The sequence below is a fragment of the Sciurus vulgaris genome (genome assembly GCF_902686455.1).
Source record: "Sciurus vulgaris genome assembly, chromosome: X".
NCBI lineage: Eukaryota > Metazoa > Chordata > Mammalia > Rodentia > Sciuridae > Sciurus > Sciurus vulgaris.
Window position 1 is genome coordinate 102,606,414 of NC_136471.1, and position 72,089 is coordinate 102,678,502.

Genomic DNA, 72,089 nt, shown 5'->3' on the forward strand with positions numbered 1-72,089 from the left:
CACTCCCCAGCACCCAAAAATAAATAAATGTGAATTTAAAATTCTATGCATCTTTTAGGCAATAAAAGCATAATTGGAGGCATTTACCTTAGAGAGCCCTTCATATTCTAACCAATTCACTGCTTATTCGTCTTTAAAAATTCTGCATGAAAGCCTATATGGTGGAGCACACCTGTAATCCCAGTGACTCAGGAGGCTGAGGCAGGAGGATCGCAAGTTCCAGGCCGGCCTCAGCAACTCAGCAAGGTCTGTGAGATCCTATCTCAAAAAATAAAAAGGGGGAAAAAAAAATAAAAAAAAATAAAAAATAAAAAGGGGGACTGGGGAGATATCTCAGTTGGTAGAGTGCTTGCCTTGCAAGCACAAGGCCCTGGGTTCAATCCCCAGCACCCCCCCCCCAAAAAAAATAAATAAATAAATAAAAAGGGCTGGGGATAAGCTCAGTGGTTAAGCACCCATGGGTTCAATCCCTGGTACCAAAACCACCAACAAAAACCCCAAAAATGCTATAGCCAGGTTTAAGCCTTTCCAACATAGTTCAAGTGTGAATTTTATCATGTATTCTACATAAGTTCCATAACAAGAATGATAATTAAATTAAAATGACTTCCTTATATTGGTAGGGAGTCTTAGGAGGCAGTGAGAAAAAAATAAATGTTTAAAAAAAAAATAGCCTGAAACCATCTGTATAACAAACAGCCAACACTGACAGAAAAAAAAGAAGGCCTATTTACTTAGGTTTTTACCATGTAGATTTCATATTGAAATGACACAAATTTGGAATCATTAACTTTATTTGTCACTCTTTATAGACATTGGTCCACTTCCACATGAAAGTAGAAATCATCCACTTCACTTAATATCCTGCAGAATGAAGTTGTACCACAAACCATAGTAGATTCACAGGGGGAGAGTTGCTGAAATAAAAATATTTTCTATTCATGCCTCAAGATGTCCCCCAAAGATCTGTTTTTTAGTAAGTAATTCCAAGCATCTGTACTCCACGTGTCTCTTCTTGTAGCAATGTAGTATTTTTAATACCCCTACAAGACCATGCGGATCGCCTGACTTGCAGAACAGGTTAAACAAACAGCTACCCCGTCCATCAGTTCCAAAACTGAGCGATTGTATAAGCACATCCAATATTTTAGGGCTGCTTTAAGTTAAAAACCTTTGCTCTTGTTTCAGAGATATTTACATCAAATGAAGACATTTACAAATGGTTCATAGCATATAAGAGCCCAAGTGTAATTTTCATCTATCCTATGCAAGGAAATTAAGCATTCGAAAGTTGCTCTAATAAGATTCAGTGCATTTTTTCCAACATAAATAACATGAGCTACTCTAAGTGTTTTACATGTCTCTCAGTGCATATTTCCAAATTTATTAAATGGAATGAAATTAATTATTAAATGGCTATATCATAATATTCAAGCATATTATGGAATCTATTACATCATCTGATTCACATCAACACTATAAGTCACTCTAAAAGAACATCACAGGCACACACGAAATAGAGAACAAAGTTTGCTGTTTTTCTTTTTTAATAAAGTATACTATCTACTTTAAACCACACTAAAAGATATATTTTAATAAAATGACTAACTTCCAAACCCCTTGTCTAAGTCTGGAGAAAGGAAAGCTCAGTCCATTCGTATCTTCTGGTTTGTCATCCTATAAATGATGCTATCATATCCGGGATCCATGTTCCAAATGTTGTAAGAGGTGATAATCACAGCCAAGGCCAAGGCGATCATTATCCAAAGTACCATGTTGAAAACCACCGAATACTCAAAATTATATTTATATGCAAGGTTATAGGGAGTTGTTGATTTCTACAATGAAGAAAAGAAGGAAACAGAAAATCAAGAGTTTTAAGATAAAATGATCCTAATGCAGTGTCTGTGATTCACCGTCTGGCAAGCACTTATTCCCAGTGGTATAAGAGCTACTTATACTCAGAGGAACCAGGAAGGGGAGCCGTCAAGAAGACGCTTGCACTGCTGGTGGAAGTAAAAACTGGCCCAACTGCTTGAGAAAATTCGGCGATAGCCAATGTAGTATAAGGCAAGCGTAGCCTATGATCCGGTGAGTCCACATGTGTACCAGACACATGCAGGAATATCAACCACAGACTGGGTAATGGTGGCCATGTCCGTACAGTGGACTACACAGCAGTAAAGGGACTCGATTACAGCTCCATTCATAAGTCTGTGACTTTAATGAGGCAAGATTCCATTTATACAAAATTTAAATACAGGCAAAACCAAACACTGTTTTAAGGATAAAGACATATGCAGTCAAACTGTAAAGAAAAGCAAGGAAATGGTTAACGTTTTCAGGACTGCAATTACCCTGGGTGGAGGAGGGTAGAGGGATAAGATGGTAGACCTGCAGAGGAACAAGTATTAAGCATTTTTATTCTTCAGATAATATTAAATATGTTACATGCTTATGTACATATGAGCTCTTTAAATTTATTTATTTTTTTTTGCGGTGCTGGGGATCGAACCCAGGGCCTTGTGCTTGCGAGGCAAGCACTCTGCCAACTGAGCTACATCCCCAGCCCCCCTTAAATTTTTTAAAAGAGGGAAACACATGATTTTCAACTACATCTTCAATCTGCCAGGCCTTGGGAGGTGGCGCGGGAGGGTGGGGACTGACTTCAGGCCCAGGCGAAGGCATCATCTGGGAAACCTCATTCATTCTGGCTGAAGAATTCAAAAAGGAGGCCAGGGCTGGGGACGCAGCTCAGTGGTAGAGTGTTTTCCTATCAGGCACCAGCCCTGGGTTGGACCCCCAGCACTGCACAAATAAAATAAGTATAAAAAATAAAAGGTAGCACAATAGCAAGAGATGAAGCTGGAAGCAGGGAAGCTTACGGCACATCCGGACTTGCGCCTTCGGGAGTGAGAAGCCACCGGCAAGGCTCAGGCAGGAAGGACTCACATGACCAGGTTTTTCTTTAGAAAAGATGGCCTGGACGAGGCTGTGGAGAGGTGGATTTGGGAAGGGCCAGCCGAAAAGCAGGGAGACAAACTGCGGTGTGGCAGCACAGTGAGGGGACAGAAGGAGGGCAGGGCGCCCGGCAGAGGATGGGGAAGAGGGTGTCACCGAGTTCTGCTTGTTCCTACGACCCCAGCCCCTGGCACATGTGGGCACTTGGTGAACAATTCCCTGAACGCTTAGCTGTCCCCTTCAGCTAACAGAAGATGGGACTTCAACTGGAGGACGATGGGGCCATGACCGTGTGTTTACCTGCGGGAGCTCAGAGTCGAGGCAGAGAACCTCCCAGACGAGGCCTCTTTGATTTACATTGGATAGAATGGGCTTCGCACCCATTTTGAGGGTCCACTTCAATGGTCTTCAGGACACACAGAGCTGCAACCTAACGTCACACCAGCTCCGTCATCGCCCTAGAAAGCAAGCCCAGGTGAGGCCTTTCTCTCTGTGAAGCAGGCCAGACGCTGGCCGCAGGGGAGAGGAACAGGACGACAGGCAGGAGCCAGATGAAACGATAAGCCCAGGGATGTCCCAGACCACTGCCCATGGCAAAGGGTTCCTTTGGGTCTCTTAGAGTTTAACGAACAAGAAACCCGAAGGCTTTAGCCTGCTTGCATAAAGTGCTAACAGCCTTGTAGGCAAAGCCAACCTGCCATCACCTCATTCTTGCCCCTAATGACACAGACGGTAATTTGAGAGGCTACTTGCCCCCAAAACCCAAGTCATGCATTAAAGGAGCTGATTCATAAATGCAACCCAGCACGTCAGAGGAGACAAATGATTCAGCTCTTCACGAGTGACTGGTCCAACTCCAAAAACCAACTGGGGCCTACTTCAAGATGGCTTCTCTGTGCCATCACTTGGGGTAAAATCAGCAGGCCTAAGGTGGCAGTGCTGAAAGACTCCACTACTTGAGAGTTTTCCCATTCAATTCAAATCTGTGTTGAAATAAAGGCTGTGCTTTCCGGTTCAGCTCCCATTTCCGTTTGAACATATCCTGTGGCTTATCCTCATGTGCTATTATCTGAAGTCCTTGGGGTCTGATTTGGCTACTTGCTCCTGTGCTCATGGTACATCAGCTCTGCCCATGGATTACGACTTTCTGAGTCCCCTGTAGGGATGCTACCTGCGAAGGTTACCCTCCACTGTGCCCTGCACAGTGTAGCTGTGTGTCCTGCCAGAGGTTTGCCGTTGACTTCAGCTGGGTGTGGTGGAGGCTTCACCAGCCTGGGACCAGGTTTTCTGTTCGGTTCTCGGCCAGGGCTTCCCACAGTTGCAGCTAATACAAATTTGAGGCCCAGACTCGGAGGAGGGGGGCCCTGTTGTCCTGAGCATCCCTACTCCCAGCACTTACACTGACCCAGAGCTCAGGGGCCTTTGCAGGTAGGCAGCATGTCCACTAGTCTCCCCTCAGGAGGGCCCAGCTCTTTTAAGGTCCCCAGTCGCATAGGGAGGTCAATGCTCAACCCCTCCCCAGGAGGGTCCCCACCTGGCAAAGGTCCTTAGTTTGGACTGCTTCTTTGCTTACCTGTAAAAATTTCCTTTACCTTTTGAGAGCTGAGCTACACACTTAAAAAAAGGCTTTTTATTTTTTTATCCAGTGTAGGGGTGCCAGGCTAGCTCAGGCGCAGGTAAGGGCCGCAGAGTCAAGTCCCAGACTCTGGGAGTTGGGTGGAAGCAGGCCTGTGGAGAGCAGCCTGCAAACTCGTTTACTGCGGGAACAGCTATACATCTTATAGGTTTCCTGCCCAATCACAATGTGCCACGGGGTATCAGACCACCAGGCCCCTATACAGGTTCCCTTGGTAACACTAGGTCAACTTGGGGCAGTTGTTTACATTCCTAGGTGGCCAGAGTGGAATGCTCCTCTCTGCAGGTTTACACACTTGAGACATTCACTGCTGCCAGCCAAGAACTAGGATTTCTCCCAACAATCCAGTGCTTGTGGAGGCTTTATAGTAGAAACCGGCGGCGGTGGTGGGTATCTGTCTAGCCTGCTGTGCTGTCTTAAACAGAGGTCTTTCCATCCCAGTTCGATCTGGAAGGAGAACAATCTGAAGCCGGTCTCTCCGGGCTGTCTCTAGCAGGCATTAGCTTCAGCCTTCTTCCTCCAGGTCTCACGCTGCCATCGTGACAACTGAGTGAGTGGGTCTGAAGGGGAGTGTGTAGAAGTGACTGGGGATCTGACTACAGTAAGTGGCGAGGCCAACTGTAAACGATGTTCTTGGCTCCATGACGTTCTAGACTCCCTATACCACTCTTTCTCACCCCTGAATTTCCTGAAGCTGTATATACGTCCAAGACAGATACACACACACGTTTTACCACAGCAACCTGGCCTCTGACTCTCTAAATGCTTAAAAGCTAGATCCATGCCAAATAACTGTGGCAGGAAATCAAAATTATAAAGACTTATACACAGAGGATTCCAGAAATAAGAGACCATACTGGGAAGACAGTGTTCTTCCTAAAAAAGCAGAGTTCATCAGCTGAGAGCGCCACACCATTCCCTCACGGAAACTCGTGATGTCTCCTTGCACATACCAACATTCAAACTCTCCTACTGGCTTTGACAGATTTACTTTTATCCCCAACTCAAATCCTTACGTTATCTGATGGCAACCCCAAAGAACTGAGCTAACTGGCTAACTCACATACCTTTGTGAACAGTAAACCTAAATTTCGTTGTAACCGAAATTGTTTTTCACATTTACGGACTGCTCATTTATGTCAGCTATTGGTGATAGAGGATTTAATTTTTTTAAAGAAAACGTGCTCACCTCTTCTTTTGCCTCAAGGATGGTTCTTGTCTTCCTCATAAGGGATGTGTCAAACGATTTGACAGTCACTAACTCAACCACTGCGTTCCCACCATAAAGATTGTACATGTCGTCTGCAAACTGAAAGGAAGTTGTTAACATTATTATGAATCTCAAATACTTTTGGTCTTCATTTTTATTTAAGTGACAAAAATTTTTGTCACTTAAATGGCACAGTTGTCCCTTGGCATCCATGGGGGACTGGTTCCAGGATCCCCCTTGGATGCCCAAATCTGCAGCTCCTCAAGTCCCTTACATAAAGTGGTGCAGTATTCGCATAGAACCTACGCACATTCTCCCGGATACTTTCTTTTTGTCCTGGGGATTGAATCCCGGGGCACTTAACCACTGAACCACATCCAGCCCTTTTTATGTTTTGAGACAGGGCCTCATTAAGTTGCTGAGGCTGGCTTTGAACCCGTGATCCACCTGCCTCAGCCTCCCGAGCTGCTGGGATTAGAGGCGTAAATCATCTTTAGGTTATTTACAATCCCTCACGCAGTGTCAGTGGTATGTCGATACTTATTAGAGTGTGTCGTTTAGGAGTAATGACAAGGGAAAGAAGTCTGTACCATTCAGCACAGATGCACTTGTCCCCCCCTAAATAGTTCTAACCTTGGTTGAATCTCCAGATGTGGAGCCCGTGGGTAGATACTGATCATGTGCCACAGTTGTTTTAAAATATATATCAAGCCAGGGGTGGTGGTACATGCCTCTAATCCCAGTGACTCGGGAGGCTGAGGTAGGAGGACTGCAAGTTGGAGGCCAGCCTTAGCAACTGAGGGAGACCTTGTCTCAAAAAGGGTTTGGGATTTTTGTGACAAGTCAAATACATACTTATTTAAATGAACTGTAAAGCTTCTGTTCCACAACATATTCTTACCTATTAGATCATGATATATGCTGTGTCTTAAAATAGGCAAGACTGAAGATTTTGATTATGTTGAAATATTCAGAAAAGTGTTGAGCTTTAATATATATTCAAATGCTCCAAATAAAATTACTTTAAGAGACTGAACTTGTTGGCATATCAACTGGGGGAAGGGAAGTAGGAAAGGGAAATGAAGAAATGTTCCTAAGTAGTCTATGATTAATCACAAACGTCTACAAAGATTTACATAGGAAGCCTCACCGAAGAGTTACAGGTGAGTAACTTGGAGGGCAGAAGAGAAGTGGCATTTATTATGCATTTACTACACGTCAGCTACTGTGCTAGGTGCTCTAGTTCATTATCTTATAGTGTTTAATGGTTACAAAGTTTCAGATGGCAAAGATGAGAAAGTTTTATGAGAGGTGGTCCTGGCTGCAGAACACGTATGCCACTGAAGTGTACATACACTTGAACACAGTTACTATCTTGTGTTTTAAGTTATATATATTTCAGCAGAATAAAAAATATGTATCATGCTGTAGTTATCAATCGTTTCCTAATACTGCCCCTGTCAGCATTAGAAAGAGGTAGCCCAGCATCACCTTGGACACTACTTTGTTCTTGGCCACTATAATTAGAAGGCCCTCCAAGCAGTCCAGGAAGACTTCCATCAACAGCATCTCACATGGATCCCTAGCACCACAAACCCCACAAACAACGCCCCCCGAAAAGTGCTCTCGCAAAGCAGACTTTTTCCATTAAGAGGCAAAGAGTGAAATGGCGCATTCCAACTTCTCATACCACACTGACGTTTACCTTCTGCAGAGCATCAACAAGGATTCTGGAAGCATCTCTGAACTGTTCCGAGTCTTCCCCATAGTGTTTCCCGATTTCATCCAAACCTGCCAGCTCCAGGGAATATAAGTCAGGAGAATGATCCTTGGCTAGGTGCTTATGACGAGACAGCTTAGGAGACACACAAAAAGAGGTGACAGATAAAGTAAGGTGGAAACCAGCCAATTCGAGTTGTATGCCTAAACAGACTCGGCTACCCCAGTACCACACCCGTGCCACAGCACACAATCTACAATGGTGGTAATGGGGAACTGGTTTAAATGGGAGTTTCTGATAAATCCCACACAAGTCTCATTTTGGGGAACAGTTACTGAACTCCTCGAATATTTGATAAAAGCTCTTATCAAAATTGCTTAGTTTTCCACCGGGTGCAGTGGCATATGCCTATAACTCAGCTACAGCAGAGGCTGAGGCAGGAGGATTGCGAGTTTAGGTCAGCCTGGGAACTTCATGAGACCTGGTCTCAAATAAAAAATAAAAAAGGGTTGAGGACACAGCTCGGTGGCAGAGCACTTGCCTAGCGCCCGTAAGACACTGGAGTCAACCCCAGCGCTGCACACAAACTTCTTTTTTAGATACAACTGCTTAGTTTACAAAACTCAGTTATGGGGAAGCACATGACACAACAGCTGGTTGGGCCAGTCTGACCCCAGGAGTTCATAAGCCACCAGCGTCTACTTCCTGCACACCTCCCACACCACCTTCCGGGTCCCTCGCACTGAACTTCCAGACTTCTCACCCAGCGCTGGCTGACAAAAACGTCTAAGAAACAACTTCCGAAGCTACCAAACGGGCCAGAATTTCTACTTCAGTCACAAGGATGTGTTTTTAGAACTCATTCACAGAAAGGACCTTTCACGCAGATTTATTCCTTCTCAACTTGGTTGACAGTATTATTAGTCCAAACGGTTACTTCTTGTTTTCCACACAAAGCTACAGAAGTACAAATTATGTCTTGATGGCTGACAGGAAATCAATGCCCAAGTTAGACCGACAGCCAGGGTGTTCTGACGCCTAGGCCTGCGTTCGTGGAAGATAAACTGTCTCCCCTAAAAGGAGAAATGCAAAATGATCTGATGCCAGCATGAGCTGGGTTCAGAATTCCTAGCGCCATTACTATTTTCTCAATTTTCATGGGCTCTTGGATCCAGGACACACCTTTCTTTTACTTTGCAGTCCTGGGGACTGAATCCAAAGCTGCACACCTGTTAGGCAAGTGTACCAGTACTGAGCTACACCACTGGTCCTTTTTAGTTTTTGAGACAGGATCTTACTAAGTTGCCCAGGCTGGCCTAGAACTTGAGATTCTCCTGTCTCCGCTCCTGGGGGGGCTGCAGCTGTGCACCGCCATGCCTGGTTTAGGGCACAGGTAATCAAGCTTTTCAACTGGCGTCACTCTTGGTCAAGGATTTTATGGAAGGCAGAATACATGGAACTGAAAACTTCAAGCAGCCTACTCACCAAACTGGAGATATCGTGTAGCACTTGCAGTTCAGAAAGGAACAGCAGGTCGACCTTCCGAGACCAAACAAAACCCCACAATGAACATCATTTTAAATACGCATTAGATCTACATTTACCATTTATCAAGTAAAATACAGGCTAGGACGAATACCAATCACATAAGTAAATGCATATAAGCTCCCTCCCTTTGGTAGGCTCACTGCCGCTGAAAACGCACGCCCAGGGCTGAGGTGTAGCTCGGGGCAGACGCTTACCCAGCATGTCTAAGGCCCCGCTCCACCAGAGCGCCAGGGGACACTGCGCGCAGAGCCTGCTTCCTAACACGAAGGCGGTGGCCGCCCCGTGACACAGTGAGCCACTCGACAGCTACGGTTCTGACAGAACCATGACGTGGCATCGAAATGCCACTGTGGACTTTCCCCAGGGCATCAGGATACCTGCCCCAACCAGTCTGCTCACTTCCCTTGAACACACTCCACCCTGGAGAAGGAAAGACGGTGGTTCTGGTCATCCAAAGTACATAAATGGGGAGGCTGTCCCAAAGGTGGGATGCCAGGGGGTGACAAGGGCATGTGAGCAGGTGGTGAAGCTGTGGGACAGGAGTCAGAGGCAGGGGTGCTCCCGCCACCGTAGTGTCCAGAATGAATGAGAAAAATGTGGCAGCACGTCAGCAGTAGCCACGAATGACGGCTCCCACGTTACCAGGCCTGTGCAGCTCCACTTGCCACAGGAGCTACTGTGATTTCTGGCTTGTCTGGACTAACAGGGGAAAACCCTGGTACTAGACTATAATACTCACTACAGCTCAACTCACACACAGTGTGATGGGCTGACACATCTGGCTCCATGAGAATGTTACAGGCCAGACTCTAAGGGAAATGACTAAACAGACTCCATTTTGCTCTGAGACCCCATGTTATGTAGGAAATAAGCTTCTCCCATGGGAACACCCCGCCTCTGTGCCCATCATCAGTTACTTGGTGTGACATGTTTAATAACATACAATGGCAACTCCTATGTAGTAAAGAATTGCTCTCTTTTGATTCCTATTGCTCTTAAACAATGTCCCATGTGAACAGTAATTGTGTGGATGTTAGCAACCATTCTTTAGTTTGTACCTAGGTAAGGGTCATTTTGACCCACTTCCCCCTCTGTCGATGATCTCATGATGTTAGTTTGTAATTCTGAATCACAGAAACAGACACTTATGATTGATGTGATTTTTGGTATAAGAACCCCTACAACTCTATGGTTGGGGCTGTTCTCCCAATAGCCATTTTTTGGGGCATTGTGTGAGACAGTCAGCCGGCCGGCTTAATAAAGACTCTCAAATTTGGACTTCTCAGTGGTGATCGGTCTGTTCTTAAGTTGTGCCCCACAACAAAAGGATCGGTTAGTGTTAGGGTTAGAGTTAGGGTTAGGGAGGGGGGCAAGAATGGAGGAAGGAGGGACTGTATAGAGGGAAAAGAGGGGTGGGAGGGGTGGGGGGAAGGGAAAAAAATAACAGAATGAATCAAACAACATTGGCCTATGTAAATTTATGATTACACAAATGGTATGCCTCTACTCCATGTACAAACAGAGAAACAACATGTATCCCATTTGTTTACAATAAAAAAAAAAAGAAATTCTTCTTTAAAAGGGAGAGAAAAAAAAAAAGGATCAGTTTACTCATGAGATTAAGAGAGTTACGAAACGAGCCAGGTGTGGAGGTGCACGCCTCTAATCTTGGCAACTTGGGAGGCTGAGGCAAGAGGACTGCCAGTTCGAGGCCAGCCTCAGCAATTTAGCGTGGCCCTAAACAACTCAGTGAGATCCGTCTCTAAATAAAATACAAAAAAGGGTTGGGGATGTGGCTCAGTGGTTAAGCACCTCTGGGTTCACTCCCCAGGATCACACCCCCCCCCCGCTTAAAAAAAAAAAAAAAAAGAATATTGCACCAATAGAAAAAAACAATTTATTCCAGCAGTAAAGCTGCACGATTTTTTGTTTTCTAAAATTTCTAACATTTCAGATAATGTAAGGAATGGGAAGTTAATAGTGACTTTATTTCTTCGTTCAGCAAGTGCACTACTTACTTCATTGTTCCTACTCAGAGAATTGAGGGGAAGTGAACTGAGAACGGAATTTTCTTGAAACAGGCGATTTCGGAGCTGCCGCAACGTGACCGAGAGGTCTTCAAACACCGAGTTTGCCTTCCCCACCATGTACACTCTCTGCAAGAAGAATCCCAGACTGGAAGTCACTCACGGCCTACCAGTGCGTCCCAACATAGGGAGGTCTGACGGTATTTTTCATAACGTTAGTTTTAAATTTTCATTAAGTTATAGAAAGCCTTTTTTTTCTTTTTTAAGCATCTTAAATAAAAACTTCAGCACTTACTTCCTCACTAGGAGCCAACTGCAAAACTACAGGAGTTTCTTCAGAAAACAAGGAGTGAATGGAATTTGCAACGCTGTCAAGACTGAAAGGAACTGCCTGCAATTTAAGAATAAGACCATGGTTATTTTCTGAATGAAAGTGGGAAGAAAAGTCATTCAGATGGTATTAAGAAAGAAGCCTTAAGAGGTGGGGACACACCGTTTTGTTTTTGTTTTGGTACCAGGGATTAAAACCAGGAGCACTGTTCCACTGAGCTATATCCCTAGCCCTTTTTAATTCTTCTTCTGCAGCAGGGTCTCGCTAAGTTGCTGAGTTTGGTCTCTAACTTGTGATCCTCCTGCCTCAGCCTCCTGAATTGCTGGGATTAGACATGTGCCACCAAGCCTGGGTGGCACCAGTATTTTTTATGGAAATTTGAAAGACAAACACAAAGAGTCCTTTTGAGGCTGTAGATGATTAAACTGCCTCCTAGTGAGTTGTTTATTTCCCAATGTGACTAGATGAGATACAGCTCAAACATAAAGGACAGGACACTGTGTAGCACAAACCATTTTCTGGTGGTCTTTCACATATTCTAAGCAGTAAGACATTTGGTTTCATATGGATTAAACATGCTATAATGAATGTGCCTTCCACTATAGAGTATTCACTTGCATGTAAGAGGTTTGAGGAATCAGAGGTACTGAATTCAGTTGAAAAAATTAGACCTCACTTTTCATTTAGAAATTTGAAAAATGGTTAATAAGATTTAGGGTTCAGGGGCCAGGGTTGTGGCTCAGTGGTAGCATTCTCGCCTAGCACATGTGGGGTCCTGGGTTCCATCCTCAGCACCACATAAAAATCAAATAAAGGTATTGTGTCCACCTATAACTAAAAATATGTATATATTTAAAAAAAAGAACCAGAGTTCATCTTCAGATAGACTGAAGATTCTCAGATGAAGTATAAAGTATACTCCAAGAATTTTAAGGCTTTTATCTTAGGAATATACGATGATTTTAGTAGATGGAAACAACCAGTTCTGGTAAGACCTACTTATTTACTGGAATTTTTATTAAAATATAACATGCAATCTACCCTCCTTGTTGCATTTATTAGGAAAGTCTGAGTTAATGTTGGAGACATTTCATCCTGATCCACAGTAGAATTTTAGTGATTATTTTTTGTTGCTTTCTTCACTCTGTAATCTGGTATAAAAATATAGATAACAGTACGTTGTCACTTTTAATTTTAGTAAGACTATGTTAATAATTATGAAGGTGTTTTTAAGTGTAAATATTTTTAATTTTTATGTATGCTAATGTTAATAATAAAAAGAACTATGTGCACGTTACATTTTCAAAAAAAATATATATATATAACATGCAAACGATATAGTGCACAAATCCTTGGGTAGCAGCTCAATAATGGTTTATACAAATGTATGCATTTATGTGACCCATCCAGATCGGGATGTGGAACATCATCTGTGCCCTGGAAGCACTCACCTCCACCCTCAGAGGTAACCAAACTCCTATGTCCCTAAGTTTGTTTTGTTCTACATTGTTTTAAAAAATAAACTGCAGTAATTTCCCCCTCAAAAAATTATGTTATTCCCGATATTACTTTATTGCAATAAGCAGTACAGCAGTGTTTTTGTTTTAAGGGAGGTTTCTTAGTGATTTTTTTTCCTCCAGTAGTTCCCTTTATGACTTACAAGTTCATGTTTATAAGGATCAAATTAATGCTAATGTGGTACAGGCAGGCAGAAATCAATGTGATTATATAAATCTCACTGATGAAATCCCAGCATCAAAATTAAGCTTATCAATTTTATGCTTCTGTGAAATGAAATCAATTTTTCTCTTACTCAAGATGCATACTAACTCGTCCCCAAATTCTCTTAAGATGAGTCCATGAGTAACTGCAGCGGGGGAAGAGCATTCACACTTGCAAAAGCACACTGTGACCAGCCCCGAGTCACCACAAGTGCTGTCCTTTTGGGATGACACAGTTACCTCCGCAGGTTTTGCAGGGAATACGCAAGCAAGGGACCAACTTCCCAGCCTCATTTCCCTTAGTGAAATGGCCCTTGGGTCAGGGAAATTGAAGGTTAATGCTAACATGTCCCTAGCAATCATATGGAAGAAGTGAATGCATCAGATGACTGCCAGACTGTGACAGAAAAGAAATAATTATGTAGACCACTAAGCTCACCCAGCGGAAAGCCCAGCTACTGAAAACAGGCTGTTTCCTGCCACCGCATTCTAAGGAAAGGTGTGTTTGTCCAGGAATTTCTGGATCCGTAGGACTTGCAATTCTAATGACAACAGCTAGCTCATCGAGTGGAAGCTTCATTAAGTGGAGTTCTAAGACATTCTGCTTTTAAGATTTTTGTGGGGTTTGCCATCGGAGCCTTCTGTTTCTTTCACTCCCCATCTTCTGCCGGGAGAAGTATTACGAGCAGCCAATCAGGGTCAAGCACGAAAATGAGCTCTTTTTCACAGCTTCTCACGTAAAGTGAGACTAGTCTCTTTTAAAATGTTTAGTTTTGGATTATATGCTAATAAAAATCTTGCGATGGCATTTTGATTTTTCATATATTTATTTGAAAGGAACTCTATGATGACTTTCACAGAAATCACATAATAAACTACACTAAGACTCCTGGCAAAAATGTTCTGCCTCTTGATCTTTATTGTTTGCTTCCTTCCACTTTACTTGCGTTTACTATGAAACTTTTTGGTTTCTTTAGTTTATTCATTCCCAATCTTAGATAACTTAAATTGTGTAGTATGTGCATCTTAAGCTATAAATTTCCCTTTTATTGCTGGGCATGATGGTGCACGCCTGTAATCCCAGAGGCTTGGGAGGCTAAGGCAGGAGGATCGCAAGTTCGAAGCCAGCCTAAGCAATTTAGCAAGGCCCTCAGCAGCTTAGCAAGACCCTGTCTCAAAATAAAAAATTAAAAAAGGGCTGTGTATGTAGCTCAGTGGTAAAGCACCCCTGATTCAATCTGAAATACAAAATAAATAAATAAATAAATTCCTTACCACTTTAGCTATTCAGCAGAAGCCCACAATTTTTAAATATAAGGAACATTATTATTCAGTTCTAAATAATTTGGAAACTTCTACAGTGATTTCCTCTTTAACCCATGAATTATTTGGGAGTGCATCTATTCCAGCTGTCTTTCTTCTTGACTTTTTGAAGTAAATTAATTTTCAAGAGTTATATATGCATGGGGTTGAAAGAGACAAATAGTTCTATAAGATTTTATGAAAAATAAGTCTACTTCAGCCCTCATTTCCCATTCCTCCGAGGCACTCGCTCACTTTCAAATCCTTTTGTTTATGCCACCTTCTTTAAATAAGATGCTCATACGATGACATCTTGATTTTTCAAGTGCAGACATTATCTGTTTACTGTCCATGCTAGAAAACAAGGATGTAGCTCTCCCACGTCACCAAATGGAACCTCGTCCTCCTTCCATCTTCAGCGGTCGCAACAGAATTTTCCCTGGCTCCGTGGGGTTTCGTTCCTGTGACACTCTCCCTAATAGTCTCGGCCCAGCCCCATCCTAAGAAATCACTGTTTCTCCTCTCTTGCTCTTCTGGCCCACAGTGGCAATGATGAGAAATCTGCTCTCATTCTACTCTTGCTCCTTGGTGATGACAATGTCTTTCCTCTCTGGTAGCTCGTAAGATTTCTCACTTCCTTGATGATTCTTCGGTTTCACTACACCTAGGTGCTGTTTTGGCTTTGGCCTCTGGATGTTCTGTGTGCTTTAAGTCTGCGGTGTCCCATCTTTTGCTTGTTTTTATCGTTTCCAAATACTTATTTTATTCTTCAAATAATAGTTGTATATAATTATGGGGTATAATGTGATATTTTGAAGTATGTTTACAAGGTGGAATAGTTTACTTAGGCTAATTAACACGCCCATCACCTCATACACTTTTTGTGTGTATGTGTGTGTGGTGAAAACATTTAAGACCTACTCTTTTAGCAATTTGAAAATACACAATGCAGTCAGGCACGGTGGCACACGCCTGTAATCTCAGCTGCTTGGGAGGCTGAGGCAGGAAGATTGTAAGTTTGAGGTCAGCCTGGGCAACTGAGTTAGAGCCTCTCTCAAAATAAAAAAGAAAAGGGACTGGGGATGTAGCTCAGTGGTAGAACATCTCTGGGTTCAATCCGTAGTACCTCTCCCCCCACAAAAACCCACAATGCATTATTATTTATTACAGTCTCTACTTTGTGCATCCGACCACTGAAGCATGAGCTAGCAATTCTATTTCTGGCCATATATCCCAAGAAGTTGAAATCAGCATTCCGAAGAGATTTCTACACTCCATGTTCATTGTAGTATTAGTCTCTATAGCTATGATATGAAATCAGAGTCAGAAAACGAATAAAGAAATTGGGGTAGGGCTGGGGTGTCGCTCAATGGTAGACCACTTGCCTAGTATGCAAGGGACCTTGCGTTTGATCTCCAGCACTGGAAAAAAAAAGGTGGCCTATATATACAGAGCAATACTATTCAACCTTCAAAAGCAGGAGCATCCTGTTATTTGTGACGTGGAAGAACCTTGAGCACACTATGTTAAATGAAATAAGCCTGGCACAGAAGAAAACATACGGCATGATCTCACTTATATGTGAATTCGAAATAAAGTTGAACTCACAGAAGTAGAAAGTAGAAGGGTAGTTACTACCAAAGGCTGGGCAGGAGAGATGGTAGATGGAATAGGGGCAAGTTGATCCAAGTACATTTTTAAGGTATTCTTTTCAGATTTAACTGCATTGTGGTCAGAGAGGGTGGTCAATATGATCCTGAGTCTTTGCTGTTTGCTCAGATTTGCCTTGTGGTCTGGTACGTGCTTGTTTTTTTGTAAGCAAGCCACACATGCTTGGAAAGAGGCCACGGAAAAGCCCGAAATACAAATTCCCAGAAAATCAGCATTGCACAGACCACCGTCTTACAGTGCAGTGGCATTTTTAAAATTAGATATTATTAAAAAAGAACCCATACAGTTGGAAATGAAGAACATTTCTAAATAACTCATCCCAATCTAAATTATGAAATATTTAGAATATCAACAAACATACCACAGATCAAAAATGTCTGATGGGCTGGGGATATAGCTCAGTTGGGTGAGTGCTTGCCTTGCAAGCGCAAGGCCCTGGGTTCAATCCCCAGCACCGCAAAAGAAACAAAAATGTCTTACAGTTTCTATTCCTTCCTTCAACTCTTGCACAATTTTAATAGACATATTTGCAAATGTCGTGCAGACTGATCTAGGAAGATGAGGTGCCGTTACCCCTGCTGATTTCTCCTGGCATTTGTCTTTTCCTTTCGGTACCTTGTGACTTACCTTCACCTATTTACCCTCCCCATGCTGGGCAGGGAACGCAAGGCCTCGCACACGCTACGTACTCCCCACGTTCACACCCTCCATTTTTTACCAAAGGAGGCCGGGCTGTGGAGGTGTCCCTACGGGGCGGGTCATGTGAATTTGGAAGGAACCTCTCTACCCCCGTTCTGATTTCTCTCAGGGGAGTCTTTGGGTCCCATAGCCAGGGCAGTAAGCTAGCTCCTCTGCAGCACCCCAGGGCAGCTGGGGTTTTCTTAGTCACCTTTTCTCAGAACGAGTGGCCAGCATTTTAAGGTTCCTCGCCTCCTGCAGGAAACACCCTTTCAGTGTCGGCTCCTGCTCACCCCCGGGGCCTCAGAGTTTCTACTCCTGTCCGGGCCTGTGTGTGCCCCTTTCTTGCTTTCCAGGGCAGTTGTGCTTGTGAAGAGGTTTTGTGACGTTTTACCCAGCACGTCTGTGTGCCTGCATGGAAAGAGGGCCTTTCTCATCAGCTCAGCTCACCAACATGGCCTGAAAGGCCAGTGAAGGAATGAGTGAGCCAGCAACAGGCTTGGTCTCACCCCGAGGGAAAGTTCTGAAGGCAAGGTGACAAGACAATGCCCAAGAGGATGCTGGAATGACACACCCTCAAGTGGCTCTCTTTTAGTGGCACTTCTTTTCAAGCCTCTGGCCATCCTGAGCAGGGCGACTTCTCGATCTCGTATTCTCATCCACGGAGAATGGCCAAGTTTCAATAAATTTACAACTACCACGTATCTTTTTAAAGAAACTGTGCTCTCAAAAGAATTCCAAAAGAGATTGTTTTAATGAAATTGTACATCAAAGAAAGATGAAAAAAGTGTGTTCAGAATTTAATTCATAACCCTAATCTATAGGCGTTGCAGGGCACGCTCACTTCTTGGGACTCTACAACATCACCCATGACCACCTTCTCCCTCCTGGGAGAAGCCTGTTTTAATACCTTTAAATAAAACCTGCTTAATAAGAAAAAAAAAAAAAAGGAAGAGAAGAAAAGAATTTAATTCATAATGTTCGCGAGCAAGGGAAAATTAAAGTGTATTCTGGGCTGGGGAAGATAGCTCAGTTGGTAGAGCGCCTGCCTTGCAAGCACAAGGCCCTGGGTTCGATCCCCAGCACCATCAAAAAAAAAAGTATATTCCTTTGGGCTGGGGAGTAGCTTGGCGACAGAGCACTTGTCTAGCATGCATGAGGTCCTGGGTTCCATCCCCAGCACTGCCCCCGCCACGCCCCACAAAAAAGTGCGACTCTTCATTGTAGGATAAGAAGCACTCACATTCTCCAGAGGGTAGGAAATGACGCTGGCTGGAGGCAGGGCCAGTGTGTCCACTCCCTTCACCATCACCATAATGGTAGCCCTGGGCCGATGGAACAGGTTACCCACAGCAAGTCCCGGCCAAGAGAGATCCTAAACGGTGAAAAGCATACAACGGCGCTTAATCAGCAACTCGCGACACCATCTCCCATGATATCGACTAAGCAGAATGAAGGGGTTCTGATGACCCTGGCCAGGAAAATTCACGGGGACAGAACCATCTTATTTAAGGCAGCAGTTGCAATCTCCGAATCAAGGATGCTGCTCTCTACCTTCTTCATTTTGTTAAAAGTCTAGATTTGAAACAAAGACTAGTAGTAAATCGTCTCACACGTGCTGTGGAAAAAAAGCTGGCAAGTAAACGCAACACAGGTACTTTTTAAATTCCAGACTGTGCAATCTTCTCCTCTTCACTAGCCACGACAGCTTCTCCCCCTACAGCATTCTGGGCTCTTACATACTGCGTCGCTTTTCTCTTGCTCAGTCATACAGCAAGACTGTCATTACAGAATGTTCTTCAGACCAAATACAAACAAAACTCTTGAAAGTAACTCGTGTTAGTTTACTAACGATTATTTCTAAAGGTAGTTTTAACAGCCACTTGGAGTCACATTAAGGTCGCAGGGTTGGCTCAGCATGTGTGAAGCCGTCCCCAGCATCACAAGAAAACAACAATGAATCGAGGTTGTAAAGAACTTAGGTACCAATCTCATCCTTCGACACACAATTGTGTTCACTCTGGCTGCCCAGAGACTACGAAGAGCTGGCGGCTCCGCGCTTCCCACGCAGAGCTCCTGGTCTCAAGTACACTCAGGATCTAGAAGGTGACTGAAGCTGGGGACCACGTCAAAATCACCAAATGCATAAAGGGGGAGGAGACAATAAGAGGGCAAAACGCGTCTCTTTCCTTCTAAGCCCCGAGCTTCAGATTTCCCGGACTGACTGGATAGAAACCCTCTGCTATATCATGTAAGCAGCCAGTTACTACCACAGACAACACTTTCAGACCAAGAGACCATGGTCCCAGGCTGCCGTAGGACTTCATGATCACCACATTATTTTCCTAGCCTCAGACAACATGCATATCTATTTTATCACTCATAGCAAATCGATCACCTACACACACACAAAAATGATATGACCTGTTAATAGTAGAATACCTACATTTATTTACTATGTGTCAATCAAAAATAAAGATGTATTGGGGTTGGGGTGGTGGCTCAGTGGTGCAGCACTTGCCTAGCACGCGTGAGGCACTGGGTTTGATTCTCAGCACCACATAAAACCAAATAAATAAAATAAAGGTATTGTGTCCACATACAACTAAAAAAAAAAAAGATGTATTTAAAAAAACTTTTAAAGCTAAAAAAATAGGACAAATGCATTCTCTCGTATACAAAGAATTTTTAAATGATGACTAAATAATTACATGGTTAATGATTTATGATTTGGGTTCAGAAACTAAGCTTGAAGCACTTATTGAAAATTTCCCCAACTACGAATGAGTTTTTAAAAACTTTAGTAATCTGTAGCGAATGTATTTGTGTTTGTTTGTTACCTTATTGGTCTCCTAAAAGAAATCAAGAAAATATGTTTAGAAGCAATTCCAAACATTTAAAAATATATACATACTTCTTTCACAGAAAAGCCCATGGACAAGGCAGCCACATCTGGGATTCTTTCTCCTGGTATAGGCCAATTTCCATTTCGGAAGACAACAGACCCTGGTGATCTTAATATACTGAACTCGTTCCCCAAAACCCCTGGAAAAAAAAACCAGATTAAATGAATTATCAGCACTGTAAATCTTTTGTACCCTCCTTGAAAACTGTTAAATGTAATACATGTTTCCCCACTGTCCACCAACTTGGAATACTAAATTACAAATTAAAAAATGCTGACTCTTAAACATCAACAAATTCTTTTTCAAAGCGTCACTTTAAGAATGTAAGTTCTGCTACATACATATGCCTGTAAATCTCAGCAAGTAGGGAGACCAGGGCAGGAGGATTGCAAGTTTAAGGCCAGCCTGGGTAACTTAGTGAGATCCTGTCTCAAAACACAAAAAAGAAAGGAGGGGTGGCTGGGGATACAGCTCAGTAGTAGAGCGTTTGCCTAGTGTGCACAAGGCCCTGGGTTCAATCCCCAGTACCCCCCCACCCCCCCCACCCCCCCCCACAAGAATTTAAGTTCATATACTCTGCTGGAACAAAAGGACAACTATAAAACAGGATTTTCCTGATGATCTAGATGCCTCCCTAGAGACAGCCCCTAACAGGCACATGTGGCTATTTGGCAAAGATTAGCAGTCAGTGGCATTCATTTCTCCAGAATTTAACAACAACAACAACAACAACAAAAAGCAAATCCCTGGCACAGACTGTAAAGGAAGAAACTTGAAATCTCTAAATTATTTCTACCACCAACCCTCTCTACAAAGCGCAAATGCCTAAAGTTTCTAGTGTGGGACTGTAAGACTTTAACAGGTTCCTATCTCTTAGATCACGTGCTCTAAGGCAACCCTAGTGGAATGACAACTGTGGATCAGAGGGTGCCTGTGACCAGTCACAAAGTAAAACAACCCAGACTTCAGAAACAGAGTCCAGGAAATGGGATTTTCAGCCTACATATCTGGAGGATGCGGAAAGGTATTCTGTAATGATCATGTCAACTAGTCCCAGGGTATGTGTCTGGGATTTAAAGACAAAGGCTAAGAATAAAGGGATCATTGTTTATAAGCCCTCCAAGGCCCGGGATAAGGTTTTCGGCTTCTTCACCCATTATGTATCAGCCCAGCGATGTCTAGTTTATACAGGGACAGGTGGTTAGTGGAAACTTTTAGGTTCTTACGAAAAGATTAGCTCCAAGTCCAAAACAAATCTTGGCCTCATATAGGAAAATGAGACTTCACTAAAGCATTGGTGTTCTTCCCTGGACTTAAGGAAAGTACCATTTACAGGGCAGAGGAATAAAGCTGGAAGCAACAGTAATGTTTTGGGGTTGTGGTATTGACAGTAAATAAAGGGCCTCAGGATGGTGCTGACACAACACCAAGACTTAAATTTCAGTTCAGCACAGCAGCCAGGGCAGGGATTTCCAAATCATTCTAGCCAAAGGCGGCTCAAAAACCAGCAGAATGGAATGGTCACCTGTAACCAACAGACACCTTGGTTTGCTGAACTCTAAGGAAAATGGGGCAGCCAAGACCTACACTTTCCAAGTACCATTCGCTTTTAAGGAACCGTATTTTGACCTGGAGTACCTGTGTTTGCAGATGTGGCCCTACTCACTCAACTCCAGAGAAGCCCTACTATTGAACTCTGCGTCACCTTTGTAGTTAGAGTAACGTCTATGGAAACCTCACACATAGGCTCCTATACAAAGGCCACCTTGTCCAAACTGCTGCTCAGTGCAGGTGTCACATCTCTGGGACGTCTGGCAGAAAGCCACCTGCACTCTACCTGAACATCGCCAGTGCTGAGGACCCCACCTCAATTTACAGACACTGTATTTGCCAGAAGTCACGTGCACTGTCCCAAAATTCCAGTCCTTTGAAAAGTTCCTCCTTGGACAGAACTGAAACGCGTTTCCTAACTTTCAACTTCTTGGGCTATCACGCAGCCTCACCAGGTACCCTTGTCCCCAGTCTCACAGAAAGACTGGGGGAATCCCTCTCCTCACCACCAATTTATCTGCTCGAGCCCCAACCTGTACGTCCTCTCCCTCCAGACCCGAGGGCAGGGATGGCCCTCAGTCTGACACAGGCCGTCCTTCTTAAGGACGTTCACTTCTTCGCCTACACAATTACTCACTCCCTATTTATTGAGCCACTACTCTGAGACAGACCACATACCAGGAGATAGGCGACTACAAGGTGGTAGGCATAAAAAGATGTCCCTGAAGAAAATAAGGTCCCTGAAGGAGGGACTTGTGTCTTGTTCACACGGTATCCCCAGGGCTGAGACAAATTGCTCCTCAATAAATACTTGCTGAGTTAGTGACTGAATGCAGTCACACCTCAAATTACCAAGGTTCCCCTCTCGAAAACATGCCCAGGGTGCTCCCATTTGAAAATAAAATGACAAACGACAACTCCAAAACCTTCCTTTGGGCCTACCAGTCTATCAGCCTCTGCCTCCCTTCAAAGGAAGAATCCTAGGACTACAGTTGTCCATGACCTGCTTTCTACTTCATCTCGTGTACACTCCCACCCAGCCACCGCTTCTGATCCCACCAACCACTGAAGCAGCTCGCCGAATCCCAAAGACAATGTTCAGCCCTAACTTATTGAACTTTCTGAAGCATCTGAAATTAGCAACACCCTCCTTGAAAATCCCCTTCCTTGAACTTCATGAAGCCAGGGGCCCTGGTTTTCCATCGACCCCTCTTGGTTGCTTCTCCTATTTCTCTTCTCATCCTTTCAAGCAGCGATGACCAAACTTTTTAGCACAAAGATGGAAAGAGGGGCTGGGGATATAGCTCAGCCGGTTGAGTGCTTGCCTTGCAAGCACAAGGCCCGGGGTTCAAATCCCCAGCATCACACACAAAAAAAAAAGATGGAAAGAAGCCCATACATATATGTGGATGTGGGGCTGGGGATTTAGCTCAGTTGGTAGAGTGCTTGCCTTGCAAGCACAAGGCCCTGGGTTCAATCCCCAGCACTGCAAAAAAAAAAAAAAAAAAAAAAAAAAAAAAAAAAAAAAAAAGAACTGCATATATGTGGATGCACGTGGATACTGTACACTGTACTCAAATAACAGGTTACAGGGCTGGGGACAGAGGCAATGGCAGAGCACTTGCTTAGAATGCTTGAGGCCATTGGGTTTAATCCTCAGAACTGTAGTAATAATAATAATAGGTTTTATCTTTGCAGTATATTACAAAGCACACAAAAATGAAAAAATGTTAACAAGATTGAGATATCTGTATTCTTCCCAATCTAATCGTGAGAAAACATCAGACACACTCAAATTGAGGGACATTCTATAATGGTGACCATTACTGTTTACAAAAAGATGAGTCTTTTTTTTTTTTTTTTAAGTTCTAGTACATTTTCCTAACATCTAAATGGATCCCCAAGCATATTCCACTTTGGAGATTCGAGGGCTCCATTCTTGACCCTCTGCCTTCCTATTCTCCGTAGTTCTCCCTGGCTGAGCCCAACTACTCCTAAGGCTGCAAACACCAAAAATGCATTGACGGCTCCCATTATTTCCAGCCTCGATCTCCCTTCGGTTTAAGACTTATATATTCAGCAGTCTGTTGACATTTCCGTCTAAGTCCCACCTGCCCTTCAAACTCGACAGGTTCAAAACTGACTCTACCATCTTTCCACATGCTTCTCCTGCATCCTTTAGCTCCAAGAAGGATACCACCTTCTGTTCAGTTGCTTGAATCAGTTGTTTTTAAATCCCTTATTTTTTAAATTAGAAAAAATTTTGGTATCAGGGATCAAACCCAGGGGTGCTTAACCACTGAACCTCATCCCCAGCCCTTTTTATTTTTTCACTAAGTTGCTTAGGGTCTCCCTAAGTTGCTGAGGCTGGCCTCGAACTTGTGATCCTCTTGCCTCAGCCTCCTGAGTCGCTGGGACAACAGGCGTGAGCCACCACAGCTGGAACTTTTAAATGCTTTTGCAGCACCATGACTAATTTAACCACCAAGTTCTATCGCCTGCTTTTGCTGATCATCTCCCAAATCCTTTTCGCTCAATGTCCCTCACCAGGCCTGCTAGAGCTGGTTGCCTCTATGCCCCTGAGGTGCCACTCTCTGACCCAATTTTCTCATCACTTTTAAAAATACAAATCTGTATGTTCACCCCTCTGCTTAACTGTGCAGAGCCTCTGAGGCAAATCCAAAACATACTACCCCAGGGGCCTCTCCAACCTTACTTCTGGGATCTCCCCAATTTAACCCCTATACATTCTGGCCCCAGCAAACTATTTGCTCTTTTCCTTTCACAAATCTATGCTAAAATGCCTAATCTGTGTGAAATGCCTTTTCTTTTCTTTCTGTGTATGTGTGTTGCTGGGGACGGAACCCAGGGCCTTATGCATGCTAGACAAGGGCTCACCTATATAACCCTAGCCCTTAAAATATCCTTTCTTTTCACCCTACCTTTCCCTCTATTTGCCCTGTGAGGCACTTTCCCTGCGGAAGTTTCCCTCGGCCTCCCCAATCTGGGTGAGAGGTTCCATGTCCTTCCCTTAAGAACCCCACCATACCCTGCTATGATGGCCTATGAATGGATGGAATCCATCGACAACAAAAAAGGGTCTTACTTTTTGTCCTCCTGGTTATCAGCGACCACATAACTCCATCTTCACTCTTGGTCTTTCCTCTCAAGATTAAATATCTGAATTTTTTTCCAAATACTCCTCAGGACATGATATTTATAACCCTAGTTCCTTAGTTGTCTCTCTAGTTCTGTAACAGTGTTTTAAAGGATTTCTATTTTTTTCTCAAATAGAGAAGCTGGAGCTCTTGAAGATGTTTTCCATTAAATTACACTTAGTCATTGTGGAAAATAATAATTCAACCTCACCTGACAAGACCCAGCAATGCAGAAGTTCAGAATCGTGGTTTGTATCAACTAGATCATTCTAGTAAGGGAAGCATGTTCAAACCATGTACAGAAACAATTATTTTATCTCAGACTCATAACCAAACCAGAAAAATCTACACCTCACTGAATCAGAACAATGTCATTAAAATAGGGAATTTCAATAGATGTTTTGTTTAAAGCACAGTATTAAAGGGAAGATTTTTTTTAAATCTCAAAAACTGAATTAAAATTAAAAATTCACCCAAACTATCTTCTTTGTGCATGTGTGTGTGGGGGGGGGGTGTACTGGGGATTGAACCTAGAGGCACTCTATCTCTGAGCTATATCCCCAGCCCTGTTTGTTTATTTTTTATTTTCAGACAGGGTTTTACTTGTCACTAAGACTAGCCTTGAGTTTGGCAATCCTCCTCCTCAGCCTCCAGAGTTCCTGGGATTAGAGGCCTGAGCCACCATGTATCTTAATGGACAGATCAAAAGGACCCTTCCAAAGCCAGCAACAGAAAAGAAACAAAGAGCTGGGTGTGGTGGCACACACCTGTAGTCCCAGACTCAGGAGGCTGAAGCACGAGGATCACCAAGTTCAAGGCCAGCCTCAGCAACTTAGCAAGACTGTCTCAAAATAAAAAGTAAAAAGGGCTAGGGGCACAGCTCAGTGGTACAATGCTCCTGTGTTCAATTCCTGGTATCACAAAAAAATTCAAAAGGGAAACGAAGACTCCTAAAACTTTGAAGGCATGAAAATAAATGTAACTATTATCAACACACATCCCTGAGAGCCTCCGGAAATGGAGGAGAGCTGTAGATTTCAAGAACATCACTGGTCTAGATATCCCACAGAATTAAATGCACTCCAAAAGCAGGACCTCCCAGCACCTCCCACAGCACAGACACAGACCCCCCCCCCCCACACTGGTTTTAAAGAGACACAGTGGGGCCCAGAGCAAGTTCCTCCCAGTTGTTCTCAACTTGGACTCTTGTTGCCTGCACTCTGCATGCCCAGGCTCTGCCCTCATCATGCCCACATTCTCACCTGTGCCACAACACATTAGGGAAAAGGCCCGTGCTTTGGAGCCTGCTGATCTGGGTTCAAATCCAGGTTTGCTACTTACTTCCTGTATGGTGCTAAATAATTTAGATTTGATCACTCTGCAAAATGAGGACGATAGATACCCTTTTCTAAGGATGCCGTCAAATGAAATGCATCACCACATGATACACAAGTGAGAGGCCAAATATTGGCTGACTTCCACTCCTCTTGCTCAATCCTTGGAAACCCAGGTTCCACTCGGAAAGCTACCATTTATTTGACATGTGACCCTAAGGACGTGACTCCCATCCCAGTTTCCAAATCCTTAAAACTGGCAACTGTGACAACTGAAGAACAACGACACCACCTCAATTTTTGCATCGTGAAACATATCTGAGGAAGAGCTTTCACCATTATTGATGACAAGCACTACAACGAAGGCACTATACGAATGCAAACAACAACAACAACAACAATAAAGGCAGCAGCCGATGGCAGCTAAGAAATCGGCCTTTCCTTCTTCGCAGAGGGCTGCGGTTCAACAGTTCGTTGAGAAATGCACCCGTCCTCCGAAAGGCCTCCCGAGCCGGAAGAGGAGGCCGGGCTGATTGGAGGTCGGCGGCACCGCGGGAGGACGCGCCTTCCTCAAAAAAGGCGGAGGGTGGAGGCCGGCTCAGGGTCCCCCACGGAGCCCGGCCCTGGTCCTGACGACCCATAAGGCCGCACCGCCACGAACGGATCGCGGGGAAGAGCCCAGAGAGAGAGGCGGCTGAGGCGAGGCTGCTCCTAGCTGCCCGCACTGCGGCAGCCGCCGGGCAGCCGCCCACCCGCGGCCGCCCGGGACCCCCGAGCCCCGCGGCGCAGGGCTTCCCGGAGCTCGTCCGGCCCGCCCGCCCCGACTCCTCACCCGCCACCAACAAGGACAGGAGCACGGCGAGCACAGCCATGGTGCCGCGGCGGCTGCAGCAGCGCAAGGCGACAGTGAAAGAGCCGGCGGGACACGAGCGACCACCGCAGCTCGAGGGGGTGACGCGCTCGATCTCGTTCCGACTCCCCGAACCCGCCCCTTCGTTGCGCCGGGACGGCTGCCGCCTTCTCAACCAATTGGCAGCTACGTCGCGAGCTACGGGAGAGACGTAGCCGGGGAAACGCCAGCCTTCTGGGCGGGGCATAAAATGATGGATGGAAAGCTCTGCCAATGGTGGCCAACGATTGAAGAGCTGGGCAGTCCCGACCTCCGCCGGGTGATGACTGGTCACAAGATGAAGGGTAAGGCAGGTGGTCCCGAGGGGCTACGGAGGCGGTCGGTGGGTCTCGAGATCCCATCGGGTGAGGCCGCCTCTTGACTGCGGACTCTTCGTCCAGTCTCCGGTGACGATCTCCAACCGGGGTGTCTGTCTTTCCGGGTCGTGCGCCTCCACCCTGCGACGAATGCCAACTGTGGAAGCTACAAGGCAGGTTCGGGTTTCGCTCCAACAAGTACCCAGATGTCCAGCACCTGCAGGAAGAAAGCTAGGCGCCTCTGGGGACCCCTGTCCCCAAGTAGGGGTGTTAGATAAAATACAGGACTCCCAGATTTGAATGTCAGATAAACAACAAATGCGGGCTGGGGAGATAACTCTGTTGGTAGAGTGCTTCGCAAGCACAAGGCCCTGGGTTCGCTCCCCAGTACCGCAAAAAAAAAAAAAAAAAAGTTAAGTATTCATTTTTTATCTGAAAATCAAATATAACTGAGCGTCCTTATTTTGATTAGCTAAATCTGGCAACCCTGCCTCCGAACACTTTACGAGAGTGGTGGGACAGAACATTAATCAATTACTTCATCCATTCCTCAGTTTCCAGACTGGGCAAGGTGTTCTGTGAGGATGTAGGAGGGCTAGACACAGCCATTGGACCAGGATCTTCCCTTTCCAGAGCTGATGGCAGGAAGTGACACTGTGGAGCATCTGTGATTAGAAAATGATGCTCCTGCTGATGACCTTAAAGGATGGATATGATTTCAATATGCAAGGGGAGGAGGTAGGGAGTTCTTCCAGGTAGGAAAAACTCTAAAGTATGGCAGGGAGAAAGGCTCCTCTGGTTGACCATTAACTGTTTAGCTTGACAGAAGAAGAGATTGTGTGGAGGAGGGGCACACAAAGCTAAAACTTTAAGTTAGGGACATATTTATTAAGGATCTTGAACTGTACACGACAAAGAACTACACTTTGTAGGAAATGGGGAGCCACTAAAGGTGGCTGAGTACTGTTCAGTGCACAAATATATGACAGACTTGTTAGGGGAAGAAGGCCTCTGTTTCCTTAGTTCCCAGTCTGTTTTCTTCTTAGATTTAACTGAAGGAGAAAAAAAAGGAGAGTGGATTGAAAACAGTGACCCCAGGAGTTTCTCAGGCAGCAGAACCACCCAAGGAAAAACTTGCCCAACTGAAAATTAGAATCAGAACATTCCTCAAATACTCAGTTTGAGTTTTCTAGAACCCACTATGCTTACCAAAGTCACTCCCAATTTAGAAAATGGAGTCTGGATTTTCACCCTCAACTTCAGGAAACTCAACTCCCAAATTCACATTTTTCCAGCAGAGAATTTTCACAAATGTGACTTCAATCTGAAAGGGACAGAGATATTTTTGTCCATTAGAAATGTGAAATTATGAGAACCAAATATGTCTAAAGCAGCTCATTTCCAAAACATTAACTGTACCATGACTAGCTTGAAAGAAAAAAATAATCACTTTTTAAAATCATTTTTAGACATGATGAATTCAATTCTGTGCACACCAATTAAAAATTCATTCTTGCTGCATATTCTAGAACAGTTTTGAACCAGAAACCCTTCTAGAACTTATCTAAATTAACCTTATTTACAGGGATAATCAGCTAAAAGTGGACCAGACCTTCTGCAGTTTCATCTAGCCTAAAGACACAGGGAAAGGAGTTTTTCTGTTCTTGAAAGAGTTCTAGGAGCCAGGTGCAGTGGTGCGCGCCTGTCATCCCAGTGGCTCGGGAGGCTGAGGCAGGAGGATTGTGAGTTCAAAGCCAGCCTCAGCAACTTAGTGAGTCCCTAAGCAACTCAGTGAGACCCTGTCTCTAAATAAAATTAAAAAAAATAGGGCTGGGGATGTGGCTCAGTGGTCGAGTGCCCCTGCGTTCAATCCCCAGTAACTCCCCCCGCCAAAAAAAAAAAAGAAGTGTTCCAAGACATTCTTATTTCTTTTAATTTGAGGACTAGCAAAAATATTGTAAATAGACTGGAATATAAAACATCCCCCCCCCAAGAAAACCTCATAATCTCACCATCTTTCATACTCCATGTCTTGAGAAATAACAGTGTTTTGGGCTAAGGGCTAATAGCTTATCCTTACATCTAAGGTTCCCTTCCAGCTGCTTCTTGGAGCCTCGGAATTTAGCAAGATGAACACTGCAGGAAGCCGCCTCCTCGGTGCACAGATTGAGAGACTGAAACCTAGGGACGTGCATATGTTGTCGAGATCACACTGTGAGTGGTCAGCAATTCTGCTTTGTGAGTCAATCTTTTATTTATTTATTCTGGTATCAGGGATTAAACCAGGAGGCACTTAACCACTGAGCCACCTCCCCAGCCCTTTCTTGTATTTGATTTAGAGACAGGGTCTCCCCAAGTTGCTTAGGGCCTCACTGAGTTGCTGAGGCTGGCTTTGAACTCGTGATCCTCCTGCCTGGGCTTCCCAGGCTGCTAGGACTACAACTGTGTGCCACCATGCCCAGCTCTGGGGAACTACATTGACCAAATTATACGGTTATATTGTGTGCGTGTACAAATATGTAACAACAAATCCCACCATTATGTATAATTATAATGCACCAAGAAAAATATGGTAAAAGGATTTCTGTTCTTCAAAAGACCTCAGACGCAGTACAGAAAGATGGGCAAGGGAGAGGAGAGTAGCTTTACGATGCAGAAACCTGATAAGCACTACCTAAGCACAGGCGGTCAAGGTCAACATCAGCAGTGATAAAGCATACTGGTAGTATGTACCGGATATGCTATGAGACTAATGACGCTTTACCTGTGTGGTCTTCCTCCCCCAGGAGACAAATAGGGGACAAATTCTAGTAAAGGATCATTCTACAGAGCACCTGATCACTACCCCTCAAAACTGTCAGTGTCACCAAAGATAAGGAAAGTCTGAGAAACTGTCACAGCCAAGAGGAGCCCCAGGAGAAATGACGAGGAGATGTTAATGAGGTGTCCTGCATGGGGTACTGTAACAGAAAAAAGGAAATCTGAATCAAATATGAATTTTAGTTAATAATACAGGCTGGGGAGATAGCTCAGCTGGTAGAGTGCTTGCCTCGCAAGCGCAAGGCCCTGAGTTCAATCCCCAGGACTGTAAAACAAAACAAAAAAAAAAGAGTAATAATAATACATCAGTGTTGGTTCATTAATCGTGACAAATGGACCATACTAATGCTAACAATAGGGAAAACTGGGTGTGAGGTATGTGGGAAATATCTGCACTGTCTTCTCAATTTTTCGGTAAATGTCAAACTGTTCTAAAAAAACACCATAAAGTAAGTGGAAATATGAGCCAGAAAATGGGAAGAGAGAAGTTGTATCCAGAATATATGAATCACCCCATGACTCAATGGGAAAAAGACAACCTGATAGAAAAGCAGGCCAGAAACTTGCACGTGGACTTTACCAAAGAGGAAATCAAAGGCCAGTAAACAGAAAAAAAGAAAAAAGATGCTCAACTTTATTATTAGTTGGGGAAATGCAAATCTGAAACCACAAGATAGCATAACACACCACCAGATTGGCAAAAGCTAGATGCCTGGTCGTGCCAAGCGTAGGCAAGGATTGTGAATCAACTGAAACTCGTATCGTGCTAGTAGGAGTATAAATTGGTGCAATGATATCCAAGAATATTGCCTAATCTTATTAAAGTTAAAGTTATTCATAGCCTATGACTCAGCTGTTCAGTTGGAATAAATACTACACTAAAATGCATTTACATATGACAGAATACATGTATAAGAATGTCCCTAACAGCACTGTTCATAATAGCCCCAAACTAGAAGCAGTTTAAATGTCCATTAACAATAGAATGGCTGGGTGTGGTGGTGCACACCTGTAATCGCAGTGACTTGGGAGGCTGAGGCAGGAGGATCACAAGTGGGAGGCCAGCCTCTGCAACTTAGTGAGACCGCGTCTCAAAGTAAATAAGAAGGACTGGGGAGGTGGCTGAGTGTCAAACACCCCTGGGTGTGCTCCCCAGTACTACAAAGAAACAACAATAGAAGGATAATAAAATGTGGTATATTTCACATAATAGTTGCTATACTATAATGAAAGTAAATAAACAAATATTATAAATAAAACAATATTAACAAGGAACAAAAAGTATAATTCCATTTATATAGAGTTCAAAAACAGAAAATGTAACCATATGAGGGATGCACAAATGTGGCAGAAGTCCGAGGAAAAGCAAAACAAGGGCTGGGCTGTGGCTCCATGGCAGAGCGCTTGCCTAGCATGTGCAAGACTTGGGTTCCATCCCCAGCCTAGCAAAAACTTTTTTTAAAAAAGTGAGGAAATCAGTTGAGTGTGGTGGCACAACACCTGTAATCCCAACTGCTGGGGAGGCTGAGGCAGGAGGATCCCAAGTTCGAGGCCAGCCTCAGCAACTCAGCGAGGCCCTAAGCAACTCAGCGAGACCCCGTCTCTAAATGAAATACAAAATAGGGCTGGGGAGGTGGCTCAGTGGTTAAGAGTTCCTGAGTTCAATCCCCAGTAAAGACCCTGTTTTCCGATTTGTTGGGTGTATACTCAAAAGTGGGGTTGCCGGATCTTAAAATTCTATTTTAATTTTTGAGAAACTACCATAGTGTTTTCCATAGAGGACGTAGCATTGTGCAGTTCCACCAACAGTGCACAAGGGCTCCAGCATCTTCACATCCTTGGCAACACTTGTTATTTTCTATTTTTGTTTTCTTTTCTTATTTTGATAGCGGTCATCCTAATGGATTTAAGACCAATCTCTTTTGCATCAGCTGAATTGATTGGGTGTCTGGGGCTTGTGACCAACAACCCTGGCTAAAATGAACATGCTTTAGGGCGGGGGTGTGACTCAGTAGTGTCCCTGGGTTCCATCCCCAACACATGCACACAAAAGTGTGTTCTTCCGTGTACACTGTACCCCTATTTCTTTCGGGCTCCTTATAACAGGCTTCTGATAAATTTCCCACTAATTCCTCCTTTTTTCGAGGTCTACTTATACTTTTTAATTTATTTACTTTCATTTGTTTTTTGTAGATACACATGACAGTAGAGTATATTTTGACAAATCATACATGCATAGAGTATAAATTCCCATTCTTTTTTTTTAAGTATTCTTTTAGTTGTTGATGGACCTTTATTTATTGATATGTGGTGCTGAAGATGGAACCCAGTGCCTCTCACATGCTAGGCGAGTGCTCTACCACTGAGCCACCACCCCAGCCCTAAATTCCCAATCTTGGGGTTGAACTTGATGTGGAGTTTCACAGATCCTGTATTCAAATATGAGCGTAGCCAAGTTCTGTCCCATTCATTCCACTGTCTTTCACATTCCCATCCCCCTCCCATCCCTAATTTTTTTTTTTTTTTTTTTTTTGCGGTGCTGGGGATCGAACCCAGGGCCTTGTGCTTGCAAGGCGAGCACTCTACCAACTGAGCTATCTCCCCAGCCCCCTAATATTTTTAACCACAGCAAAATCAGGATGGCTCAGAAGCCAGTGTCCTAGAGGGGAATGTAGCTACCTTCTCTAAGACCTGTCGTGTACCTAGATGAACGCTTAGAAGGTATGTGCCTGAAACTCGGTATCCATCTTCACCCCCCACACTGTATTACCCAGACTCTCTTGCACTAGAATTTTCCAGACATGATTTGGATTTCACTGACGAGATGCACTTGTGCCATAGTTTTGGAAAGCGGAAGTAAGACGGAAGCCATTTTTCTTCTGCTGGGAACTGGTAACCAGGATCAGACCCATCTGACTTTACGTCTCGGGTATGTCTCTGGTTGGCAATTCCGGTAGCAAAATGGCAGCTTCTTCATCTCCGGGTTGCAGCTAAAGTCATGTGACTTTTGAAACCAATAGCGCAAGGACAGTCCCTCCACTTCTGCTCTTCAAGCCCTTCCAAGGATTTTGTAAGCCCATTAAATTCTCAGTATAGAATCTTTCTGTTTGAAATATTTTTTTTTCCTGATTAAACCCTGGCTGAGTCAGACGGCAATCTTATTTCCAAGTTTTAATGGGAACTTCACCTAATTAAGTCACTGGATACTTACTTTGGTGACTTGGGGATAGTTGTTCCCCACCCCCCTGAAAAAACCTAATCAAAAACATTGTGTCCTCTGACTCTATGATGATAGAAGTCAAAATATTTCTTATCTTTATGGGTGAGAAAGGCAGACTGGGAAGGAGCACAGGTGAACTTTGTGGGGTACTAGAAACGCTTTGTATCTTGATCTGGGTGGTAGTTACATGGAAGATAAACACAGGTGAAAATAAAACAACCCAGCGTTTGTAGGAGACATTGTAAGAATGCATAACATTTGATGAATAAATGAATGAATTATTTAATAAAAAATGAATTTATTATTTATATATATGGAGTATGAAATGGAGGAAATCTAATAGTGAAGTATTTTGGTTTCTGTTGCTATAACAAAATACATGAGGCCTAGTAATGTATGAAGAAAAGAGGTTTATTTAGCTCACAATTTTGGAGGCTGGAAGTGCAAGACTGAGCAGCCCATCAGTTTAGCTTCTGGCAAGGGCTTCATGGAAGATGGTATCACAAGGGCAGGAGATCATGCAGAGGAAGTCACATGGCGAAATAGAAAACCAAAGAGATTCAGAGGCCAGGCTTGCCTCCCCTCCCTCTCGTAGAACCCAGAGCCTCATGCATGCCAGGCGAGTGCTCTACCCCAGCCCGAGGATTATCTCTTCAAGGTTCCACACCTCAATACCACCACACTAGGGGTCAAGCTTCCGGCACATGAACATTTGGAGGACAAATCATGTCCAAACCATAGCTCGAAGGTACCAGTAAGTTCAATTTCCAGATAATCACAAAGGCAAGGACAGCAAGTCTCCCCAGCAAGTCTTTGCATGGCAGTCTCTGGTCCTGTTTTCCCTGGCAGTTCCCCTTCTCTTCCGCCTTCCCCATTCTGCATTAAACCCAGGGTCTCCCTCTCCCTCCTTCTCCCTCCCCACCCCTCTTTGGCACCAGGGATTGAACCCAGGGGCACTCGCCACTGAGCCACACCCCCAGCCCTTCTGTATTTTTTATTTAGAGACAGGGTTTCACTAAGTTGACCTTGAGCCCAGGATTGTGGGGCCTAGGAGAGGGGACCTCAGGAACACTACAAGGGAATGGGAATTGAGACAGGGAGGGGACATGGCTGACAGAGTATGCAATACTGAGCGGGTGACTTGCCGATGGGGCCAACAGGACCTCATTCCTGCTGGTGACCTTCTGGAATCCAGTGTAGCACACCCTCAGGACTGTCCCAGTGCGGGATGAGGTAGTGGGACAGTTTATCTACCAGGGCCATCCAGGGGTATTCTGGGAAACCAGCTTTTTTTTTTTTTTTTTTTTTTTTTTTGGTACCAGGGATGGAACCCAGTGGTGTGTAACCACTGAGCCACATCCCCAGCCCTTTATTGTATTTTTATTTAGAGACAGGGTCTCGCTGAGTTGCCTAGGGCCTCACTGAGTTGCTGAGGCTGGCCTTGAACTCATGATCCTCTTGCCTCAGCCTCCCGAGCCGCTGGGATTACAGGCGTGCACCACAGCGCCAAGCTCACTGTTTCTCTTAACCACAGTCTTCCCTTTGCTCTCGGGTCTTCTGTCGGCCTGTGGCCACCTGCCTTCCCTTCCTATACCGGGCTGCTGCCACCCGCTGTAGCAGTCCCCCTGCCCCTGGGATTGGCTCTCAGCAGCACGCTGCCTAGCCACCCTTTCTCCTGCCCTGCTTACTTCTTCCTACCTCCCACCCCCGTTCTGCAGCACAATGGAATATCATTCAGCCATAAAAAAGGATGAGTTTTGCAGGTAAATGGATGGATCTGGAGACTCTCATGCTAAGTGAAATAAGTCCATCCTCCAAAATCAAAGACCAAATGTTCTCTCTGATATGTGGATGCTAACTCACAATAAGGGTGTGTGTGTCTACACTGCAGGTCAGGTCGTGTGAGGATTCAATTGAGGTGACATGGGTAGACCATTTAAAATAGTGCTTGGCCAGTGAGCACTGTGTCATCGTTAGCTCCAGTGATGATGAGGAGGATGATAAGGGTATCTCAAGAAGAAGAAAGGAGCAGAAATGCATGGAGAACAGGACTGAAGCCCGGTGCGGTGGCGCACGCCAGTAATCCCAGCAGCTCAGGAGGCTGAGGCAGGAGGATTGCAATTTCAAAGCCAGCCTCAGCAACTTAGTGAGGCCCTCAGCAACTCAGCGAGACTCTGTCTCAAATAAAAATACAAAAAAGGGCTGGGGAGGTGGCTCAGTGGTTAAGCACCCCTGGGTTCAATCCCTGGTACCAGAAAAAGAAAAGAAAACCTGTTTCTGTCTCCCATTTCTGGAGGCTGATAAGCCCAAGAGCATGGTGCCAGCAACCGGCAAGAGCCTTGTGCTGCGTCATAACGTAGCAGAAGGTTAAGCGCACGTATGTGAGACAGAGAGTCAGACCAAATGCATCCTTTCATCGGAAGCCCTCTCCTGCAGTAAGGGACCCGCTCGCTCCATGCAGCCTCAATCTGTTCCCAAGCGTGGCACCCTCATGACCTCTTCACATCTTTCTTTCTTTTCTTCTTTTTTTGGTGCCAGGGATTGAACCCAGGGGCTCTTAACCACTGAGCCACATCCCCAGCCCTTTTTAAAAATTTTGTGACAGGGTCTCGCTAAGTTGCTTAGGGCCTCGCTAAGTTGCTGAGGCTGGCTTTGAACTCACGATCCTCCTGCCTCAGCCTGTGAGCTGCTAGGATTTCACGCGTGCTCCATGGCCCCTGGCCCCCTAAATACTCTTATAGTGGCAATTACATTTCAATTTGAGTTCTGGAAGAAATGTTCAAACCATAGCAGGAAATATAGGAAACATAGTCCCCCCCCATCTCTTAATAGAGGCCTGTTAAAGCCAAAGTCACGTCGTAAGAAGAGCCTGTAGGTTGGGTTAAGTCAGAAGAGCTGTCTGGAAAATACAAGCTGCCACAGGACATGTGCATATAGATGAGAAATTAATGGTTGTCATAGATAATATATTACTATTTAATGTAAAAACTATTTTGCCTATATTTGTAAACATTTCACCACGTTCTTTTATAACATCATTTAACTCTGGTTTTATTTTGCAGTGCTGGGCCTGGAACCAAGGGCCTTTGCACATACCAGGTAAGTGCTCTACCACTAAGCTACACCCCGAGTCCTTAAAAGGTCAAGTTTTAAAATTCATGTGACCAAAGTAATACATACTTGTAAAAAAAAATTCAAAATACAGACATGCATAAAGAAAAAGTGGTCCTGTGTCTCTTCCTTTTGTTACAGGTAACAACGGTTCTGTATCTGTCTACACTTTCTTCTATACATATTCAAACATATATGATTTTATTGTTAGTAAAATAAAGCCATGTTATATATTCCTGCTTTTTTTTTAACTTAAAAATCTCACCCACTACCAGGACCCTTCTCAGTTCTGTGCACTTGCTAACATTTCAGCTAATGTGGAAATTTAAACATCTTCAACACTCAACAGGGACTGGACACTACTACTGCTACATCATGGAACACAGGCTGAGCAGGACATAAAAAAAAAATCTCAGTTACTTTTCCAAGGCAGGAAGTAGAGCTGTATCACGTTTTTTTCCAGTGTAGTGTTCAGCTTTAACACATGGCATGTTTGCCATTTAATAACATCATTACCGAGTTGACTGTATCTTATTCTTCTTTATGGCTGCATAGTATTCCAGGTTCTGGTTTCTGTAAGCTATTTGTTGCAGGTTAACCAATTTATTTATTTATTTATCTTTTTGGACCCCTGAAGTGCAGTTTATTGTCTTCCTGGGGCAGTTGAAGAGAAAGTGGTGGGCGGGGAGGAGGGGCTTAGGAGCTGGGGCACTTGACCACTGAGACCCAAATCCATCTGCCCAAAAGGAGCAGGGTGGGGACAGAGGACTGGAGATGCAGAGATCCTGTGTCCCTGCACTGGGCCATCCCACCACATGACTGCCATGGCTGGCAGGGGAGCAGTGACACCCTACCTGTTTAAAGGACAAGAAGGCATGGCCTCTCAGGTATCGATGAGGTTGAACTTGGTATGTCACTGATCCGTTGGATTTCAATTGTGAAGTTCTCCAGCATACAGACGAGGAGGATGATCTCCGGCTCTGCCATGCACCAGCCCACACAATGCTGGACACTCCAGCCAAAGCCCAGGGACCGGAAGTGGGTTTTCTTCTTGTCTTTGCTTAGCAGTTGGGTAGGATGGAAATCACGGAGGTTGGAGAAGAAGCTGAATTCTTGGCCCGTGGTATGGTTGGCCACCTGCATCAATGTCCTGGCAGAAATCATGTAACCACAAAGAATCGAGTCATTCCCAAGACATCTCTGCATAGCGGGGTGGAGTCTGTGGGAAGAGGGCACTCAGAAGCTGATGGCCACAAAGCCTGGACACAGGCCCTGCCCCCTGCCCCGCCCCCACACCAACATAGCATCCCAGGCCCTGCTGCGCTCCCCAGGGCGTCTGAGGTTAACGAATTTTAATAGAACCAAGGATTAGACAATAAAACTTTATACACATTCACTAAAACACCTTGCAACCTTTCTGGGAATTGTAAAAAGCAAGCAGTAGAGAACACAACCTTGCAGAGACTCTCTAATTGGAACTAGAAGTTAGGGTTTTGGTTTTTTGTTTATTTGTTTGTTTTTTGGTGCCAGGGATTCAACTCAGGGGCACTCATCCACTGAGCTGCATCCCCAACCCTTTTTATATTTTATTTAGAGACAGGGTCTCACTGAGTTGCTTAGGGCCTTGCTAAGTTGCTGAGGCTGGCCTCCAACTTGAGATCCTCCTACCTCAGCCTCCCCAGCTGCTGGAATTACAGGTGTGCACCCCACGTTTGGCTCTCCAGACATCATGACAGCATACTGGGGTACAGCTTTGGACAAAACCTCCTTGTTGTTTATGTGCTCGTTTTATTCTTCCAGAATATTAAAGCCCCAGTGGCGCAAGGGTTCCTTCTTGTTACTCTGGCCCGTTGTGTTGCACAGCCTCTCCTCATCGCTATCCACAGCCATGTGGCTCACTGTGGCCAGGTAGCGCTCTACATAACTGTTGAACATGCCAAAAAACAAAACAAAAAAACAAAAAAAAATCTCCCAGCTGCTTTTTTCTGACTTAGCAATTTGGTGCCTTCCCAACCAGCAGACAGAGCAAGTTTTCATGAATGACTCTGATGAGCTCCTGGGTGGCCCAGGTCCTCTGTCCACACCCATCATCCCTTTTCAGCTTCGCAAAGCTGTGTCCTGGCTGTGCCTTTTCTTTTCTTCCCCTCTCGTGGTCTCGCTCCTGGTCTCTCTGCCTATCAAGTTCCCATTCCCAGTATCTCTGTGGCTCCTAAGGTGTCTTGGTCACGGAAGGCACATAATCTCCAATGTTCATGTTGGCTTCTGGAAATTTCTTCTCTCCCAGCTTCCCTTCATCCAAATTCTTCGTGAGCTTGCTGTGGGTACCCTGCCTCAGGTACAAGTGGATTGCTTGAGCTTGCTGATGACAATGTCATTTGCGGCCAGGGTAGTCTGGTCCCCCTGGTGGGTCACTCCCCCTCGTTGAGGGTAGGATGGCGGGCATGTCTGTTAGCATCCATGGTTCAGGGTGCTCCCAGAGGCCGTGCTACCTGGCAGGAGCAGCTCATTGCGCGAGCATGCTCTGTTCTGGAAAATATTTGGTAACCGTCGCTGGTCAGAAGTGTTTGGCATTTCCTCTGCTTTCCAGGATCTGCATGATTCTCGGTTTCCTCGCAAGCCTATTCTGTCAGTTCCCTGTCTCTCTTTGCTGCCAATCAAGCCCCGACTTCTTGAAGCAGAGCAACATCCAAGGCTGGGTGTGTTCCATGTCACCACCCAAGAATTTGGACTCCCAGATTGTGAGGGCTGGTCAAGGTGGCTGGATGGGGACAGGGCACCAAGCAGCCTGCCCAGGGGCAGAGGAACAGCATAGCCTGCGCATGCCCGAAGGAGCAACCAATCAGGCGCTGACAAACGACCCCAGCCAATCCCAGGAGGACAGGGAGTCCTCCAGCTTCCCCTCCCCCACCCTGGGTTGTAAAAATGCAGCCCCATTGGGCCACATGCGACTTCTCCGCCCAGCATTCTGTCTGACTTGGGAACCTCGCGAGAGCCATCCCAATAAAGGTTTTCTTTTGGATTCACATCTGGCCTGTCTGTTCTCGGGTCACCATCTCTGATCAGGTGACCCCAGCCTGATCTTACACGCACGAAGTGCGTTCTTGTCTGTAGCAGATTCCTGGGCTCTATGGCGGAGCCCACGCAGTGAGCTGTGCTGCTGGCCAGCTGGGTTTCTTCATGATCTTTGCTCACACCATCTCGCTTCCTTGGCCTTGCCCACTACTTGTCAGCTCACCGTCTCTCTCTCTCTCTCTCTCTCTCTCTCTCTCTCTCTCTCTCTCTCTCTCTCCTCTCTCTCTCTCTCTCTCTCTCTCTTTCTTGTTGGCATAGCTTGGCATCATGATTTGTCCTTTTCACCCTCTGTACAGCCGGGTCTTCATCCTCATTGCCTTGCCTTGGCATCTCATGCGACATGACTCTTCATCCTCATTGCCTTGCCTTGGCATCTCATGCGACATGACTTACAGGGTGGTACAGAGGTGGGTGCGGCCCTTGGGATCAAGAGAAGTTTCCTGAAAGCTTCATTGGCGAGTTTTGATTGGTGGAGGGAGTGAGGAGCACCTACATTGAGGTCATCTGGGGCCAAAGGGTTGGAAAACATTTTTCAGCCTTGCTTTGAAGGATGTGGAGAAATGTGACTGAGATTTGGGGTCTCTGATGCCTCATGGCTGTGGCGCCTGCCTGGTGCCTGGGAATGTTTCCAGGCAAGGGCACAGGAGGCCTAGCTGCTGTGGTAAAGCCCTGCATGAGGAGGCTCTGGGCAAGAGTCCTAGCAGCTCTGACCTTGATCTCAGGCACGCAGCTCCTGGGAATGGAGGAATTCTGCTCACAACCACAATGTTTCACCAGCTCCCCTTCCCAGGTTCCTGCCTGCTTAGCAGTAACTTTAAACAATGGACCTTCTTGAGAGCTACACAAAGCTCCAGTCGCACTTTGCAACTGTGGAAAAGCTACAGAGGTGTTTCTGAGTTTCTGTAAATTTCTGAGCACAAAGAATAATGCCTGCATAGTCTTTAACCTGATAATGAGACATCTGTAAGTAAAGATTGCTGGTGTAATTCTTCTCCATCAGAGAGCAGCACTCCACCTGATCCCAGCTTTATCTTCAAAATCTGCACGTGTGAGTCTGTATTTTCTAATCCCTATCACCCCTCCCCGGAACCGTGAGTTTGGCTGTGCTGGTTGCAGCACCCCAGGTCTTTCATTGTCAGCAAGGACCAAGCAGCTAATAATACCACAACTACAAGTTTTTTTCCAATAACACAACACACCTCACAAACAGCCCACAGCCAGGTTCAGGTGTCACACGCCTGTAATCCCAGTGGGAGGCTGAGGCAGGAGGATCAAAAGTTTGAGGTCAGCCTCAGCAACTGAGTGAGGCCCTAAGCAACTCAGTGAGACCCTGTCTCTAAATAAAATACAAAATAGAGCTGGGGATGTGGCTCAGTGGTTGAGGGTCCCTGAGTTCAAGCCCCATTAAAAATAAATAAATAAGGGTAGGGGATGTGGCTCAGTGTTTAAGCACCTGGCACAAAAAAAAAAAAAAAAAAAAAAAAAAAAGAAAAGAAAAAGAAAAAGAAAAGAAAAGAAAAAGAAAAAAGAAACAGCCCACAGTGCTTCGTGCTTGCAGCCTTGCTGCCTGCACCTCATGTCAATCATACTACAGAGTGCGCCGGAGAACCAGAAGTGTAATTTGCTTTAAATATAGACAGCGTGCTCTAAAGCTGTGCACTCTGTACTTAAGCAACCCTCCTGGTGCAGTTCATTGCTCTTTACAGGAAGGTACACTCCAGGAGTGGTCAGCTAGTCGGAATCAGAAGAGTCAACCTCTAAGTGTTTCAGCTACAGCACTTTGTCTCCCAACCACCCCAAACGTTTTGCTAATGAGAATAATTAGTGTTCAAGTAAGTCTGTACAATGGCTATTAGAAAAGTGCTCTGTGGGAAGCCGTCCTTACTTAGCAGAATCAGACTGGGTTGCGTTAGGGCGGTTCAAGGCAGCTGGATGGGGGCGGGGCATCAAGCAGCCTACGCATGCGCAGAGAAACAACGTAGCCAGCGCCTGCCCGAAGGAGCAACCAATCAGGCGCTGACAAACGACCCCTAATGGTGCCTCCCAATCACCTGATGATCCCAGCCAATCCCAGGAGGACACGGAGTCCTCAAGCGTCCTCTCCCCCACCGGGTTATAAAAACCCTGCCCCAGCTGGGCCACCTGCCACTTCTCTGGCCTCCATTCTCTCGGACTAGCGAACCTCCCCAGGAGTGCAGGTCCCAATAAAGTTTTTCTTTTTGATTTATATGTGGCCTGCCTGTTCTCCAGGGACCATAGTCTGATCAGGTGACCCCAGACTGATCTTACAGGTTGAGCCATGGGGCGCAGAGGCCTGGCTTCTAGGAACTGCCAGGACGCATGTGGCGCTGTGTGGGAGTGGTTTCCTGTCTCCTTCTGGAATTTTCCCCCTAAGGGGATGGCTCCCCTAACTCCACCCTATCTGTCCATCACAGAAGCTCCTCCTGGCCCTGGCCCCCTTTACCTGTATGTTATAAAAAAAGGAGAGTTGGGCAAGTTGTTGTAAGAGGCCAGAGCAGGCATGGCCAGGCCAGAGCTGGCATGGCCGGACCATCACGCCCCCCTCTCATAAAAAGAATATTGGCTCTTGTGTGTCATTGAGTAAAGTTTTTTGGGTAACAGGTAGAAAATCTTCCTCTGGCAGTTAACCTTTTCCTCCTCCACGTGGGACGTGACAGAGAGGACCCCCACAGGGCTCTTATTGAGTTGGGGTGTAGCTCAGTGGTACAGCTCTTTCCCAGCATGTACAAGGCCCGGGTTCTATCCCCAGCACCAAAAAACAAACCAACTCACGAAAAACCCCCAAACAAACAACAGCAGCCACCAAAAACAAAACAAAACAAAAACAACAAAAAGATAAGAAAAGGCTCTTTTTGTTGAACTTGAGAACTGTTCAAGGCATATGGGTTGGCTGAACTATTTGAGGTTATCACTCATCCTTGTACGATGGGGGGGGGGGGGGGGTGCCAGACAGCCACATGGCCTGTGCTCAGTGGCACCTAAGGCTAAATAAATCTCTACTGGGTCCTTTGGGAAGCCATGAACTTGGACACTGGTTTCCTGATGCTGCCTGCAAGGCTAACACTATCCTACTTTGTCTCTAAAGAAATTTGCATGCAGGGACTGAGAACTGGAATTCCTCTGAGTTCATTGAAAGGGTTATCATTGTTGTTCTGCCTGCTTGTTAATATATATGTGACTGATTTGGGTCTCAGAGCTGTTTTTTTTTTTTTTGTTTTTTTTTTTTGCGGTGCTGGGGATCGAACCCAGGGCCTTGTGCTTGCAAGGCAAGCACTCTACCAACTGAGCTATCTCCCCAGCCCTAGAGCTGCTTTCTTTATAACTTGGGAGCAAGGTGAGGAATAATTAGGCGTCACCTACCTGGGATTAATGGTGGCTAAAAGGGAGCTTCATGTTTGCCTTACCAAATTGGCGTAGGTCAGTTCACGACATGATGAATACATTATAATTTTTTTTTCCTTTTTGCTGTATCAGGGATTGGATCCAGGGATGCTCTCTCACTGAGCTACATCCTCAGTGCCTTTATGAAAATTTTATTTTGAAACAGGGTCTCACTAAGTTGCTGAGGTTGACCTCAAAATTACAATCCTCCTGCCTCAGCCTCCTGAGTTTCTGGAATTCCAGGCATGCACCACTGTGCCCAGCTTCACAATTTATTTTTCCAAACCTATTTCAACAGACATTTAAAATGCTTCCACTCATCTGTTGAAGGACACCTAAGTTGGTTCCATAGCTTAGTTATTGTGAATTGAGCTGCTGTAAACATTGATGTGGCTGCGTCACTGTGGTATGCTGATTTTAAGTCCTTTATAGTAGAATGAATCAAACTTTCCTATGTGCATATCTGATTACACAACCAGTGTGACTCTACATCATATAAACCAGAAGAATGAGAAGTTATACTCCATATATATATATAATATGTCAAAATACATTCACTATCGTGTAACTAATAGGAACAAAAAAATTTTTTTTTAAATTAAATGCTTCCAGTATTTTGCCTTTACGTGAAATGCTGTAGTACCACCCATATCGCAAAATATCTATATAAATCTTTTTAGCCATTGCAGAATATTTTCATCTCTTAGATTTTTACAGAATCTAGATTTGAACCTAGGTTTTATGCCAAAGCCCAGTCCTTCCCAATATTTCTGGATAGAATTTTCTGGAAGGTTGAATTTGAGAGTGAAAGTTCCAGGAGCTAATAGTGGATGGTGCTATTTTCCCAGTTTGTTTTCGGGATTCTATCCCAGACCTCAACTGACCTTTAACCCCTCTGGGTCCACTTTACAATGACTCTCCATTCGTTGCTGGGAACAAATACGGGAGAATCCTGTCATTCTAAGTGAATTTTGAAACCTAGGAAGTTACAAAGCTAAGATTGTCAGGATATGGAGTTAAATGTAACCTCACACACTGAGCAATATATTTAACATTGTAATTAATAATTTGGAGCATCAAGTGCGGTGTGGAAAGATGTCATGTCTGCACTCCTTATTTGTGGGAAGATTTGCTATCTTAACTGCATTATACTCACCTATCCACCAACTGAAAAGCAAACCAGCAACATTTGCCAGGAAGTGGCAAACATATATTAATGACAAAGGGCAGAAACAGTATTATTCTAATTTACCTGTTGGAGTGCCCCTAAATGGAAGGGAATTTTTTTTTTTTTTTTTTTTTTTTTGGTACTAGAGATTGAACCTAGGGGCGCTTAACCACTGAGCCACATCCCCGGTCCTTTTTAATATTTTATTTAAAGACAGGGTCTCACTGAGTTGCTCAGGGCCTCACTAAGTTGCTGAGGCTGACCTTGAACTTGCAATCCTCCTGCCTCAGCCTCCTGAGCTGCTGGGATTACAGGCATGCGCCACTGTGCCAGGTTCTACTCGTTTTTAAAACCAGCCTAAAGGGTTCCAAATACTAGCCTATCTTCCATGTTGAGAACCACATCGGTACCATTATATCCATCAGTCTCTTTCCAATTGACACAATATTGTTTCTAAAAGCCACACCTCCTCTGGGTAAACTGATAACCCCAAATTTAGGGCCTCCAGAGCTGAACTACTCTGGTGATTCCAAGTAAGGAACAGTCCCCCTGAGAGGTTAAACTTTTCTTTAGCTGCGACATTTAGACCAACACTAAAAAACTGTAGGCAGAAAGGATGTGATCCCTTTCCTATAACTGGCATAAGGGTTATGGCCGACACTCCTATCACAAATGACAGGCAGGTGAAAGAAAAGCACAGTACATTTATGTAATCAAGCTTACTTGACACGGGAACCCTCCGAAATGAAGCCCCCAAGACCCAGGGAGATTGTCCGTATTTAAGCTTAGATGTAGTGGGGAATGAATGAGTCAGTGGAGACCTGCACAGGGAGGTCAGCAGACAGAAAGGGGGTGCGTGATGGAAACAGACGGAGAGAGGAAACCCGGTAAAGCTTGTCAGTTTGGATCCTTCTGGATTCCTCGGTGCAACATTTTTCCCTCCCTGGTATAGGAAGGGACCCCTTAGGTATGACCCTACCATACAAGGCAGGACAGAGGATTTCTTTATGGCCAGCTCTTACACAAAAAGGCAGAGGAAAGTTAGTGGAATAGTTCTAGGTTTTATGGGGGGCTTTGGGACAAAGGGTTGTAGTTTCTCTAACCTGCCTTGGAGGAACAAGGGGATCAGGAGAAAGAAGTGCAGGAAAAGGTTGGAGAAATCTTGCTTCTGAGCCCCTTTCCTTCATTTCCAATACTCAGCAGGCCAAGGCACCAATCTTTTGGGTATCATTTTCTGAGCTCCCCACAAAAGTTTATGTTTATAAAAGGATTTTCACCACCAGGTGTGGTGGCACACGCCTGTAATCCCAGCATCTTGGGAGGCTGAGACAGGAAGATCACAAGTTCAAAGCCAGCCTCAGCAACTTAGCGAGGCCCTATGCAACTCAGTGAGACCCTGTCTCTAATAAAATACAAAAGGAAAAAAGGCTGGGGATGTGGCTCAGTGGCTAAGCACCCTTGGGTTCAATCCCTGGTACCAAAAAAACAAATGAAAAAGAATCAGCTGTTGTAGTTGTGTGGATTTGTCTTTGTGTCTTCTATTCTATTCCACTAGTCTATGTATCTATATTTATGCCAGTACCAGGCTGTTTTTGCTACTATAGCTTGTAGTATAATCTGAAGTTGAGTATTGTGATGCCTTCCCCAGTAGTCTTTTTGATCAGTGTTAATTTGGCTATTCTGGGTCTTGTGATCTTCCATATGAATTTTAGGATTGTTTTTTCTAGATCTGAGAAGAATATGCATGATATTTTGATGGGGGTCACATTACTCCGTAGATCATTTTCTGTAGCATGGCCATTTTAACAATATTAATTCTGCCTATCCATGAACATGGGAGGTCTTTCCATCTTCTGGTATCTTCTTCAATTTCTTTCATCAGCGTTCCATGATTTTCCTAAAGTGGGATCTTAACTGAATTATTTTTTTTAAATTAACAAACCATAAGATAAAGATATACTTCCATTTTATATTTAATGAACATCTAATCTTCCCAAAATAAATCAGCCAAAACTAAAAAGAAAAATCCATATTTCTCATTAGGGAATTCTTGAAGTTTGAAAGTACTGAATGCCAAAAAGTAAACACTTAATAATAAGTTTTTAGAATCAGTTCTTCTGGACCACAATTATTATGGCAAATAAGACTCGAAATGAAATATAAGTTAAGTCATTTTTTAAAAGACAGCAAGTTTTAATTAGTTTCAGGGTTTTCTTTGAAAACTAAAGATGCAAAAAATATTGAATAGCTTTAAAAAATGAGTCAATATAAATATTATAAATTTTGTAGTCATACTGTCTCTCACACACCTTTATGCATTCAGGCATTCATTCAATGAATACTCTTTGAATGCCTAATACTAACAATAATAAACATTTTTGAGCCTTTTATATATGAAGCACTATGTTATAAGCTTTATAAATCATCCAATTCTTATGAGCATTCGAGATATATTGTTTTCTTTATTCTAGTTGCACAGGTGAGGAAACTGAGGCACAAAGGAGCTGAGAGAGCTGGGGGTGTAGCTCAGTTGAGAGTACTTGCCTTGCATGCACAAGGCCCTGGGTTCAATCCCCAGCACCGCAGAAGAAAAAAGCAGCAGCAGCAGCAGCAACAGCTGAGGAACTTTTCACTTACTCAGTGGCCACGCCCAGTTTTGAGCAGGTAGCACATGTCCAAGACTGTCACCCCTCCGTTGCCTGCATCTGCCCAGCCACAAGAAGAAAGATGTTTGGGATACGTTCCCCACGTCAGGGAGTTGACCTAGAGTTGGAAGTAGAATGGACATCAATCAACCCCAGGAACAGATAGCACAGAAGCACACTTGTTAGGCCAGGCTTTACCAGTTTGGGCTTACATAAGTTTATATGTTTTGTCAACATTAAAAAAAAAATTAATATTTTTTCTTTTGGGGTGCTGGGGATCGAACCCAGGGCCTTGTGCTTATAAGGCAAGCACTCTACCAACTGAGCTATCTCCCCAGCCCCAATATTTAAGATTTTTAAGTTTATAGGAAAGTAGAGGGAGGGAGGGAAGGAGAAAGAGAGAGACAGACAGACAGACATGCCTATGTACCCATCACCCAGAGTAACTACCATCAAACTATCAATTTATGCCCAATCTGGTGTCATCTATATCTCCTCCGCTTCTTCTTTCCCCCACCTTCTCCCTTCTGGGTGTTTTGAAGCAAATCCCAAACATGATATTATTTCATCCATAAACACTTCTCTGTGTTCCTACAGAGAAGGAATCCCTGTAGACATAGCCACAATACCAATATCACCCCCCAAATAATTATCAACAATACCTTAATATCATTCAGTTTACTATATTCAATTTGAGGACCCACATGCCCAGGTTAATAGAAAGCCCATTTTGTCTCTTGGGGCGCTTTCTCTGATGAATTATCCAAGATGTCAGTCTGCTTCCAACCCAATTCCTGGAGGAGAAAAACCAGAGAATCTGAGCAGTCCTCAAAAGGCACCTTCTTTTCTTGCTGCCACTGCTGTCCCTGAATTTTGCTGATGGAAGCCAGTAGCTCTTTTCCATTCTACCATCTTAATCCACAGCTGGGACCTCATGACCTGCCAAGGAACTTCAGCCCTCCCTCTGGGGAGCCCTGGGGTCAGCATCCAGAGCTGGGATCCCAAGTGTGTGGCTCTTTGCTTTTCTTTAAAATACTCAGCTCTGTTTTCACAACACAAGGCCTCCACAGCCCGGAGCCACCTCCCCACCACGATAAGAAGCTGCCTTTCCCATTAACAGTCTATAGTGCCATATTGTCCTTAGTCCAGCTCCTTCCTTCTTGGTGAATTTCCCAAGAGTTCCCATGTCCCTTGCCTGGGTGCTGACCCCCACCTGGACCCTCCTCAAGCCACCAGAGAAGGGAGATTCTTTAAAAGTGGAGGGCTGAGGCCCAGATCCCTCTTTGACTTCCACACTGGCCCTGGGACAGGTTCTGCATACCGAGGGGCACTAGGAGGGGCAGGTCCTATCCAGCCACTAGGAAGGCCTTGTTATGCCCCTCCCCGAGAACAGCCATATGTCACCCGTAATATTTTTATAGGTAAGAAGGGTGGACCAAGTTCTGCTCCAAGGTGACTGCTAACTATTCCTGGGCACCCTGGGTTGTTTTGTTTGCTATTTAATATCAATCTTGTTCTTTTTCTGAGCAGGTAATACATTCCCATGGTTCAAAATTCAAGAATATATATATAATCAGCTCTTCATATCCATGGGCTCTGCCTCTGTGGATTCAACCAACCATGGATGGAAGGTATTCCCCCCAAAACGTGTCTGTATTGAGCATGCACAGACTTTTTTTCTTGTCATTATTCTCTAAACAGGGTATCCTGGAACCAGTTCTGCCTGGATATTGAAGGATGCTCTAGTTCTAGATATTCAACCGAAAGTCTTTTTGTTTTGTTTTGTTACTACTGGGGATTCAACTCAAGGGCATTTAACCACTGAGCCACATCTCCAGTCCTTTTTTTTTTTTTTTTTTTTTTTTTTGGATTTTATTTAGAGACAGGTTCTCACTGAGTTACTTAGGGCCTCGCTAAGTTGCCGAGGCTGGCTTTGAACTCGCCATCCTCCTGCCTCACCCCCACTCTACCCTGAGCCCCTGGGATTACAGGCCTGTACCACTGCACCCAACCCAACTAAATATCTTCTACTGGTGGACTTTTGGGTTGTTTGCAATCCAATTATTAATGCTGTACTGAATAAACTTACAAGACCTAGACAGCTTTTAATGAGCAACTTTTCTTCAAAGAAAGTGCACACCCAAGAACCACTGAAAGGCAGAAAGTGCCCATAAACTTTTGCAACTCCTGAGCCACCCGGCCCACACCCTTGGCCCGCGCCCTTGATCCATGCCCCTGTCTGCGAAAGTGTAGGGAAACCTGGGGTGAAACTGGGTAGCTCCGCCCAGGCTCCACCTGCAATCCAGCCCCTAGCAACCATCCCGGGGCACCCCGCACCAAGAGGTTCGTGCCTCTCCCTCTGGACAGTCGCATTCTTCCTTGAATGCAACTTCCTTGCTGAACCCCAAGGGTGCCTCTCTCTAGATGGCCCCCATCTCCCCTGCGTATGTACCCACTGCCCTAAACCAACCTCTGTCTGTGCCTCTCACTGGTTCCTGTTCACATTGTTTTCCACCACATCTGCCAGGAACCCCCGAGTGGCGTTTCTCCTTCCCTCTGAGGACTCCTTGGACCCTTCTTTGGAGACATCTTTTCTTCTCTGCCATGACACATTGAACAGAGACACATAGACTGTTTGGTTTGGGGAGGGGGGTGGTTACTTCAATTTCAAAACACACATATACATAACTCAAAACACTCAACACCAAAAAAACCTAATAACCCCCTCCACAAATGGGCGAAAGAGCTAAACAGACATTTCTCAAAAGAAGACATACAAATGGCTAATGAAAACATGAAGACAATACATCCTTAGCAATTAGGGAAATGTAATCAAAGCTCCACTGAGATTTCATCTCAGCCCAGTCAGAACAGTGATCATCAAGAATATGAATAATGATAATGGCTGGCAAGGTGGTGGGGGAGTACGCTCATATGCTGTTGGTAGGACGCAAATTACTATGACCACTTTGGAAGGGAGAATGGAGATTCCTCCAGGTTAGGAATGGAAATACCATATGACCAGCTGTCCCACTCCTTGGTACTTATGCAAAGGAACTAAAATAGGCTAGAGTGATACATGCGTCCGTTTACAGCACTACAAGTCACAATAGCCAAGTTATGGAACCAGCGGAGGTACCCATCAACAAACGGATGGATAAGGAAATCATGGTATACATAGGCAATGGAGTTTTGCTCAGCCTTAAAGAAGGCTGAAATTATACCATTTTCTTGAAACGGGAGAACATCATGCTAAGTGCAATAAGCCAGACTCAGAAGTCAAGGGGCAAATGGTTTCTCTCATATGTGGAAGTTAGAAAAAAGGAATAAAAAAGGGGGATCTCATGAAAATAGAAAGGAGATCAGTAGAGGAGGGGCAGGTGACCAAGGGGGAGGGAGAAGGGAGGGAAAAGGGAAGAACTGGGGATTAAAATGGAGAAAACTATGTTTTGTGCATCTGTGAAAATGTCCAGAGTTAGACACTAGAAAATAGAATTACTCTATTATGTGTAACTGTCATGCACTAATAAAAACATTTTTTAAAAAATGCCCTCCAGAGTTGGGTGCGGTGGCGCATGCCTGTCATCCCAGCAGCTTGGAAGACTGAGGCAGGAGGATCACGAGTTCGAAGCCAGCCTCAGCAACTTAGCGAGGCCCTAAGCAACTCAGTGAGACCCTGTCTCTAAATAAAGTATTGAAAAGGATTGGGGATGTGACTCAGTGCTCAGTGGTTAAGTACTCCTGGGTTCAATCCCCAGTACCAAAAAAAAAAAAAAAAAAAAAAAAAGAAAGAAAGAAAGAAAGAAAGAAAGGAAAAAAAAAAAAGTGATGCTGTGTGACTTTTGAGGCTACATCACAAAAGGCAGTATGACTTCTGCCTGGCACTATCCCTTTTGGAACATGAGTCTTCGAGCTCAGAGCCCATAGATGATATCCAGTTACCTGAAGCTACTGTGGGGAGAGACCCCATAGGGATAGGATGACACAGAGGCCCCCAGCCCAGGCACCTGACATATGGGGACTGAACTTTTGAGATGATCCCAGCTGTGGTATTTCATAGAAATATATAAAACATTGTATCCAACAGAGAATACATATTCTATTCAAACAATTGTGGAAAATTCATAAAAATTAGCCAAGATTTAGCCTTCGAGAAAATCGGAACACATACCTTAAAAAAGGTATCATGTATGTCGTATGATCTGACCATAAGACAATAAAATTGGAAAGTAACAAAAAAGATTAGCCAAGCCAGGTGTAGTGACACACGCCTGAAATCCCAGTGGCCAGGGAGGCTGAGGCAGGAGGATTGTGAATTCAAAGTCAGCCTCAGCAACTTAGTGAGACCCTGACTCAAAATAAAAAGGGCTGGGGATGTGGCTCAGTGGTTAAGCATCCTGGGGTTCAATCCCTGGTACCAAAACAAACAAACAAACAAACAAGTAATTAAATAAAAGGAAGATGAGCCAAAATAATTCTTGTTTTGGAGATTTGAAACTATCCTTACCCTGACATAAATCAACAAGAATAAGCAAATATTTTATCTAGGAAGGGGTGGATGCAAAATTAATTTTATAATACCCAAAGGGAAGTCTTAAAATAGGGAAAAAGTACTAAGACATGGACTTTATGAAAATTAGAAAAAAAAATGAAGCAAATATACTATTGAAAATACTCTATGATGATTGGTTACTTTAGAGGCTCAGTAATCCAGCTTCTTTCTGTAGTTCTACCACGCCATTCTGTGTGTTAGCACCTTGTCTCTTGCTCACAGGATGGCTGGGTCAGTTCCAGGCATTACATCTTTATTAGTCAGGTTTTCCATTGCCACGAGAAAAATATCAAATGCTGGGTACTTTGTAAAGAGAAGAGTTTAGCTCACAGTGGGTTCTGTTGTTATTGTTGCTTTTGTTTTATTTTGTTACTGGCAATTGAACCCAGGGGTACTTACCACTGAGCCACATCCCCAGCCCTTTTTATGTTTTATTTTGAGACAGGGTCTCGCTAAGTTGCGGAGGCTGGCTTTGAGCTCTGGATCCTCCTGTTTCAGCCTCCCAGGCTGCTGGGATGATAGGTGTGTGTCACCATGCCTGGCTCTGCTTCTGCTTCTTAATCATTAGTAAAAACTGCATCAGTAGCGGGGCACAATGGCACACCCTGGTAATCCCAAGATATTCAGGAGGCTCACAGATTCCAGGCCAGGCTCAGCAATTTAGGAAGATCCTGTCTCAAAATAAATAAATAAATAAAAAATAATAATAAAAATAAAATAAAAAATAAATAAATAAATAAAATAATAAAATAAAAATAAAAAAGAATAGGGATATAGCTCAGTGGTAGAGCATTCCTGGGTTCCATTCCCAGTAACAGAAACACACACACACACACACACACACACACACACACACACACACACACCCAACAAACAACTCGCATAACACTCCTGAACCAGTCACTGGTGATGGTCAGGGAATCATGGTGGTAGCCTTTGAGTCTTCAAGATCATAAATAAATAAGAATAAATAAATAATTGATTCTTCAAGATCCACCCTCAACTCCACTCCCAGCCTGAAGGGGGGCCGAGCTTTTTCCTGAAGCACGAGGCCCCTCCCCCATAATTGAACAAAATCTGGACTTGTTTTGGGGCGAGGGCTGGCAGCCTGGCACGAAGAGAAGCCAATACCTTGGCACCTGGTTTTTGCAAAAAGTAAAAGCTTTATCGCACAGCGACCAGCGCGAAGGTCAGGAGCTATAATAAGCCAACTGCCTCCGGGGTAGGTTGGCAATGGGAGAGGTTTGCAGGAAGGAAGGGGGAGGGGTTGCTTGATGACCAGCTGCCACACCTCTTGGCGGGGGGCGGGGCACTGGTTCTGTTCTGTGCAGGGGATGTCAAGCTTGTGACATCAATGTCCAGCTGAGCGGGATGCTTTTTCCCATTCTTTTTTCATTTTGGTTCTGGGGACTGAACCCAGGGGTGCTTAACCACTGAGCCACCTCCCCAGCCCTTTTTTATATTTTATTTAGAGACAGGGTCCCACTGAGTTGCTGAGGGCCTCTCTAAGTTGCTGAGGCTGGCTTTGAACTTGCCATCCTCCTGCTTCAGCCTCCTGAGCCGCTGGGATGACAAAGCCGGTTCTAAACCGTAAGAATCATTAGTGAAAGGCTTGGAGGCTTTCCCTGAAAAACAATTTAAGGAATTTATTTCTGGGTGTGTCCAGGTCTTGGCTCACTTCAGTTTACAAGGAGGGGGAAGCAAGAGACCAGAAACATAGAGACATTCAGAGGCTCAGTAATTTGGATCAAAATTTAATATTTTCCTTTTCTTTGTAAAATACTTCACCTGTCTGAATAAACAAAACTGTCTCAAATATTAAATAACATTGATATAACAAATTAAACTTTTGAGTCCACTGAACTTAAAAGTTCTCTCGAGGGCTGGGGAGATAGCTCAGTTGGTAGAGTGCTTGCCTAGCAAGCGCAAGGCCCTGGGTTTGATCCCCAGCACCAAAAAAAAAAAAAAAAAAAAAAAAAGTTATACTATACACAAATAGCACAAATTCAACTTAAAATCCTAAGTCGACATCATTTACATATTTTAAATGTAGTGTCACATGGCTGTTACTTGAATAGGCTAAGTCCTCTCTCTCTCTCTCTCTCTCTAGGGATTAACCCCAGGGACTTAACCACTGAGCCACATCCTCAATCACCCACCTTTTTATAAAACAGGGTCTTGTTAAATTGCTTAGGGCCTCATTAAATTGCTGAGGCTGGCCTTGAACTTTTGATCCTCCTTTCTCAGCCTCCTGAGTCACTGGGATTACAGGCGTGTACCAGTTTAGGCTAAATTCTCTTAAACATTACAAGTACATAAAATGTTGGATATTGCTCAGTTTATAAGAAAATATGGGCCACTCTTAAACATTCCTAAATTTGATTAGAAATCTTCCCTGGGCCGCTGGGCATGGTAGTGCATACCTGTAATCCCAGCTATTGGAGAGGCTAAAGGGGCAGGATCACAAGTTTAAGGCCAGCTTGGCAATTTAGCAAGACTCTCAAAATAAAAAGGGTTGGGGGGTATGGCTCGGTGGTAAAGCGCCCTTGGGTCCAACTCCCCAGCACACACAAAACTTCCGTGGGTTAGAAGCTGTAACCCACTAAGGAACGTTGTCATTGAGATAGAAATTTGGAAATAAAGGGAGAGATACTGAGTCTCAAAGGAAGAAACCGTTGAAGTGCAGGAAATATCCATGAACCACTGAAATGCAAAAAGCACCCTTGAACAATTATGCTCTTGCCCTTGTAAAATGAGGGTACCGGGCGAGCCCAGGGAAACCTGACTTGGCTCCGCCCTGGCTCCACCTCTAGACCGGCCCCTAACCACCAACCCTCTATACACCGGAACACCCCGCCCAATGGGGTTGCTGTCTGTCCCTCCTTGAATGTGTATTACTTGCTTAGCCCCAAAGGTCGGGGTCTCTCTCTCTCTCTTTTTCTGGTACCAGGAATTGAACCCAGGGGTGCTTAACCACGGAGGCACATCCCCAGCCCTTTTAATATTTTAGAGACAAGGTCTCACTGAGTTGCTTAGGGACTCACTAAGTTGCTGAGGTTGGCTTCGAACCTGCCATCCTCCTGCCTCAGCCTCCAGAGCCGCTGGGATTACAGGTGTGCACCACCACACCTGGCTCAGAGGTCAAAGGTCTCTCATTTTCTCTTTCTCGATGAACTTCTTTCTTTCTTTTTCCTTTCCTTTTTTTTTTTTTTTTTTTTTTTTTTTTTTTTTTGTGGTGCTGGGAATGAAACCCAGGGCCTCATGCATACTAGGCAAGTGTTCTACCACTGAGCTACACCTCCAGCCTCCTTTTTTAAATTTAATTTTATTTTGAGACAGGGTCTCATGATGTTGTGCAAGCTGACTTAAATGTACAAGCTCCACCTAGGCTGAGCAGTTCAACAGACTCCGCATTTCTTTTACTCTTAGCAATTATGCAGGGCCGGGGATGTAGCTCAGTTGGTAGAGTGCTTGCCTTGCATGCACAGGGCCCTGGGTTCAATTCCCAGCACCACCAAACAAAAAAATTATGCACATAAGTGATAAAAAACCAATCCCCCCAAAACAAAGGCCAAACGCTCTCTCTGATACGTGGATGCTAACACAATAAGGGGGACAAGGAGGAATAGAGGTTCACTGGATTAGACAAAGGGGAATGAAGGGAAAGGAGGGGGATGGGAATAGTAAAGACAGTGGAATGAATGGGACATCACTTTCCTGTGTTCATATATGAATACACGACCAGTGAAACTCCACATCATGTACAACCACAAGAATGGGCAGTTATACTCCATGTATGTAGAATATATCAAAATACACTCTACTGCCATGTATATTTAAAAAGAACAAACCAAAAAGTAAAAGGAAAAAAATTATGCACAGATCTTTCTGCCTAGAGCTAAAGAACTTTATAGGAATCCTTCAAACTTTCATGGTGGTCTTGGGACCACTCAATACATACAGATATTAAAATGATAGCTAAACTGGATTCTGGAACTCTCACATGGATTTGTCTGATTTGTGATCACAATACATAAGGTTCCTTCAACTGAGGCTCAACACCACTGGATTTTGTGGAAAATATCTTAGAGAGTTGATTGAATCTTTTTAAGATCAATTACCATAGATTTAGTATTGTGTTAAAAATAACTAAGAAACAGGAAAGAAGTAAGAGAATGGGAAGGGCAGAAGGAAGGAAGGATGGGGGAGAGACAGGGACAGAGTTGGTCTGGTCACCCAGAAGGGGAAATGGGACATGATGTCTGTCTGTCTGTCTGTCTGTCTCTCTCTCTCTCTTTCTTGGTACCCCAGTATCAATCCCCATTGAACCCAGGGATGCTTAACCACTGAGCCACACCCCCAGCCCTTTTTTGTATTTTATTTAGAGACAGGGTCTCACTGAGTTGCTTAGGGCCTCGCTAAGTTGCCGAGGCTGGCCTTGAACTCTCTATCCTCCTGCCTCAGCCTCCCAAGCTGCTGGGATTACAAGCGTGCGCCACCGTGCCCAGGTTGGGACATGAGTTCTAAGCATACCGTGGCAACTTGGAGAAAGGAGAGGTGCCTCGTTCTCCTGCCATCTCCTTACAAGTAACCGCTTAGTCCTCGCCGGGGGTGCTTATTCAGGTGACAGGCCACCTGCCGCCCACCTCTGATTGTGGGCTTTTGGTTGGTCGGGTCTCTTGCCTCCCAGGAGACAAGCCTCAGCAGGCCATCTTGTGATCCCTCTGCGCGCCAGCCAGGGGCGCTCCAGTTTCCTCTTATCCCAGGAATTCCTGAAGCCAGGGAGTCTGCCCCTTGCCACAAGCGACATGGCTCTGGGGCTGACTGAGTAGCTGATTTCAGGGTGCTGCAGCTGCTAAGGTGGCGGCTTACTTTTTTTTTTTTTTTTTTTTTTTGGTACTGGGGATTGAACCGAGGGACGCTCGACCACTGAGCCACATCCCCAGCCCCCTTTATTTATTTTGAGACAGCGTCGTGCTCCATTGCTAAGACTGGCCTTGAACTTGATATCCTCTTGCCTCAGACCCCCCAAGTCACTGGGATTACAGCAGGCGCCACCATGCCCAGCTGTGAGTGGCTTTTTTTTTTTTTTTTTTAGCTCAGTAGCCTAATGCTGCTGCTGAAATGTTCTTTCGTGCGTCTCGGATTTTCCCTCCTTTTCCCAGAAACTCGTCCCTTAAGGAGCACTTTAAGTGAGGATTAGTGGCTGGTAAAATCTCAGCTGACAATGAAAATTGTCATTGTTTTCACCCTTGTTCTTGAAATACAGTTTATCTCAGCATAAAATCCAAATGCATGCTTGTTTTATCTCAGCACCTTAAAGACAGCATTTGGTGCCAAGAAGATTCAATGGGGAAAGAGCCGTCTTTTCAACAAATGGTGCTGGGCAAAGCATGGTGGCCGAATGAATGACTCTGGAGGCTGAGGCAGGAGGATTGCAATTTTAAGGCTAGTCTAGACAAATCAGGGAGACCCCCTGTCTCAGCATAAAAATTATAAAGGGCTGGGCATGCAGCTCAGCAATAGAGCACCCCTGGATTCCGTCCCCAGTACCAGAAAAAAAAAAAAAAAAAAAGGTCTGTATTCTGGTTTCTACTGCTGCTGTCGGGAATAAGGCTCACATTCTAAATACCATTCTTTTATAGATAATTATCCCCCAAGGTCGCTTTTAGAATCTTCAATTGCTGTAACCAAATACGACAAACTGGGAAATTTATAAAGAAAAGACATTTCGTTTTTACACTTCTGGCAGCTGGAAAGTTCAAGGTTGAGAAGCGATCTCTAGTGAGAACCTGGTTGCTGGTGGAGACTCTGCAGAATCCCAAGGTGATGCAGGTCATCGCATGGCGAGACAGCAGGTGCGCTGGCTCTGGTCTCTCTCCCTCTTCTTATAAAGCCACCAATGCCATCATGGGCCTGGTCTACCCCATTACCTCCCAAAGGCCCCGCCTCCACTACCATTAGCATATGACTTTGGGGATTAAGTTTCCCATACATGAAATCTGGGGAACACGTGCGAAGCATAGTATTTTGTTTTTTCGCTTCTACAACATGACTGTGATGTTTTCCAGAATGGATTTCTTTTTATCCTATTTGAATTTGTTGGGTTCCCTGGATGTGAGGATTCACGTATTTCATTAATTTTGGAAAATTTGCTGCTTTTCCTTCCTTTATTTGGTTCTTTCTGAGACTCCAGTCAACACGTATTAGACTATTCTATTTTCCATATCTGTGAATCCCTCCTTTTCGTCTCTTTTTCTTTGCTGCATCTGGGTAACATTTTGGAACTTTATATTAAGATGGTCAAGGCCAGGTGTGGTGGCCCATGCCTGTAATCCCACTGGCTCAGGAGGCTGAGGCAGGAGGATTGCGAGTTCAAAGCCAGCCTCAGCAACTTAGAGAGGCCCTGAGCAACTCAGTGAGACCCTGTCTCTAAACAAAATACAAAAAGGGCTGGGGATGTGGCTCAGTGGTTAAGTGCCCCTGGGTTCAATCCCTGGTACCAAAAAAGGAAAAAAAAAAAAAAAACCAAAAAAAGAAAAATATTCAAAAGTACTTGTGCATCTAAAAAGATCTCACATAAAACACACCGAAGACTAGACTCCTTCCTCCCCCAGCTTTTCCTCTCTGAATCCATTTTTCCAGTTACTCGGGCCCTAACCCTGGTGCTATCCTCACCTTCGCTCTTCTCTTCACAACCTACATTTAATCTGTCAGCTCTACTCTTAAAATATACCATGCACGTGTGCGTGTGTGTGCGTGTGTGTGTAGCTCCGCTGAGCCACACCCCCATTCCTTTGAATGTATTTCGTTTTGAGATAGGGTCTCCTTAAGTTGCCCAGCTGGCCTTGAACTTGCCATCCTCCTGCCTCAGCCTCCAGAGTGTCTGAGATTACAAGCATGTGCCACTGTGCTCAGCTAAAATGTATTTAATATAGAGAGGAGAAAATGCACCAATCTATTCCAGAAGGAAGGTCGTTGGCTAAAAAGTGAAATTGAGATCTAGTTCTTTAGTGGAGCAGGAAGAAAAAGAAGCCTGTTTTTTTTTTTTTTTTTCTTTCTTTTTTTTCTTTTTTTTTGCTCGTTTTTTGGTTTTTTGGTCAGGCATTGAACCCAGGGGCACTTAACGACTTAGCCACATCCGCAGCCCTTTTTATTTTGAGACAGGGTCTTGCTAAGTTGCTTAGGGCCTTGCTAAATTGTTGAGGCTGGCCTCCAATTTACAATCCTCCTGCTTCAGCCTCCCAAGTCACTGGGATTACAGGTGTGCCCCACTGCGCCCGGTTAAGTCTGTGTTTTTGATTAGGTGTTCTCTGTGTCCTGAATACAAACCTTTGATATGTATAGGACATTTTTCCTTGAGGGTAGATTTACTTAGTAGACCAAACTGTAGACCAGAAAGATCTTTAGGAAGGACAGAATTAGAACAAACAAATATTTCCATCAAGCTATAGAGGCTTAATAGACTAGGGATCTTCGCTTCAGGCCCCTGACCAAGGAACTCAGACCAATCACCGAGAATTAGCCGTCTTGGGCTGCCATCCAGACAAATGTAAGGAGAAATTCTGCTTGAGTCTGGCCTCCTGACTCAGTCCTCACTCTTTGTGCCTTCTATCTGATCTGCCACTGATCTTTTCCCTCCACTTCTTTCACACACACCCCGCCCCCACCAGAGCCAGTCTCCTGGAAAGAATTCTCATTCTGTTTTTCCCCTGAAAAGCCTCTGCTTCCCCAGCCTCCTTTCCTTCAGCATCACATCAAAAGGCTTCATTAGGGGCTGGGGACAGAACTCAGTGGTAGAGTGCTTGCCTAGCGTGCACCAGGACCTGGGCTCCATCCCCCGCATCACAAGGACGCACAAAGCTTTAGCAGGACATTCATTCACACTGTACACATCTTAGACTCCAGCCTCTCTCAACCTCTCTCTGCTCCCTCTGCACTATTTGATGTAGTTTCTTCTGCCTGAAAAGTTTTTCTGCTCCTTTTCTGTTTGGTAATCACTTACTTGCCTTTCCAGAACAAGCCTCTTGCAGGAAGCCCCCCTGGACTCCTCTAGACCGCTCCCCTCTTTGATGGGGACTAGTATATGATCTTACCATTATTTGTTTTCACTTACCTGCCTTCTCACGCGTGGAGATCTTTGAGGGCGGTAATCCTGATTATTCACCTTCTGGGTCCCAGAACTTTGCCACAGTACCGAGCTTATGTAAGGTGCTCAAAAAAAAAAAAAAATTGATGAATGAGGCATTAGTAAATGAATGAAGGAATGACCATTGTGGTAGACTGCCGTTTTTAAACTTTTTTGTTTTTTATGTTTTTTATTTGTTCTGTTTGGGTGTATATGACAGTAGAGTAGATTTGGACATATTATACATACGTGAAGTATAATTTATTCTAATTAGCATCCCATTCTTGCGGTTGTCCATGATGCGGCATTTCACTGGTTGTGTATTTGTACGTGAATATAGGAGAGTTCTGTCCAGTTCATTCTATGTCCTTTCTATGCCCATCCCCCCTCCCTTCCTTTCATTTCACTGTCTAATACAATGAACTTCTATTCTTCCCTCTCCTCCTTATTGTGTGTTAGCATCCACATATCAGAGAACAGTCAGTCTTTGGTGTTTTGGGATTGCCTTACTTCACTTAGCATGATATTCTCCAACTTCATCCATTTACCTGCAAATGCTATAATTTCATTCTTCTTTAAGGCTGAGTAATATTCCATTGTGTATATACACCACAGTTTCTTTATCCATTCATCTGTTGAAGGGACCTAGGTTGGTTCCATAGCTTAGCTACTGTGAATTGAACTGCTATAAACATTGCTTTGGTTGTGTCACTGTAGTCTGCTGATTTAAATCCTTTGGGTATAAGCCAAGGAGTGGGATAGCTGGGTAGACTGCCATTTGGTGGCCCCTAGTGAGCCTCACAATCCACCTGTATTCATGCTCTTCACACCGACTCTGAGCTGGGAAGGAACCTTCAGCTCACAACCCAGCAGGTGGAACCAATCGCATGGCCTCTCCTAGGAGCAAGATGCACAAACGTTGCTATGGAAGTTCCCTTCATGCAAAATATTCTCCCATATATGATCCTTAAAGGAATTGTTAAAAAGGTAAACTCAGGCATAATAAAGCTTTAAAGGGTTTATTTGAGCAAACACACCCATGAATCGGGCTCCTCCAAACCAGAAGAGAGGTTCAAGAGTTCCCGTGAGGGAACACAAGGTGGGGGACACTTTTAGTGGACGGACCCGGAAGTAAAGAACAGTGAATATATGATTGGTAACAGTTACACAGTTGCCTTATTTGGTAGATCCTGATGGAAAGTCCCTAGTTATGTAATTATGAGTTTGTTGACTGTGTCTGATTGGTTGAGCCTGGGTTTTGTTTTTCTTTGATATACACATTTACAGGAAATAGCTTGCTATGGTTTGAAGGTGTCCTTCAAAGTTCGTGTGCTGGAAACTTCATCCCCAATATACCTATGAGTCAAAAAACACTAAAGATGGACAGAAAACTGCCAGAAGCTAGTGAAGGGTGGTACCATTAAGAGAGCCCCAGTGAATGGATTAATGCTGTTAGGACAATAGAAGATTCCCGACAACATTTGGCCAAATCTTCCCTTCTTTCTGTCTCTTTGCTTTGCCACCATGGGACAACATAGCAGGAAGGCCCTCACCATATGAGTCCCTCAATCTTGAACTTCCCAGCTTCCAGAACCATAAGCCCAATAAATTTCTGTTCATTATAAATTACTGAGTCTCAGGTATTCTGTTCCAGGAGGGAAAAATGGTCTCAGACATAGCTCATGTTAAGTTTTGCCTGTGTTTGCAAATCCAGCAAGGTCAAGGTTACTTGTGTGGCCTAACTGGCTTTGTCTACTGGGAGAATCCTCAGGCCCAGTCTCCATTTTAATTCACTCTAATGGAATTTTCTGAGATAAATATCACTGTTGCCATCATATTTTACAGATGAGGAAGCTAAGACACAGAAAAGCAATGTATCAGTTAGGTAATGAGGAAGTTGCAGTTCAAGCTGCAAAACGGGACTGTTAGATTGGGTTGGTGGTGCACGCCTATAATCCCAGCAGCTCGGGAGGCTGAGGCAGGAGGATCGCAAGTTCGAGGCCAGCCTCAGCAACTTAGCGAGGCCCTAAGAACCTCAGTGAGACGCTGTCTCTAAATAAAATATAAAAAGGACTGGGGATGTGGCTCAGTGGGTAAGCACCCCTGACACCAGGCGAGCTACCGTAGAATGAGAAAAGTGCTCCTATGTGCTCCGAATGTTCTTTGCTTTCTACTGGGCTGAAGAGGAAATGCCACGTCTGGGGCAAAGTGAGCTCACAGTCTTGGTAACTGGGATAGCTGGTCAGGGAGCTTCTGATTCCAAAAAGGGCTCATTCTTTTCTAGAAGGTCTGAAAGAGAGGACCCAGTCTAGGTGGTGGACAGAGCTACGGTGGAAATTATTGCTCAGGAGAAGCAGTTTAGGCCAGCAGCAGAACAGAAGTCACAGATATTACCTTGCTTGCTGTCAAAGGTGGCTTGTCACCACCATCAGCTGGGGTTTTGGTGTGGCGGGTGCAGCGATTCCCCTTCAAGGAAGAATGTGTTGCCCTGCGGGTGAGTGGCCGGGCAGTTGGCAGGTCTCTCAGCTCCCAGCCCTTCAGGGTCTGCCTCGGCTCCCAAGAGCACCTCACCAAGGTCAGACCTCACGGGCTGATCCCCATCCACTGACTGATAGCTGCTGGAACCTAGAAGTCCATCTCAGGGCAACTCTGAAGGGCCCTTCTCTCTCTCAGCTCACTGAGGCTGTCCCTGGGCCTGTGTCACTTTGTCATCTGCCCTCCGGCTCCTGCTTCTTTAAGGGTGTTTAACAAACATCCTGCACTGCTAGGCTTTGAACTTGACCCCCCCAAAGTTCTTGTGTTGGAAACTTGATCCTCAAATTCATATGTTAATGGTATTTGGGGGTGGGGGTTTGGGGAGTAATTGGGATGAGATAAGGTCATGATGGCATTAGTGGTTGAGACATGAGCTAATTCGCTTTCTCTGTCTCACCATGCAATGCCTCTGCCACGTGATGAGGAAACAGGATGTCCTCGCCAGCTGCTCAGCAGAGGCTGGCACTATACTCTTGAACTTCCCAGCCTCCAGAACCGTGAGTTAAATAAACCTCAATTCTTTTTAAAAAAAAAAAAAACAAAACATTTTTATCAGTAGATGGACTCAGTATCTTTATTTTATTTATTCTTTTATGTGGTGCCGAGAATCGAACCCAGTGCCTCGCACATGCTAGGCAAGTTCTCTACCACTGAGCCACAACCCCAGCCCTAAACCTCTATTCTTTATAAATCACCCCATCTCAGGTATTTTGTTATAGTAACAGGAAACAGAAGAAGACATGCACACTCAACTCTGCCTCAAGGCCTCCTTCCCAGGAACTCAACCTGTAACACTTAGGCAAGTTAATTTGTGTCCCATGGCCTGGCTTCCTTCATCTGTGAAGTAGGAGTGATCGCACCTTCCTAGAGCTTGTCGCACCGATTAAATGAGATACTGAACTCATAGTCCCGTTCCCAGGTGAACCGCCAGTACATGGGACTGATGCCCATTAGCATGTTAGATGCTAGCGCTCACTTGCTGAAAATGACAGCCAGCTGCTGCAAGGGACCCAGCGTGACTGTTCTGAGACTGTGCATGTTCTCTGCACGCTGTCCAGTGGTTGCCACAGTCCCGCCTGCTAGCCAAGGCTGGTAGTTCAGTTACCCCAGCTCCTTGCATGACACCGCAGTCTACAGGGAGGCGACAAAAGCCCTGTCAAAATTCTGAAGGGAATGGAGTAGTTTAGTTGGGTCCCCGGATGAGGAGCCATCTCCGCAGGAGACATTTCTAATTTTTTTGAGCCCCAGGAGGTGCTGCTGTCCTCAGGGGGCCTCAGCAGGACCAGCGTCAGCTCGTAGCAACACCATCTTTAATGCCTCCCAGATTCTTTTGGATGTGATGGAAATAGAGTGTACCTGGGCTTGAAGTAGAACACACCGTGTCCTGTTTTTAGGAGGCCCCCGGGGGTGCCTGAGGGAGCTCGGGAATGCTTCCAGCTCGGTCACCTCATGGTGGGTGAGTATGGGCTTACAAAATTCTTTTCATGTTACAGAAGTAATGCAAAATCCACATTCGGGCCGTCCATTGGGGAAAAAATACACAGAACTGTGTATTTATGAACAGAAAAAGACAAAAGAAAAAATAAATTTGTATTTAAATTATTCATATAAAAATAATAAAATTATAAATAAAATAATATATATTTTTATAAAATTTTATAAAACTATAAAAATAAAAGACATATTTTTTTATAAAATATAATAAAAATAATAAATTACTTGTATAAAATTTGTATAAATGCACGAAGTTTTGGACCACATACTCGCATGCTGTTTTCTTTCTATGCACATGTCAAGTTGTAGCAGGGTCACATCACGCACCCCATTAAAATATGTCAATCAAACTGCATACACTTGGCAGAGTGAGGGAAAAAAAGTTTAAATAACAAGGGCCACTTTGTGAGGAGTTTGCTCGAAGGATGAGAGTGAGATAGAGCCACAGAGCTATTTCTGCACTTGCTTTCAATTCCGATTGTGTCTCCCCAATCTTGTCAAGTGGTGCTAGTGTCTAGGGTACATATTTTCCACACAGTATGGTCCCTCCATAGAAGCAGACTGCTCCATTAGGGGCTCACCCTGAGAAACGGGAACCTGGCTGTATAGGATTTAGGCCGAGCCTCTAATGTTTCTGTTCATTGCTTTTCTTTTGTCCTGGGGACAGGACTCAAGACCTTGTAGCATGCTAAGCGCATGCTCTTCGGCTGAGCCTCACTCTGGCTCCAAAATTTCAAGGGTAGTTTGGACTACTGGTGGTTCCTCTTATCGACTGTCTTTTGGAGCCACCCCCTCCAGAGGGTGCAGTTTGACTGCACATCTGTTTGTGATTTGATGGTTTCACTGTTTGGTAAGAACCATGTGCAATACACCTGTCCATAACATCTCAGCTCTCTTGTTTAGTCATTTCTTTGGGATACACTTCTAGAAGTAGAGTAGTCCCTAATACAGGGAACTCGACATCCGCTCCTGTGGACAAGCGTAGGGGCGGGCCTGCTTTCCTTCTTGACAACACCGAGCACCATCACTCAAAAAAGATCAGGGTGTGTGTTTTTTAAAATACACATGCAGCCGGGTGCAGTGGTGCACCCCTGTAATCCCAGAGGCTCACCCCTGTAATCCCAGAGGCTCAGGAGGCTGAGGCAGGAGGATGGAAAGTTCAAGGCCAGCCTCAGCAACTTAGCAAGGCCCTAAGCAACTTAGAGAGACCCTGTCTCAAAATAAAAAATAAGAAAGGGCTGGGAATGCAGCTCAATGGTAAAACACCCCTGGATTCCATCTCCAGAACTAAAATAAAGAAATAAAATATGCAATTCATACACTTGGTACATAATCCAAGCAACACAGAGCATTTATGTTTACTTATCATCTCTGTCCCTCACTTCTTTGGTTTTCTTCCTGAGAGGCAACCCTTTTAACTGTTTAAATCCTCTTCCAGAAAAACCAGAGGCCTGAGTTTTCCAATTTGGAGCCACTAGCCACATATGACTGTTGAGCACTTGAAGACCATCTACTCCAAATTGAGATATAAAGTGTGTTAGTATAAAGTGCATACTGGGCTGGGTGTGGTGGCATGTACTTGCAATCCCAGTGGCTCGGGAGGCTGAGGCAGGAGGATCGCAAGTTCGAGGCCAGCCTCAGCAACTTAGCAAGACCCTAAGCAATTTAGTGAGACCCTGTCTCTAAATAAAATATAAAAGGGCTGGGGATGTGGCTCAGTGGTTAAGGCCCCTGGGTTCAACCCCCAGTACTAAAAAAAAAAAAAAAAAGAAAAAAAAATTGCACACTGGATTTTGGAGACTTAGCACAAAAAACAGATGTAGAATATCTCATTAATAATGATTCATAGAGATTACATGTTGAAATGATAATATTTTGGATATATTGGGTCAATAAACTATGCTGTTAAAGTTAATTTTGCCCATTTCTTTTTAAAAAATGTGACTACTAGAAAATTTTGATTCCTGTCTGTGGCCTGGATTATAGTCATACTGGTAGAGCTATTCCATGCATATTGAAATATTTACTTATACGTTTTCATTCTCCTGTCATTGACTCAAACACTGGCATCTCAGGCACATGGCAGAAGGACTGTGTGGGTCAGCTTCTTGTCTCTGTGTCCAAAATATCCAACAAGAACAACTTAGAGGAGGAAACGTTGGTTTTGGCTCTCAGCTTGAGAGGTTCAGCCCAAGGTCGGCTGACTCCATTGCTCTTGCCTGGAGTTGAGACAGAACATCATGGTGTGAGGAGGAAAATTACTCTGCTCATGGCAGTCAGGAAGGAGAGAGAGAGAGAGAGAGAGAGAGAGAGAGAGAGAGAGAGAGAGAGAGAGACAGAGAGAAAGAGAGAGAGGGAGGGAGAGAGAGAGAGAGAGAGAGAGAAGGAGTTCTCCAGGGGGACAAGATATAATCTCCAAGGGCAGTGGGTCACCCCAGTGACCCACCTCCTCCAGCTCCAACCACACCCCACCTGCCTAGAGTTACCATCATAATAGTCATCCTTTCAAATTAATCATCCAAATGGGTTAATCTGCTGAGTGTGCTACAGCTCTCATAATCTAACCCATTCACCTCTGAACATTCCTGTGCTAACCCAGGAGCTCTTGGGGGAACCCCTCATATCCAAACCATACCAAGTGCCCACCCCAAATTGTCCTTTGTACATCTGCTATTGGGCAACCCTGTGGGCCAAAGCTAACCCTCTGTGTGGCTGGGTTATAATCAGATGCGACGGATCACCACTGAGAAGTCCAAATCTGAGAGTCTTTATTAGCCAGCTGGCTGACTGTGTCACCCAACGCCCAAAATGGCTTTTGAGAGGACAGCCCTGAGCATAGGGTTGCAGGGGTTTTTATACCATAAGTAAAGCATGTCGGTATATCAATCAAAGTGGCTGTTGCTATGATTCTAAACTACAAAGTAGCATCATGAGATCTAAAACCATAAGCAGAAGGGCAAGTGGGTCAAGACGACCTTAATCAGGTACAAGTTAAAGAATGGTTACTAACATCTAGACAATCGTTCTCTGACAGGGTACGTTGTCCAAGAAAAATAGGAACCAAAAAGAGAACAATTTGACATTATATAAGAATTGCCATTTTGTGTTGCCAAACAGGTCATGCTAAGCAACTGTTGATGGGTACAGAAGTGGAGTGTATCCTGGGGAGAAGCATTTCCTACATGACATGGAGTCTCAGGGTAAAATGGAGACTGTTTGGTCATTACCAATACAGTCTGGCCCATAACAGGCAGGTCACCAGGGCCACCTGTCTCCTCACACACCGAAGCCTCAGGGGAGGTATATAATCTTGCCTTTGACAATCTGTAACACTTAGCTACCCTAAGTCATGGCTTTTCTTTAAAACCAAAATAACTTTTGAACCCATATTGTCTTCTGGGCCACAACTTGTCCACCAGAGACTGAAGATATGGAAGGTATGGGCCTTCACCTTTTCTGTTCTATCCTGAGAGGTTTTGTTAGGCCAATTCTCCTGCATCCAGGGAGGCCAAAATGAGTTTGGCTTGTGAACGTGAGGCAAGCTGGATGTCAAGATCCCTGAAATGGAAAAACAGATGAGTTTTAAAAATAATCATAGGTGAGTCAGGAGTGGTGGCACATTCCTGCACTGGTGGCACATACTTGTCATCCCAGCAACTCAGGAGGCTGAGGCAGGAGGATCCCAAGTTTGAGGCCAGCCTCAGCAACTTAGCAAGGCCCTAAGAAATGTAGTGAGACCCTATCTCAAAAGAAAAAAAGGCTAGGAATGTGGCTTAATGGTTAAGTACCCCTGGATTCAATCTCTGGTACCTAATAATAATAATAATAATAATTGTGGGTGTTTTGCTATGAAGTTACATTTTGTCCTTGAAAACACAGGGTATTCAATTTCCCCCCTCTCTAAATATAAACCAACTTATAATACTATTATTGCAGAAAAGTTTAGAAAAAAGAAAAAGAAGGAAGAAAAGCAATTTGGCTACCAGAGAAAGGATACAGGAAACAAGAACATGTGAGAATTCCATTAAGTTCCCGGATGAAGCTAGTCCGGTTTGGAGAGTGAATGCAGGAAAGACTGGCGACCACCCAAACCTGGTCAAGGTGTGACCAGAGGCCTGTGACTCCTGTCTTTCTACTTTCTGAGGCTGAATTCTGCAGGGTGTGTAGGGCCTTAAGTGAAGGTCGCTATAAGGAGACAACATATCTCATGTTGTTTGGAAAGAGTATACTTGAAAGCATTCCTGCCTCAGATTTTGTTGAAATCAGACAAATTAGAACTGAGCCCCAAATTTCCCATCACACTTCCTGATAGTTCATACTAATGTATGATTGTCACCTTTATCCACTGGGGATATGGTCCACGGCTTCCGAGTAGATGCCTGAAACTCCAGAGAGTAATAAACTGTCTTCTTCCTAGTCACACATATCTATAATGAGTTTAATTTTTTCGGGGGGAGGGGGGTAACAGGGGATTGAACTCAGGGACACTCAACCACTGAACCACATCCCCAGCCCTTTTTTATATTTTATTTAGAGACAGGGTCTCACTGAGTTGCTTAGGGCCTCGCTAAGTTGCTGAGGCTGGCTTTGAACTCGCAATCTTCCTGCCTCAGCCTCCTGAGCTGCTGGGATTACAGGGGTGCACAACCACGCCCGGGTCTTTTTATTTTTTTTTGTTTTGAGACAGGAGCTCCTTAAATTACCCAGGCTGGCCTTGAACTTGTGATGTTCCTGCTCCGATTTCCCAAATTGCTGGGGTTACAGGTGTGTCCATTGCTCCCAGCTGACATTTGTGTTTGCTCTTCCTTTTCTTTTTAAGAAAATTACCCTAATCCATTCTCAACTGTGGTAGCTCAAGTGGATGATCACGAGTGTCGCCCTTCCTTCCACCCATGCCCTTTGCCATGTGACTCTGCAGTGCCTTCCACAGCAGGTGGGTTCATCTACCCGGGCTCGGGATGCTGGCTCGGCCAGCATCAGCCAATGGACTGTTAGCAGACATGACACAGAAGTTGGAAGTGACTTGATCAGAGGAGCTTACTGTGTCTTGGGTCTCTGTCATGTCCACAATAGCATGTCCTGGCTAGCCTGCTGGATGATGAGGGACAGAGCTGAGCTGAGGCCAGCCTAGATCGACCAGCAACCAGCTGACCCCCAAATGGGCAGGTGAGTCCAGCCGAGATGAACAGGGCCAACTGCCCGGATGCACAAGCCCTTGTCGTATGCCTGTCAGCTTCGAGGTGTTCCTTAGACAGGGCTATTGCAGCAGAATCTAGCTGATCCATCCAGAGGGTTAGAGAGCCTGGATTTGCCTTTGCTACACACAGGAAAGGGAAATTGACTTTTTCACGTATTTCTGCCAGCGCTGCCCCACTGGTAATATTTATAGAGGAATTCGTGCAAATTTGTCTCTGATTGCAGCAGCCCCAACAGCAGAATCCTTGGAGAATTTCAGTGACCCAGAGCAGTCACAAATTATGCTGTATTGGAACTATGTATGATTTTATAATACGATCAACCATAAAACCTTAAGAGCCCCTCTAGAAAAATCTTCCAAGATCATGTGTGGGCCAAAAACTCTCTATGTGTAACCAGAGCTGGCTGGTGTTTGTTTTAGAAACTTCCTTATTTCTGGACTTGCAAAAGTCCTGTCTTGCAGACTCAGCAGGGTAATAACATCGGTATAGGCATTAACGTCCTCTGCCCATAACTCGAATCTCTTGCGTCCACACAGAAGTGATTTCGGGAGTCCTCACAGCAGGGGTCATAATTCTTAAATACTTAAAATATTATGTATGTTGTCTCTCCTGATGAACAGAACATTTTTTCATAGCGCTGTTAACAAACTTAGATTCTCTCAAGTGATTGAAAAGCACTTTGCAAGCCTACAGTTCTATAAAAACTCTAAGTAATAGCAACAATAAAACCTTATTAGCCATTTCGGGCTCTGAATCAAGATTTTTCAATCCTTGGCATCTAATTAAATGTTTTACATTCTAAAGGAGCACGTAGCACTATACCTCCCTCCCAAATTTCTTTTCCTGATTAGGATTAGGAAATCGGTCAAGACAAATGTAATTCGGAATCAAGATGTCTTTGGTATTGTTTTCAGACATTACTAGCCTTGGTCCTGGCTTATGTTGTGAACAGCTGGGGGTGTTGGGATTAGGAAAGCTAGTAAGAAAGACACTGTTTTGGGGTGACTCATAGCATGCCAGTTGCTTTAGGGGTGTTATCTTGTTAAAGCTTTATGCCCACCTGTAGTTTTTTGGAGGGAGGGGGCTGGGATTGAACTCAGGGGTACTCGGCCACTGAGCCCCATCCCCAGCCCTATTTTGTATTTTATTTAGAAACGGAGTCTCACTGAGTTGCTTAGGGCCTGGCTAAATTGCTGAGGCTGGCCTTCAGCTTGCCATCCTCCTGCCTCAGCCTCCTGAGCCACTGGGATTACAGGTGTGCAGCACCGCACCCGGCTTGCCCGCCTGTATTTTGAGGCAGTTTCAGCGTGATCCCTAATTTATGGGAAATTGGGATGTGTGGGTCAGGGAAAACCTATGAGTTCAGGCTTAAAATTCATTTGCCTTACGAAGAGAAGAGCTCAGCTTCAAAATCCAAGACCCCCATCCTCCCTATCCTGAAACCCTGTTCACTTATAATCTGTACCTGTGCTGTCTGAACACAATGGCTACTGAATGCTTGCACACTGAGCTGGCCAAATGCACAGACTTCCAAGATTTAGTGTGAACAAAAAGAATTTAAAGTATCTTCTTGTCTTTCTTTTTCTTTCCTTTTTTCCATTCTTTTTCTTTTTTGGTTTTGGTACCAAGGATTGAACCCAGGGGCACTCGACCACTGAGCCACATCCCCAGCCCTTTTTATATTTTATTTAGAGACAGGGTCTCATTGAGTTGCTGAGGGTCTCGCTAAGTTGCTGAGGCTGGATTCAAACTCGCGATCCTCCTGCCTCAGCCTCCTGAGTCGCTGGGATTGCAGGCGTGCGCCACTGTGCCTGGCTCAGTAGTGCTCTTTGAATCAGAGATGAAGCTCCAGCGTCTCAACAGTGTCCTGTAGTCCACCATGTGCCCAGCAGCCACTTCTGGTATGAATATACCTTTGTGACTGGATTCTTGGGCTTCTGAAACTTCTGTTTCTTCGGTGCGTTTTTTTCACAGAGAGTCGGTGGAATCTGGAGTAACAGGGGTAACATAGCGTAGCACTGTAGCTCTTGGACAACCATTTAACTCTGCCAAGGTTGTTGTCACACAGCAGCTTCCCCAGGGAGGAGGACTCCGAGATGAGTTCAGCGTGCAGGGGGATTATTAAGGAGAGCCCATGGGATCCACAGCACAGGAGGGGAGGGGAGAGAGCAAGGGAAGGCAGAAAGAAACGCTGAGGGGCCAGGCACTCTTTAGAGAAGCCTCAGCCCACTCTAGGGGACGTTTGAAACGTAGAATGACCTTTGAGGCCATTCCAAGGTGGAGTAAGAGGGTGGAGCCTCTTGCTGTCAGTCATTGGATGTGGGCTGTCCTGGGAAAAGATATATATCTAGGTCCCCCATCATCTATCCAGCACTGATTCTTCCCTTCTGCCACACAGAGGGCTCCAGCTGTTGTCCAGAGTAGGACAGTTCTACAAGGCGGAAGAGCGTAATCAGGATTTGAAACCAGAAAGGCACTTTGCACAAGAAACAGACCATGATGTTTCGGATTCTGTTCCTCTTGGAGAAAGTACCCATTGTCCCAAGGGATGTGTCAATCATGGAGCAGTCCAGGAGCAAGGGAGATTTACTAAGGGTGCAGTCCCGATCTGCAGTGACTGGGCCAGTGAGCTTCGCCGTGTCCTCTTCCACGGATGTGATCTCCAGGTTCAGCCAGCAGCGTCATCAGTATGAGAAAACAACTCCTGACTCATCAAAAACCAAACAGGGAGCCAGGTGCCCTGGTGCAGGCCTGTTAATCCCAGCTACTCGGGTGGCTGAGGCAGGAGGGTTGCAAGTTCAAGGGCAGCCTCAACGACATACTGAGACCCTGTCTCAAAATTTAAAACAAATTTAAAAGGGCTGGGGATATGACTCAGTGATAGAGCAGGAAGCCTGGGTTTGATCCCCAGTGTGGTGGCGGGTGGTGGGTGGAGATAGGTCTCCTTTGTCCTCTCATGGTTACACAGTTCTCCTGCAAGAGTCCCCACCCATATGCCACACACATGTCTAGGTCAGGAGCTCTCAGAAATGGCAAAGCTTCCAAAAGAAGTCAAGAGGTGATCAGTCCTGGTGGCCGCCCCAGGCTTTCCGTGCCATGTGTTCTCAGGGAATCGCTGGCCTCAAAGATGCCCAGATCTTGGCTGGGGAATGGGATGAGAGTAGAGGCAGGGCAATGCCAGCTTGGCAAATAAAGGATTGGATGCGGGAAGGCGATTCTTCTGTTTCTGTCATTGTCTTTCCTAGGCAAGTGGCTCCTTTTCTTTCTTCTTCCTTTTTCTTTAAATGGCTAACGTAGGGGTATTTCCACCTTCGCAGGGCCCCAGCAAAACTAGATGGAACCATATCTCTCCAAGACAGGCGAGGATCGCGGCTGCTTTTTCCGATAAGACCGTAAAGAGCCCTGAGTGCGGGCCACGGAGAAATACACACGAAATAGAAGCCGGGTAATGAAAGTTCCAAGCAGAGCAGCAAATAATCAAGCAATTATTGAGCTAAGACTATAGCTTTAAGTCCTGAAACTTCTGAGTCAGAAAATTCTTCTAATAATAGTTAATAAGAACATAATCCTTAACTCTAAGACGCAGGGAAAGTTGTCTAGAAGACGAACTGCGGGTTACAGCCGAGTTAACAAACAAAAACGCAGATTTGTGACGACTTTAACCAAAAAGAATGGAACAATAGTAAGTGCAGTGAAGCTTGGCAAAGGGGAAAAGGCTCGGGCAGGGAACATGAAAAACCTGCTTTGCTTTGATTAGCTCTTAATGACTTTTTGACTGAATGGA

General features: G+C 44.7%; 1 protein-coding gene across 2 annotated transcripts; it reads right to left on the bottom strand.

The window, feature by feature from the left end:
* Nucleotides 1–1,368: 1,368 nt before the first annotated feature.
* On the bottom strand, nt 1,369–26,766 carry ATP6AP2 (ATPase H+ transporting accessory protein 2). 2 transcript variants are annotated; one of them, XM_079122931.1, is made up of 9 exons: nt 26,587–26,763; nt 19,720–19,850; nt 18,049–18,180; nt 11,398–11,493; nt 11,094–11,231; nt 9,013–9,066; nt 7,513–7,662; nt 5,787–5,906; nt 1,369–1,838 (listed from the first exon to the last, which is right to left on the bottom strand). In XM_079122931.1, the coding sequence occupies exons 1-9, from the start codon at nt 26,624–26,626 to the stop codon at nt 1,647–1,649; spliced, it is 1,053 nt and encodes a 350-aa protein (XP_078979057.1). In that variant the 5' UTR covers nt 26,627–26,763; the 3' UTR covers nt 1,369–1,646. The 2 variants fall into 2 exon arrangements, with proteins under 2 accessions (XP_078979057.1, XP_078979058.1); XM_079122932.1 differs by lacking the exon at nt 1,369–1,838 and adding an exon at nt 4,863–5,157 and having other exon boundaries at nt 26,587–26,766.
* Between the last annotated feature and the right edge of the window lie 45,323 nt (nt 26,767–72,089).

What these genes read in the sequence shown, in the direction of transcription:
- ATP6AP2 (XM_079122931.1), bottom strand. Translation starts at nt 26,626, where the DNA reads ATGGCTGTGCTCGCCGTGCTCCTGTCCTTGTTGGTGGCGG. An exon ending in TACACGATATCTCCAGTTTG is followed by an intron (nt 7,663 to 9,012) that starts GTGAGTAGGCTG and finishes GTGTCTCCTAAG; the next exon opens with CTGTCTCGTCATAAGCACCT. An exon ending in TTGTTGATGCTCTGCAGAAG is followed by an intron (nt 5,907 to 7,512) that starts GTAAACGTCAGT and finishes ACTTCCTTTCAG; the next exon opens with TTTGCAGACGACATGTACAA.